Here is a 71,584-nt window from a genome sequence, read left to right on the forward strand (position 1 = left end):
CAATCAGTTGTGTCCCTCAGAGCCCTGTTTTGGGACCAGTGCTCTTCAACATCTTCATCAGTGACACAGACAGTGAGGTCAAGTGCACCTCCATCATGTTTGCAGATGACCTGAAGCTGAGCAGTGCAGATGACACAAAAGAAGGACAGGGTCACTTCCATAAGGACCTGGACAGACTCGAGAAGTGGCCCATGAGAACTTCCTGAAATTCAATGAGTCCAAGTGCAAAGTGCTGCACCTGGTTCAGAGCAATCCCAGTTATAAGCACAGATTGGAAGAAGTCATTGAGATCAGTCCTACAGCAAAGGACTTGGATATTCTCAGGGATGAAAGCGGGGCATGAGCCAAGAGTGTGTGCTCACAGCCCAGAAAGCTGACAGCATCCTGTCTACCTCAAAGGAGGCACGGCCAGCACATCAAGGGAGGGGGTTCTTCCCCTCTACCCTGCCCCACGAGGTCACCACCTGGAGTACAGCTGAGAAGAAAGATATGGACCTATTAGAGTGGGTCTAGACAAGGGCCATGAATATGGTCAGAGCAATGAAGTACCTCTACTACAAAGACAGGCTGATGTTCTTCCTCAGCAAGTTGGAGATAGTCAAAAATTGGGGAACCCAGAGAAGGCACAGTGCTTTGGGCACCTTAAATGTCCCCTACCTCCCTTGCAGCCCTGCTTGGAGTCCAAATGGCTTTTAATGCTGCTTTCTGATGAATCTGAAGGCTCGTGGAAGTAACCTTATCAAAGCCTTACCAACAGGACTCCACAGTGTATGCCCTACTTGGACTCCCTACACTTCTTCTGAGAGAGAAATGTCACTTAAAAATTGTTAGCTGTAGGTAACTGGCATGACAGGGCAATGAGATGGCTCAGGAGGGTGAATGCCAGAGTGCAGGATTCAGCCTTAACACAACATGGAGGTATGGGAGGAGGCAATTTATCCCAGAGGGTTATTCAGGGTTCTCTGAGTTGCAGTGCCTTCTGTAAGCATAGATACCCTCCTGGCCCCAAAGTAAATATGTATCTGTAAAAATACTGTGCATTTCATAGAGGACATTGCTGTAAGGAACCATGCCTGTCAGTGTTGTGCAGTGTTTGGATAGCCCAGATGCTGCACCGTCTGCTCTGTGAGGGGCTTTGTGGCAAGATCTTAAAATGTCCTGGCCTCTCCACACTGATATTTAAAGGTCAGTTGTATTCTGAAAAGTTACCTTGGTAGGCATAGTGAAAATTTGTCTTTCTAATCATCAAATTTGCCTAGCTAACAACAGAGTATGTTAATTTCCAGATGTGCCAGTTCAGGGTAAGTTCAGCAGAGAGAGCCAGAGAAGCTTTTTCTGTGTCCTCAGTAGTAAGGTCTGCGTAAAAAAGGCTTCCAATTCTGCAAATGTGACTGGAGTAGAAATGTGCTATCTTGGGTGAAGAAATTCTGCAGCCTTAGCTGGCATAAAATGTAGCAAATCCTTATTTTAGTGAGTGAATTCCCCAGATGTGCCTGGGAACAAGTCAACTGACTACAAAAGATCTATTTATCCACCATGACTATTTAGAGTAAAAAAACTGCACTTTGAAGTTTGGTAGGCACTTTTGCAATAGAGGGGTTTGCCCTGATGTCCTTGGCCAAAAATAGTGGCTTATTTTTGTCCTGCTAACACATGCCAGCTGGCTGCCACCCTCCATTCCTGACGCAGCTGCATTTCAGTTCTGCTGTTTATGTAAAGTTTGTGCAGTGTGATTTGGGGTCCTTTGGGATGAAATGTACTATGTAAATAGAAACTCTTATTTCCAATGTCTTTCTGTAGCCATTGAGGGCCTAATTCATCCCACCACGCAGGGGTTTACACCAAAACTTGGCCAAACAGACGCAGATCTCAGCATTGTCTGGCACCTAGCGGGTTCAGCCTCTGGAGAAAGCTCCCATGAACAGCTTCTGGAAACACCACAGGGCTGCTCAGTGTCCCAGCACCCGGCCCCAGCTTGGCCCAGGATTTGGAACATCCAAGTGGAAGACTCTTTTGAAGACAAGGGTTTAGTTCGGCATTTTACTACACAAGCTTGTTGTTTGCTAACAGATTGGAATCTGGATTTGGAGTTTTGCATATTCCTTCACACTAGGCTGTAGGATAGTTTGGATCCATCTGGTTAATTTACCGATACAGCTGAGCAAGTGTTAAGGAATAGGGTGTGCTACAGCCATCTAATTGCTTCTCTTGCAAGATCAGATATCCCCATAATTGGGAATAATGTGCAAATATATTGCTTTCACAAAGAAATAAGCCCTGCTGAGGAATTGGAAAAACTGTGAATCTGGTCCAGTTTGATTATATCTTGGCATCTCTTGACAAGTACGGGCCTATCCCAGACTATATGCAACACATATCCATAATTCACACTACACAATACCAAATGCAACATTTGCAACATAGCAAAGCAGATGATCTGCAAGATACAGCTGCCTATTTAAATAGTGTCCTGAATATTTATCCATAAGAATTTCCACGTCACTTCAGCTGTAACAGAGAGTGGAAAAATGTGGGGGAAAAAAAAAGAAAAGTAAAGGCAAATTTTGAAAGTCCAGGATGGAAAACTCAAGGGTCTAGGATCACATGCCTACCACAGCCTTCCAGCAGATTAGTCAGGGATGTTCAGCCTCCCCCTCCTGGAGATGGACTCATTTGTCTGAAGGCAGAGGAGAAACCTCCCATCAAACCTGGATCAACCCCATCCCCAATTCCACCTGCTGCCAGGTCCCACCAAAGCCCATGTAATCACCTTTTGCAGTTTCCTTGAGCCTGACTGGATTCCCACTGGGCTCCCACAGTATGTGCTGGAAGGTGAGATCTGCTCCCTGTGCTAGTCTCAACCAGCAGGACACACTGTCTCTTGTTTTCCCCTTGCAAATTCAGAGAAAGAAGAAAATTATTTGATTTCTTCAAAGGTGCCTAGGACTGTTTGAGGCTACCTGATCCCACGGAAGAAGATGGAAGTGTTCTGTACCCTTTCCCATTTTCCTCTGTATCTCCATGCCCATTATGGCTGCACCAATCTTAAGAGTATATTAGCTAAAAAGGAATTGCAGGGGAATTTGCAGAGGAGCTTAGGAGATTATTTTGGGTTCAAACAAGCTCAGAACAGTGAGGAGCAGAGACTGGCTTCAATGGCTGATGCTCACAGACCTCCAGGACTGGGGTGACTATGACCCCCATGCTGGTCCTTTGGCTTTAATCTGGCACTGTGAAATGTCAACCTGTCCTTCAGACAAAACAAAAAAATATTAGGCATTGCCAGAACCCTATCATATCCAGAGAGAGATGAAAGACTGTACTGCATATATTACCTGGGCCTTGCTGCTACAGAAGTTGCTGCTTCACTCACAGTGAGCACATCACCATCACTGAAATTCGGGGCTGGTGCCAACATGACACATTTTTACCAGAAGTGCTCAAAAGGGAATTATCTCTTTTAAAAAAACCCTCTTCCTCTCCCAGGATCACTCCTGGGAGCTCATTTCTTGTCTCCAGGATTCCCTCTCCTCCTTAACTCACAATGTTTTTACCTTTTTTTCCCCCTGTTTGGCAAAGAAAAGTTGTTAATCCTCATTGGAGTTACAGGGCAGCAGAAGGTGTACCAGAGGCTGCCGAAGGGGCAGTGGTGTGTAGTTTGTCTCTGGTGTCAGCTGGGTTTGGGATGAGTCAGGAAGATAAGTTAGGTAACAAACAAGTGGGAGAGCTAACAGACCAGTTGGTAGCAGCAAGGGTGCGTCCGCTGCTGACTCAGAGACCTAATCAATGTCTTATCATTTCTCACGCCTTTCAGCTCCAGCCTCAAACCTCCAAGGGTTCTCATCAGGGGATTAATTCCTCCTTCTCATCTTCATTAGGAGCATGCATTTGAGCCCTCTGCGTGGGAAATAGGCATGTCTTCTCCATGTGGCAGAAACACCCATTGATTACACCCATCAGCTAATGGATGGACAGTATCCCAGCCAGTTGTACCTAGGTACAGAATGCAGATTTATTATCCCCAGTTGCAAGCACTATCAGGAGCACAAGGAATTACTGGAGATATTTTATAATGGAATAAAGAGATTGTAAGGGAAATGGAACCCCAAAAGAAAAAGTTCAGACATCCTGAAGACAACAAGCAGAGGTACTTAGAAGGATGCATATTATGCTTAAACACAAGTCCATCAGAGGCAGCTGAGTCCCATGTCACAGAATAAGATCATGTCTTGCTGTCATTCTATGGGAGCTATGAAGATTCACCTGAAGATCCATTGTGAAGGTTGGAAGTCATGTTGTCAAAGGACTTGTCCTGAGAAGAAAGACACAGGATGAATTCTAGCCTGGTGCCATGCATGTGAACCCTGTCGTCTGGAATGGAGTCATACTGCAGGACTGCAGCACCAGGCTCAAGTAGGGCCCTCTTTGGCTCCTTGGTGGCACACATGGGCACCTCCTAAGGCTCTTATCTTGCCCTTGTCTTTTTCCTCACCTGCTCTCCATGGCCCTTCACTCTGGGCAGGGTTATGGTGGTTGCTGATTGCTGCTGGTCATTTCAGACAGACTTTTTATCTCCCTCAATGTTTCTGACCCTGCCCCATCCTGGACATGGCTATAAATTATGTTCCTTCTTCACATCTTGCCCCAGTTTTGGTTCTATTTTCTCTCCCTCTCCCTCAGTCTCCAAAGTGCTTGGCATATATCTTTCATTTACTTGGTGTGGGCTCCATGGGTATGCAATGGGCACAGGAGCTAATTAGTGACTGATGGGTTTTAAATTTAATCTCATGGTGCAGCCATACCTTGAACGTAGATAATGCATGTGCTTTTGGGTCAACATGTGGGGTCCTATTGAAATAATTCCAATATATGTCCAGATGGGGCTTGTCCGGGCCTGTCTAGCCTCTGCTGCTTGACCGAAAGGCGGCAACTGCGGTGGTTTCACCTCAGAGACACCTCTGGCTGGTGGATGCTGCAGCTGGCCTGGAGACAAGTCCAGACATGCAAAGCTCTGGTTTTACCTCTGTGCAGATGCTTTAAGGCGAGGTGAAGGAAAGGAGTGGATTCTGCCAGAGTTTTGATCCAGAGTTTATTCAGATGGCAGGCTTCTGAATCCCATAACAGCTCTAACAGAAATTCCTGAACCTGCGTAATTGCTGGGTCTTTTAAGCCCGAGGAAAGGGGGAGGGAAGGAGTAAGGACCTCACCAACCAGGTGCAGGGCAGGCAGGTCTCAGGTGCAAGGGACACCTGGGTGGGCCAATGGCCCCCAGGGATGCAGGGCATCTTTTGAACTCTGCCAATCACTCGATGCCCTTCTGGAATGCCAAAGTTGATAGACAGCACCCAGCATGCATCAGGGTGGGGGAGAGGAAAGGTGACTGACACCTGGGGAAGGACAGGGATACCTGAGACAAACTATGACATCACACTGCTACAGGGTCCTTTGAGAGCACTTCAGAGGAGACCAGCCTGCTGCTCAGGACAGGTGAGATCTCTGCAAAAAACCTCTGATATACTCAGAAGACTTAATGTGTGCTACTTACACACTGCTTTGGAAAGCTCCCTCAGTGCTCAACTACTTGCAGCAGAAGAAGTGCATGAAAATGTGAAATGTGAAAAATGCACTATGAATCTTTAGAAAGGGATCTATGGGCAAATTTGGAGGAGTTGGTCAAGCTTTTAGATAACCTCCATTTCTGACCCCCCCTCTGCCTGTATTTACTAAAATAAATTGAGTTTGAACAAAGGGAGTAAAATCAAGGAAAAGATGCTTCTAAAGTGAAACTATTAACAATAAATAAAATGAGAAAACAAATCTGAGTAAAGTAAGTGCATCAAGATGATCTCAATAATCTCAACACAAAACCAGTTAATCCTGATAAGTGTTGAGAGAGGCTCTTCAGGAAGCAGCTGTCCGTTTGGTTACAAACACACCAGAGTCAATTTAGCATGGAAACTGGAGCTGCTTAAATAGTTTACTTTTGAGACATTACTATCTAATGTTCACATCACAGAGCCCGTTATAAAGCTCCCGTCTTAGATTTCCGTTCTCACATAGAAGGTAACCCTTTCCTCCCCTCTGCCAGCAGATTCCAACAGATGACAGATTTCAACAGAACAACTCTAATAAACAGATTTTTGACAGGTCATATTAGCCAGAAACTATCTGGGGCAATGGCAAGGGCTCTTTTAGCACAAAATAATTTTTCTTTATGTGCCAACATTTAAATCTAAAATATTTTCTTCAGAGTACAGATTTTAGGAACAGACGCATGCATGCACACAGCAATGCTTTCATGGCATAGAGTGAAGTCTAAGAAAGTCCAGAAATTTCCCAGACATCAAACACAACCAGCAAACATTGATAAAGAAGCCACTTCCCATAGGATCCGGCCTGGAGCTGCAGTCGTGGACGCAGCAGATGTCCTCTTGGCTCAGTGCTTCTCCTGCACAGACCTTGTTTGGGCACTGGCTGGGAAGCAGGAGGCAGGGACAACATAATCAGCAGAGTTTTGACAATGTCTCTTTAAAATAAATGTATTTGGGGGCTGGAGGGCCAGTCATCTCTCAACAGGCTCATTGACCTTAAAGGTGAGATATCCCAGACTGGTCCTTCGTGTTTGTGAACTTTGCTTACTCGGCCTGGGGACACCTCCCTCCCCCGGCTGCAAGCAAATCTGCTGCAAGGACTGATTTGGAGCTACCCCAGATTTGAACTTAGCAAGTGGCAGGTTTGGGAAAAGTCCCATTTATGTCCACAGAATAAAAAGCATTTGGTGCCTTATAGAGCAGACACTGTACATCTGCAAACGTTTCCCTTCCCTAAGCTTTCGTTTCCCTCCCTCTGCCCTGTTTTGTAAGTAAAACAAATTAACATGCAAGATGTTTCCTGAAGATTTTGGCATAGTCTTATCTGGATAAAAGGTCTCATGATGACTCTGTTGCCAACTTATAGAAATTTCAAAACAAAACTATTCTATAAAAATAGCTGCTTGCCACGGTTTGTTTGTTTTCATCCCAACCACTGCTTGACATTCCCTCATCTGCAAAAATAAACGTGTACAATTTATTACTTCTGTCATCATTCTTCTCCTAAAGAAGGCAACTTACAGTCAGCGTTCTATTTTGGAAATGAGCTAGAAGTCAAGCAGTTTGTCTCTTGTACACTTTGAGAGTAGCAAAACTCGCTAGTTATTTCTTTGCTGACTTAGCCTCTGAGCAGTGCTGGGCATGCTGCCTGAAGCTTCCACAGCTGATTCTAAAACCTCTTGTACCCCACCAAGAACAGCACTTGCAGTAGCCCTTTGCAGAAGGAGTGGCCTTGGGGTTTCCAAGGGGCTGGAACCAGCCACCACCCCCTGAGGAGACTGGCCTGGCTGAAGGGTGAGGGACAGGGAGCAGGGGCTGAGACCTGAGAGCTTTGCCTGAGGGTGATGCTTCCTATTCCTGAGCACAACCCTGCTGATGAGCACTGTGCAGCAGAGAGGCAGTGTCACCCTGTGCCCCATTCTGAGGGAAAAGCAGAGAGAGAACAGAGCCGTCGTGTTTCCCCCTCCACAGCTGGCTGCCCTTCTTTCCCACATTTTGGAGAAGCAGTGATGATATTACCACTCTAATACAGTCATGATACTACAAAAGTAATAAAAATGTTTATTCTGTGCTCTGGAATCCTATGTTCTTGGCCTTGCCCTGCAAGATAGAATCCTTGTTTCTCATCCAGACGCTTGGAATCTGAGGGCAAACAATTCAGTGGGTGGGGGAAGACTCACTTTTCTAACCTCCATCACAGATTTGTTTTGTAACAAGATATGTCCAGAGTTACAGAGAAGTGCCCAGTTGGCTCATCCTTTGAAAACCAGACCCTAAACCATCTGGGCCCGAGCTCTCCATCTCCAGTTAGTGAAAGAAACACTCCCCTGTGTCCTGTTAAGAAATGTATTCAAGACTGAGAAGCACTTAGTGGGGGGGACAGATGCTCCCTGTGACTGGGGGCTTACTGCCTTAGAGTGTCTGAGTGCTCTTGGTGGGTCAGGACCCCCCACACCAGAGGACACTGAGCCCCTGCTGCTGCCACTCTGGCTGTGGTGGGGCACGGGGAGCTGAGTGCTTTGGTGGGTGAAGCAGGGGGCTGGAGGTGAGCTTCACCCAGGGCCCATGGCAAGAGCAGCCCCAGCAAGAGGAGGCAGGCCCATGGCTTCCTCCCACCAAAGAGGAGGGAAAGAGAAGATTCAGACCCAGTTGCCTGCTATAAACATTAAAGGGATTTTGCATGCTTATATTTTTTTCCTCAGAGAAAAATTATGCTGCTTTGGGTTGCCATGGTTTCTGGTTTCCCTGGTTACCTCTCAGTATGGAGTAGGGGATGAGAGATGAGGGGAGGGAAGGAGGAGCCAAAAAGACAGGGGCCAATTAGAAAGATCCTGAGCAAGGCAGATGATGTCAGCAGGCCTTTTTCCCCGGGAAAAAGAACAAAAAGAATGGATGTTTCTCAGCAAAGCTGGTGGCTGTGTTTTGTACCCTTTGATGTTTTATAATTCAAAAGGGGGAGAAGATTATACAACAAAATTAATCACCAGTGAAAACCTACAGCCCAGTGTTTAGTACCTCCTTAAACTTAGAAGCAAGAGGATCACTGGTGAGAGAACCATGATGGAAAATAAGAAATCACAGCAATGGGAGTACCTGGAAGGCAAGGCCAGGCTGCTGGTAATGGCTTTTGCAATGGACCATTGCAGCCAGGCCGGAGAAAAGTGTGGATGCAACTCCAGCTCCAGAGAGCTCCAGCACAGCACTCCTGGCCAGCCCCAACTGCAGAGCCTCATGCAGATCATCCCCTTCCAAAAATCAACAGGACAATGTATGCAAGAAAGGCTTCCTTACATGGCCAAGTCCCCAGTCCTTAGTGAAAGCCCCATGCTGTTTTCAAGTGGTCAAGCTTTGAGTAAGGACTAAACCAAGCCTGTGTAAACCCTCTTTATACAACCACATGTTTCAGTGGTTGGACAAGAAATCCAATCTGATCCCAGTGGCAGGGCGCCAATAATCCTCTCACCTTTCTCTTAATATCCTGTGACTCAGTGATATATGTCAGGCCATTTAAACCCCAGCAGCAGAGTTCAGGTGCTGTGCCAATTATATTGAGTGGATAGGGAGATATGCTAGTTGAACAAGAAATAGGTCAGAGGAATGATTTAGCTAATAAATTATATTAATGAAAAGTTCTTTTGGGAGCTGTTTGGTTTGTAGTTCTGTGGAGGAGAAGAGGGTCAGCAGGAACAAAGAAAAAAATGGGAGGACCTGGCAGTAGACCTCAGTAGAGCAATGAAGGGGCAACAGAGAAGATGGGAAATAGGATGAACTGAGCACCTCTGGTCCTTGCAGCACAGACCCTGCTATAATGGCACTGAGCTGTCTCCACATGGGACAGAGGTGCTTGGGCTAGCTTTTGTTGGGGATAAAGCTGCTGCCCTAACTGAGTTTCTCTGCCCAGGCCAGAACAGACAGTTCCTCATCAAGGCTACTTAGCTGGGATTCATGTCTAACCAGCACAAGCAATATGGGCCTCCAGCCCAGGCAATGGCTCACTTAGCAGTGGGCATCTTTGGACAGCACTTCATTCACCCCGCAGAAACATCTACATCTCTGTCCAAAATCTGCTCATGTCACGTCTTTACAGTGCTGGGCTTTGAATCAAATCCAAGTCTGGTATCTAGATATAGAGTTAGAAAAACTGAAGTCACTGCCAGGAGCTCATAGACTCCTTAGGTTGCCTTCATTACCAGCTCACTTTGAAATTATTGCTAAGGACTACTTTGTTGTGTTCTAATTGATGGGGTTTGGAAGTGCAGGGGAGAGCTTCTCTGCAGACTCCTGTGGCTGCTTGTGTTCTGCCTGTAGATAAATCAAGACAAAACACACCTTCCAAAGGTACTAATGGCAATCTGTTGAATGTCTTACAGGGAGAGCAGGACATTACTGCATGTTGGGCAAAAATTACAAAAATGAGTAAACAAGGTATCTTTGGAGTTTTTTTCTGTTTGTAATAACAGAGATAGCTTCAAAGTTATATTGTCATCATTGCAAATGAAGGCATAGAGATTAGTGACATCTAATTTTAGGTGTTTTGAAGTTAGGTGACTTGCCAGGCAGAGGGATTGAGAGGAGGGCAGCAGGGACTGCACACCTTCGAGCTGTCTCTCCCGGGCACCTCTTGTAGGATGGGATAAAGCCTTTCCTGGTAGTGCCTGTTTCTTTCCACCATTTTCAGACAAAGCCCAGCAAACTGATTTTAGTTATCTGACTGCTGAGTGCACCATGTCAGATGTACAAGGTCCATCTGTACGTTCTGTGATGGCTGTTGACAAAGTAGCGTCCCCCGTCCCCAGAGCTCCTGCTGATTATGCCCAGGCCTGAAACTCCTCCTGGCAGCAAGGACATAACTGATGCTGGCAGGAGATGGGCAGGGAAAGGAACACCTCTCTACAGAGATGACATTTTGGATTTCTAGTTTCTCTCTGCCATACAACATGCAGTACACAAAGTTTATAGCATATTGTTGGTGAATTTAATTTAGGGCTGATGCTGAGCAAACCACAGGAACAGAGCCTTCATCAGAGCACTTATTTTTGTAGTGAGATTTGAAGAAGTAGTTTGAAAAATAATCTCCAGCATTCATGAGCTGTTATAAATTGGTTCTTTTATGTATTAGAGACAGGGCAATAAATGCCAAAGGGGATTTACTGGTTATTGCTGCTCTGATAAAAGGGTCATTAAGAGTTGTAAAAGCCTAAACGATAATGGGGAGATGTCATAAATGCTGTAAGTGAATAGAATGAAAGAACATGATATACCCGCCAGCTGAGCTCACTTCCTAATAGTTTATAACCCTCTTCCAAACACTGAAGAGAAATCTGGGTTTGTCCAGCCAGGCAACTGAAAATTCCCATCAGTCACCCCAAGCTGAGCTCCTGGAGCTTCCTAAGCAGCAGCTGACTGACAAGCATCCTGAAAAAGCCCAAGGCTGCAGAGTAAGTCTCTATACCATGTGGGGATTGCTCTCTGAAAGGGCAAGTATGGGGCACAGGGGTGTGTCATATGTGGTACAGCACCAGGGGCTGTTCTGAGAAAGGCCCTAAAACAGTAGTGTGGATGAACAGACCTACATGCCCCAAATCTTCACCTCTGATCCAGACAAGCCTCATCCTCCTCTTAACCAGCAGGTCTGCCGGCTATTTTCTTCATCCTCCCTGCACACAGCATCTAACCAATAAGTCCCATCAAAATTTAAATGTGAAAATCCTTTTAAAATGAACACCATCAATTCCCACAGCTTGTTGTTAGCAGCACTGCTGAAAGCATCTGTTATTAAGGCCTTCAGCATGTCCCTTAGGAGCCTTGTTTTCTGTTGTTTATGATTTTGTCAAACTTGACCTGAATTTTTTCATTCTGAATCTCTGTCTCCTGCTGAATTACTGGGGAACATTTCAGACAGAACACTACAGCTGTGAGGCTAGAGGAAAAGACATCATTTTGTCTGTGTTAAAGTAAGACACTAGTGACTGTTTCTTTGAGGAAGGCTAATTTCTCTGTACGTAATAGCATGATTTATTTTCAGCGATCTGCTTTTCTGCAGTTTCACTGGTAAATCAGGGAAATCTGGCAAATTATGTTCTTCAGCAGTTAAAAAAAAATCAGCAGTTCATGACATCTGATTTCCTGGATGTGCTCCAGCCCAAGGTGGCAATGACCTTATCTGCAGTTACAGGAGAGAATGTCAGTCCAGCAAGGGCTAGATGGCAGATCTAAGGGGAGACTGCAATTTTAGGTTCCTAGGATGAGCTGTGAATGTAGCCATAAAGAAGAAGTTGCCCAGTATGAATGCAGAGCTCTAAGAGATGATTTACATCTCTCTGATTTACAGAATATAGGCGAGATGAGTTGTGGGAAGAGGGAGAGGAGGTTTACATCAGGGCAAGAAATTGTGGATGGAGATGGAGATGGAGATGGAGATGGAGATGGAGATGGAGATGGAGATGGAGATGAGATGGAGATGGAGATGGAGATGGAGATGGAGATGGAGATGGAGGAGTTTGTGCAGGAGGCTTTGAATTTGCTGGTAAGTTGGGTGGGCTTCTCTGCAGTAGCACCTGAGGGAACTGCCCCTGGTGTGCCCTCTCCACTCCCCTGTGTGGGTAAAAAACACCCTCTCCTACCCCTTGGGAGTATTATTGCAATTGTCAGGTCAAACATTTGCAGACAGGAAATGCTGAGGACTCTGCACATCTTCTATTTTGCTTAGCTACTCCAGCAATACAATAGTATGAAAAATCCTGAGTAAGAATAAATAGCTGTCTCCAAAGCAGGGTTTGAAGAGTGTGCACTAACCAAGGGCTGAGCACACTCAGCACAGAGTAAACAAACAGCTCATCCTGAGCACCAGGGCAGGAGAAAACACCAGTGGGTGATCATGTGACTACAGATAAATACATCATAAATCATTTGCTATCAGGAAACAAATGTCAGTTGAGTAAGCATCCTAATTCTGGCATTTCTTAAATTTTCAGTGTTTGCCTTTGCAACCTAATCATGCTTGGCTTCTGTGATACATTTGATATCACTGCATATTGAGACACTGCAGACTGTCTCTGATCTAGTAAGTGAGGCACGTCAGATTTATTCCCATAACAAGACTTGAGCAGGCACACTGCAGACCTGTTCTCTGCAGCAGATGAGCTAAGGAGCTTGGCATTTCACCTGGCCTTAATTCCCCCAGACCAGTCAAGGCTCCTTGTGACACCTGATGGAATGCAGAAACTCTAAGGAGCCCAGCTTGGTTAGTGACTTGTGTGCTCTGGGAGGTACTGTAAGTACCTTGAAATATCGATTTCACACACGTAAACTAATCTGAAGAGGATTAAAAGATTGGTTGGTATTTGAGCAAACAAGGGTAGTTTTTTCCTAGGGGGATCTATGAGTCATCTTTTATTTGACAAGACAGACAACTTTCAGATATTACAATACATCTTGAAAATACTTCTAAACCCTTGACTAATTTCATCCAAAGAGAACTGTTGTTGACTATACCTGGTCTTAAAATCTTTTCATGTTTTGGTCAGGAGCAAGTACAATGATGCATTTTAAGGCTTCACTATAAAATATAAGGGATAAATAATTGCTGAATGTCCCATGAAATGAGAAGTTATTCTTTGAATTATTTACAGAATATTCAAAAATAAGGAATTTGTGTGGAGAAAATAGGGACAACTATGCATACACAATAGGGTAGAAGTTTGTCAATAAAATAGTATGAACAACTATAAACTGTAAACAACTGTAAACAACATTTTAAAAACAAGTAATAGTATCAGAGGTTTCTCAGACAAATATCTTCAAGTAATTGACTAATTATGACATTAGTCAGAAAAAAATTGGACCAGTCCCAGCCCAGCAAATTATCAGCATACTCAGATAGGATAGCCTCATTTCCAGGGCACCACTGAGAACAGCCAAACAAGTTGGTTCTGTTTTACATTTAAGTTTTGTTTTCTTGTTGTTATAAATTGTATGTTGTTGTTTTGGTTTTCAGTGCTTATGGTTATGTTACTTACAAGCAGCATGACTGTAACTTCATCCAAGAAAATAATTGTGGATTTATTTACAAGACATTCATTTACACTTATGTAATTGAGTAGAGAATTCTCCTCCAACCTGTATGTTCTCACCTAGCATTCTTCCTGTTTGCTTGCTTTTAATTACTTCTAATATGCATACTAATGCTCTTAATAACTTGGCTCATGAAATCTACATCTGCAGTGGGCTTTTAATTTAAAGCTTGAGTGGTATTGTTTTAATTTTCTTCTTTCCAATAACAAGGCATCTACTGATGCTTCAGATGTGATCAGAGGATTTAAACATTCCTTGGGTGTGCAATGGGGTGCTCGTTGCTATACCAGTACCTTTCTTGGAGTGAGTCTGGAACACACACAGGACAACCCTGCACTTGTAGTGGTCAGCACTTCATCCACTGACAAGTCCTGAGCATCCTTCTGCACAAAGGAACCTTGTTCCAACCCCTGTTCTCTTTATCATGTATGCTTCTTGACTCTTGTGTACTTTTCCTTTTCCACATTTAAAACAATCTCACAAACTTCATAGAAAGCCATCTGCCACCTCCACCCCAAACCCTGCCTGTGATTGCTGTTTGTCCCTTTACTCACGTGACAGTGTGGCTTTCACAGCTCACAGCAGAGCAGGAGCCTCCCAGGCACCAGAGAACCTCTCATCCGGGCATTGGCACAGAAGGCACGAGTGTAACACAATGGGGATACATTTGCTTTCGTGGTTTCAAGTCTTTCCAAGTTTCTATCTAATCATGAAGGTTGGGAATTTGCTTGCATTTCTTTTTTTTTTAAACAAAAGGCAAATCAGAAGTACAACTGAGATTATTCACCAAGGAAGTGATTTCTGGAATGTGACTTAAAAGCAAAACATAAAATGAATATAATGCTTTAGAACTCAAGAGAAGCAGAACCACTGCAAAGAATAATTTGTGGATTACTTTTATTGTGTTACACAATAAATAATTAATAATAATAAATAAATTCTGAGGTCACATAGCAAATAATGATTGTGACAGATAATCTACACTGTAAAAAGTTTTAGGTTTGGTCCAGATTTTTAAACATAATTGTTTATGTTTATGTTTTCTGAGAAACAATGTTTTATATACATGCACTTTAAAAGCTCTTTAACTCTGCTGCACTATGTGGAGTAAATAAAAATCAAGCTCTGTATTTACATACACTGAATGTGCACAGTAATGTGTTTTGAGAGTTAATAATGCATGAAGGGTGCTCAGGGTAGAGGTGGAAGCTTGGCCTCTGGTTGCTGAAAACATCTGAGATGCAAAGGGGGTCATGCAGATTTAACTGTTACCTGAGAGCTTCTTCTGGGGTTTGCTGGTTTGTTGTTTAAAAAGAAAATTTTTTTTAAAAGTTTTATAGAATGCAAACTGAGAGAAAGGTTTCGAATGAAACAAATACCAGCTTAAAGAAAAATTATACTACAATTTAACAAATTTATATTTATTTACCTTCCATATTAAATTTATTGTAATAAAATAAAATAAATCTCTTAAAAATAAACTACTGAAAAGATGTACATAGAAGCTTTGTGAACTACTTCATCAATAACATACTAGACAATCCACGCTGTATAATCTCCTTAGTCCCCTATGTTCACTCTATGCACCCTTGCCCAGCAATCTGTGCTTCCTGGTGTTAAGTCTTTTTCTCTCTTTCCAAGCCCCGAAGTTGTGCTCCTCAGGCACAATTCACGTGGTTCCTCCCACCTTTCCCAGCCAGCTCTCTCAGAACGGGGCGAATGACCCCCAGGAGACTCCTCTCTCTCTCTCCATTTGCTCAGCTGGAGCCGGGATGATGAGCTGGAGCAGCACACAGGCTCTCATCTCAAGATAGGAGAGAGGAATCCTACCCCTCCTCCCAGTAACTCTCATTTCCTGGTTTTCCCAGGATTAAACAGTGCTGAACTGTTTGGCCCCAGAGGAAGAAGGAGGAAACAGAAAACAAAGGAGAAATTTGATTCCAGTGGGAGCTGTTGATGAAAAGCATTTAGGCAGAGCTTTAAAAGGGAGGCAGAAATACTCACTTGTGTCTCACTTCAAGTGACACACATCAATAAAGCAGTGCAAAAGCAAAGGGATCTGATAACCTTCAGAGCAGAGCTTCCATGGGAAACACATTTTGTGATTTGGCTCAGGTATGTCAGGAGTCATTAATCAGGAAATTATAAAACTGAAGGCTGGTGCTATTGGGAATCAGAAGGGACCACAAAAATGGATGAATTCTGCACTGATCAATTTAATAAAAAATAGTGGCAGTTTGAGAGCTGACAAGCAATCAAACAAGATCAAATTTCTCCCACAAGGGCTGGCATCAGATTGGGCATGGTGTTTGCTAGGTGGGAAAGGCTGCCCCGCCCTTCTCCACCAGGAACATGTTTGCGGACAAATATATTAATTCAAGGTCCCAAATGACTTCAGCATTTCAGGCCACTAGCCTGATCCTCAACTCCTATTGAAGCTTTGTTTATCAGTGCTAACAACCTGTTTCGCAAGGCCAGCCTTTATTTTGGCTGACATACTGTATTCCCAAAGGCTGATGTAACATGGGTCACAAATGCCTGGTGACAAATCTCTTCCATCCTCTCTAATTTCCATGTGAAATCAACTAGCATGTATCCCAGATTATATACAGCCAAGCAAAGAGACGGTGTCTTGGCACAAGCACGTTTAAATCCCCCAGGTGCAAGGAAGGAGAAACAAAGATTCATTACAGTAATAATGTTTCAGCCTTCTAGAGATGAGGTCAAGTGAGAGCAGGAGAGCACTGGCTAACAGGAGGGCAGATCTTATGTACACAGGAGCTGTCAATAAGCCTTCTGACATATGTCTGTTGAAGGAAAATATCTACCTTATCACTGAACATTTCACAGGGCAAGAAATGTTCATTGGACAGTGTTGCATGAGTAGGATTTTTTTTTTTTTTCCTGTCTAAATTTGCTTTCATAGCTTATTTACCTTTGAACCTGGTCAACAAGTAGTGAGTTCTGTCAATATGGGTTTACTCCAATGGAAAAACACTTGTATTATATATATAATATTATTTTGGCACTTAGCAATTTTGTATTTACTGAGAATCCTTTCTTTGTAATGATGGAAATTCAGTGTTTAGGGTAGGAACTGTTCACTGGAATCAAGCCTGGAAATTGCAAGGGTGCATGCCAGAATGCTGCCCACTTCTTTAGAGTCAATGAAAATGTGCATTCTCCTTAATACACTACCACACATTAGTATGGTTTTTGCAGACTAAAAGCTGCTGCTGAAAATGACAAAGCAAACTGAAAAGTGCCACTAATATCTAGGTTGGAACGTGTTGCCAGAACATTCCTGAGAAACTGGAGCCTCCTGGGAGCAGTGTAGGTGGCATTTACACACTTTGGAGCCCCAGTGTTTATACCAAAGTGCATTTCCTTGCCACTGCGCATGCCAGAGCCTGCCTTAATTTAGACTCTGCCCTCATAAGACCCTGAACTCCCTCCACTGCTCCCTATTGCAGGCACAAGCAGCAGCCAGAATCTCCCAGGACTGGTCTCAAAAGCCTCTTTCCCCTTCACTCAGTTCAGCAGAATTTCATGATGTATACATTAACTTGGATTTAATTTGGTACTTCTCCAAATGCCAACTGTGAAAATAGGGCTGAGGAGGAGGAGGGAAGAAAACTCCACAAGCAAGTGTGATACCTGCACAGGCCAATAGTTCCATTAACCTTCCCAGGGAAAGGCAGGCACTCTTGTTTTCTAGCAGTCTATCAGTTTTCTCCCTATTTATATATGTACTCTTTGCCTAGGTCATAAAGTGTCTAAATGAAAATTTGTTGCAGGGACTGGCTATTGATTTGCAATCCTGCACATCTGGAAGACATGACCCTAAAAGAATGTCCATTCTTTGAACTGATGAAAATTTTAAACTCTAGCATAAAAGAAATTGTTTCAGGATAAAATTACCTGACATTTTGAATGAACACCATTGATGCTTTGGTTTGTTTTATAGGTAAATCCTCTTTACAAAATACACCAGAGAAGTTTCAGTGATATTTGTGGGGCTGATTGAATTCAGTGAAGCCACACTGGAGGCTTACAGCATTTAATTATACTCTCCTGAGTATACTGCAGAGAATGGTTACATGGCAGCTGCTTCTCAGGGTCCCTGATGTCAACGGGAGTCTCTCTTAAGATCCAGAATTTTTTCTGTGAATGAAACAAGCTAGTCCATGACTGAGCAATTCAAGTAAACTCTCCCTCTGGGAGGGAATCCAGGTTTCTTCCTCTGTCACTCTGTGTTTCACTCAGTCATATCTCTGCCAAAACCACAGAGTTCAAGGACTAAGCGTAAATTTCCTGTCAATTCCTGTCCAAGTGGTTGCTGCTGACATCCTGACTCACTGAAGAGGAAGATATTATCTACCTTTGTCAACAAACATCATTCTTCTTGCAATTCCTAGGGCAGGACCAACTCTTCTCCTGTAAGGTCAGAATTATGTAAAGTTGGGAAGGATATTTAACAAATTACTCTAACATGAGGTACACAGGAAAAAAAACACTGCAGCCAGCTAAGGCCAGTTTCCTTAGATTCTCCCATCACAAGAACCATAGGAACATTTGGCACTTTCACTATCACTGTGCACCAACATGTTGACTCTTTGCTCATCTGAACTATACACAAGTTAATTTCTCCATGAGTTCCTTAATGATAGATCTTATAGAAGCTCAAGAAGAAATATGCAACTGCAAAAATGAGCCCAAGGCAAGTGGCATAAAGGGAAGGAGGGGGATACTTCACATGGAGGAGGAACAAAAGAGTCAAATCATGGTTTGTATGCTTTGATTTGTTACCCCAACTGATAAAAATGCATCTGTCAAGAAGAGGAAAAATCAGTCTGCAAACAAGGCAGTGATATTCTAGTAACACTATGAGATTTGACAAGTGGAGTAAATCATTCCACTTCTTCAGACAACCCAGTTTTATCACTGGATCTATCTCTCATCTTCATTAATTACTATTGAAATTGCAGGCAGTAATCCATTTACCATAGAAGAAACAGGAAACTGAGTACTCAAAGTATGATGAATCAGTGCTTTAACTACCCAAAACATGACGGGCAAAGCTTGCTGCCGTCACTGGTGATTCCCCAAGAAAAGCCTTTATGTAACTGTACAGTTATACATAATTACACAGTGACAGGCAGCCTGTTCACACACTAGGTCTGTTTGTTCTCTGCATTTTTCATAGTGCTCCATGTCTCATAAAAGCAGTTATACAAGCTGATACAGGTAAAATTAATAATTTCAAATAGGGCCATTCAACTCAGACAACTCCTGGCTTGGAAAGCATCAGCTCTGGAAATGAAGTCAAAGCCTGGCAATGCTGGCTGGGATTGAAGAAAAACTCAGGAAACAGAACTGCCCTTCCTAGAGGAATCACACTTCTCTTTAACAAACAGCCTGGCTTATGTTTCCTCCTTGGAAAACTACAGGAGGGATTATCAGAGCTGCTTCAGAGTCTAGAATCTGCATCCCAGATGGAAGTTGCACCCTACTGCCAAGTATAGTCCCATTCACTTCTTTTTCTGCTGTCTAGGAAATCCTAGCAGACAAGCAGTAGGTTGGTAATAGCTAATCTGCCTGATCAGAGCACATTTTGCCTGTGCTGGAGTTGTTTCTACTCACTCCAATGAAAAGCAGCACCAGCTGCAGAGGGCTGCTTCAGCTCAAGCTGTTTTAATAACACTAGATGCAGCTTTTGAGAAGGGATCTCATGTCTGCTTAGTGTTTGGGCTATGACTTGTATTACTGATTTATAATCTTCAAGTATCAGGCCAAATTGCTTCCTGCCTAAAATTGGAAACCCATCAAAAGCAGTGACATTGCCCTTTCTTCTGCCAGCTGTAACATGGTCAGACAAGAATGTGGGCCTAAGACTACTGGTTGCTATGTTGGGATAGGAGATGTGCCTGACTAGTGTATTTAGTAAGACATTAAGATATATTAAATATCATATTGCTCCACTTCTCTGAAAAATACTTATATAAAAAAGGCCAGCACAATATTCCAAGAGCAATTTCCTAGATGTAATCAGTCATTCCTGATGATGTCAGTACTAGGGATGGGGTTTCAGTGACTCCAGTCCTGCTAGGCTGGCCCTACAGGGACAACACAGTGCCTGAAAAGAGACCTGAATTCTGGTGCTTGCTTTGCACCAGCTGAAGTGTTTGCTAAGCCCTCATCATCAGCACCTGTGTGGTGACACCACCTCTGTCATGGCTCAAGGTGTGTTACCAGGCATGCCACAGGAAGCTGGGGAATGAGCTGCTCCTGGTCAAGCAGCTGATGAATGGTGAGGATGCTGCACGGGGAGGCAAGGGATGAGGCTGCCTTTCCATGCTGGCAGGGCAGGCTGTGTGGGGACCAGCACCTTCACCCTCAGAAATGCAGCTCAAACAGCTGGGCACCAGAGACAAAAGAGTCTCCAGACTCTGAAATCTGCAGGGGATGTTTAAAAACCAAACAGTATCAAACCCAGGAAGAGGGAGAAAGGGGAAATACAGCTCTGACCAATCACAGCTCTGACCCAGCAGAAATGACAGTGAAATCAAAGACGTGAGCAGCAATAGTTGGCGTCATTAGCAATAAAAGAAACCAAATTGCAGTTTAGTAAGAGCTGACCAATATACTAGGTGGCAAACTGTGAGTCAAAGCAAGTGCAGAGCTGTGAGTCATCCACCTCAAAGGGCTTTATCCTTGGATAAAAGTCAAAAAGACAGCTCAGGGAGAAAAAAGGAGTGTAGGAAAGGACAGAGACAATAGCAGAGCAGTGGGCCTCCTCAGAGAGCAGTTATGCTCCCTTACTGTTATTTCTGTATATGTTTCACAAATACAGGGGTCAGCCTCCTGCTCTGGGGAACTTCACCTGCAGCACAAACAAGAAGCAGAGCAAGAACAGAAAGAGGGAAGTGGAACAGAAAGCAAGTCACATCACTAAGTGTGTGTGTTTGTGTCTGTGTGTGTTTAAAGGAACAAACATTTATCAAGACTTTTCTCCTGCAGTCCATTTACCATGACTTTATTACTGATACAGTGCTCTGCAGGAGCAATACAGCAATTAGTCAGCTGACATGGCTTGGTCTGATAAAGTAACATGAAAAGCAAGAAACTAAATTACAGGTCAGATAAAGGCAACTGTGATAAGGATCAATGCCATTTAAGAGGGTGAAAACACAAAGAAGGAACTCTTTCAGGTGGGATGGAGAGAGGAAAAAAAAGGGATGGAGAAGATGATGCGATGGTTAGAAGGACGTAGGAGAGAAAGTGTACAGGATGAGAGTCTGTCGAGCATCACACACATCTAAACACAGAATGACATGAGTTAGTTCTAGATTACAGGGAAGCCCAAGGAGTGACAGGAAGAAGCAAAGAAAATGAATATGCAGGATCTCGTGCTGCTTCAAGGACAGTAAATACAAGAGGCAGGTAGAAAGAACAAGAAGATGGTCATGGCAATCACATCTGTACTGTCTTCCATCTGCAGAGGAATGCTGTTTAAAGAAATTCCAAAGGCCTCAGGAGAAATCAAAACACAGATTTACCACCAGAGGACTGAAGCTAAGAGAGAACTGAGCCAAAGCATGTCTCCATGTCCCCAGCTCAGTTTCAGCATGCAAATCTAAATCAGCTCCCTTGATTTAATGTGTATTTTCCATGTTTTACAATACAGCAGATGACCATAGAACCTGGCTCACTTATATCCTAGGCAAGGCAGGCATGAGCTGAAGCAATCAAAACCACTGGAAGCTGTGCTGAAATAAAACAGGAAAAAACAAAATAGGTGAGGAAAAATTCCAAAGGTTCTATATATTTTGTGTAACTTAATTGTCTTAGGACTTCTTAGGTCCAGTTGTAAGTAATGCTTCCACATTGTCATTATCCCTCAATATCCCCTCACTTATTCCCTTGCAGTCCCTGTATCAGGTGGGAGAACACACATTTCCAACTTTAAGCAAAATTTTGGTCCCACAAACACTTTTGTAGGCACTACTTTTTTACACTTTGATAGAAGATATACAGCTTTGGGGAGAGAAGAATCTGAAATAACTAAAATAAGCAAAACCTCTGGATGCTGACAATCCAGAACCGTAAGTTAGCAGCCTGAAAACTAACCCTACAAAAGGCTGAAATTAGGAGAATGGGTGAAATATCTACAGTCATTACCTGATTATTGAAACATTACAGATATTTTTAGGCATGGGATCTTTAACATACAAAAATATAACCTGGTGTGTTTACAAAATAAACAACTACATTTTAAAAAAAATCTGCGTAATGACAAACATGGCCAGTATTAATGCATTATACTAAGGTCTGTGTCTGTCTCCTGTCAACAATCTCTAAAGGAGAGAAAGAATGATTGTAAAACTGGAAAGCATCAGTACCATGAACTTGTAAATAAAAAGGAAAATTATGTCTGCAGGGCTTAGAAACAATATGTAAACAGAGAACAAATGCCACCATGCAGATAGATGATGCATGTTTGTACAGAGAAAACTCAGAAAAAGAACTCAACATTTCTGTATTTATTCATTGTAATGTATTACAGCACAATGTTTAGGCCACATAATAAGCTGTCAAACGAAATAACTTTCATATAATATTAGTTGAAGAAAGCATTTTGGAAGATTGAAGTGCTACAGTAATAACATTTTCAACATTACCTTAACAATAATTTCAGCATGTTCATTCTGGGAGAAAGAAACTTGCATGAAAAATGATTTTTGGTTCTCCCACCTTCAAATTTTTTTTCCTTAGGAAAAAAGGAAAATTGTGCGAGCAGGCTGGATTTTTCACTTTTCTGCTAACTATGCATGTAAATAACTTGATATGCATTTATAATTTTACTGAAATCAAGGTGTGGGATGATCCATATTGGAGCATCAGAAGAAATCTGAAGTTGCACAATAAATGCAACAAGGTACACTATAAAACAGCAGGTACAAAGAAGGCTTAAGAAAAAGCATCTAGAGAACAACTGAGCAATTGTTCATTTTATGTCTGTCTATGTACCAATGGTCTGAGCACAAATTTTTAAAACAATTACTGTTCTTTTCATTGCAATGACTACGGTTGCTAATTCCAGTAACTTTAAAAAACCCAACACTAACAAACAAACAAAAAACCCTAGATCAAACACAATGCATTAGAAATGCAATGGATAATTTGTGGATCATTAAGATCATAAGCAACTCCTTTCACTGTCCAATAAATCAATAACTGCAGAAGTAGTTTAGATTTTATTTAAAAATCCAGGAAACATATAAATCTCATATTGGTTTAGTTTTTCCTTGCAGCTGCCAGACAAGGAATCAGTTTTCCAGCAGCTGCTCGGCCATTGGCCTGACTGCAGGTTCAGGAGACACGCAGCCTCCAAGGGGCAATTCCCACAAACCTCTTCCATAGAAGAGCGACCAGTTCTGTAATCACAGAATCAATTAGGTTTGAAAAGGCCTCTGAGATCATCGAGACTAATCTCTGACCGAACACCACCATGTCAACTAGACCCTGGCACCAAGTGCCACGTCCAGTCTTTCCTGACATACCTCCAGGGACAGTGACTCCATCACTTCCTGGGCAGCCCGTTCTAATGTCTAATCAGCCTTTCTGCGAAAAACTTCCTCCAGATGTCCAACCTAAACCTTCTCTGGCACAGCCTGAGGCCATGTCCTCTTGTCCTATCTCTGGCTGCCCGGGAAAAGACGCTCCCCTGGCTACAACCTCCTTTCAGGTACCCGTAGAGAGCCATAAGGTCACCCCGAGCCTCCTCTTGCCCAAGCTCTCTGAAGAGGCCCGGTCGGTGCCTCTGGAGCGGCGCTGGCAGGCGGGAGCGGCACCAACCGCGGCCGCGCTGCCCGGGAGGTGCCGCCCTGGGGGCTGCGCGGCGGGGCGGGCGACGGGGCCGCGCAGCTGCCGCACGGGAGCCCTGAGGCCGCCCGGCAGCGCCCCGGCGCGCCCCTGCGCGTACGCTGTGCCCGCTGTGCCCCGGTACGTTCTCTGTGCCCCGTACATTCGCTGTGCGCCGGTACGCCCGGCGCGGCCGCTGTGCCCCGGTACGTTCGCTGTGTCCCGGTGCGCCGCCGCTCGGCTCCGGCCGCCCCCCGCGCTCCGCAGCCGCAGTTCCGGCCGTGGGAGGAAGCGCGGGGCCGCTCCGCTCCGCTCGCCGGGGGATGCGGGAGCGCTCCCGCCCCCGCGGCCGGCGGGAGGCGGGCGGCGGCGCGGGCGGGGCGGACGCGTCGCCCCGCAGAGAGCGGCGGGGGGAGCCAGCGGCGGGCTGCGGGCTCGGGCCGGCCATGGAGGAAGGTGAGGGGCGGCTCCTCAGGGCGCGGAGCCGGAGTCGGGCCGAGGCGGTCGGGGTCAGGCCGCGGGCTCAGGCCGGCGGTGTGGCCGCCCCTCGCGGTTTGTGCCCGGGCACGGACGGAGGTGAAATACCGGGCTGCAGGACACAGGCGGCCTCCCGGGCCCAGCCCGCCCCGGCGGCCCCTCGGGCCCCAGCCCAGCCCAAGGCAGCCCGTCCTTTGCAGCCCCAAGAGGGAGGCCGGGCCGGTCCCTAGGGGAGTGGGGTCTTTTTCTTTTCTCTCGCCTGGCATTGCCTCTGGGCAGAGCGCCCCGGGCAGCATCTGTGGGCTCCGTAGATGCTTCCGTGAGTGTACTTTCTCTTTGGGCATCCTTCGGTATGTTTTAGTCAGTGTTCTTTCTCGTTTCGTTAAGAACTAGAGAGCATCCAAAAGAGGGCTGCGAAGGAGATGAAGGGCCTAGAGGGGAAGCTGTATGAGGAGCAGCTGAAGTCACTTGGTTTGTTCAGCCTGGAGAAGACTGACGAGGACCTCCAGGTTGCTCAGGAGGGGAAGAGGAGGGGCAGATACTGATCTCTTCCCTGTGGTGACGAGTGACAGGACCCGAGGGAATGGCCTAAAGCTGCTGATGGAGGGGTTTAGGTTGGTAATTAGGGAGAGGTTCTTTACCCCGACGGTGGCTGGGCACTGGAACAGGCTCCCAAGGGAAGTGGACGCGGCGCTGAGCCGACAGAGTTCAAGAAGCGCTTTGACAGTGCTCTCGGGCACATGGTGTGATTATTGAGGCGTCCCGCGCAGGGTTAAGACCTGGGCTTGGATCATCTTTGCAGGTACCTTCAAACTGAGTGTATTCTGCGATTCTGCTTCATTTTTAGCCCCTACACAAGCATTTTTCTCCATGTCTTTTCAGTGCAAACCCCCTTTGTAGGAGTTATGAGATGGCATTTAGTTTTCTTGGAGAAATCAGCAGAAACAAAACTGTTAATAGGTACTCCAAAAAATGCAGGAGCAAAACAAGCATATGCAAATCTGTCCCATGGTATATTCCAACCTCCCAGCTGTTCTCAGCAGGAGTACTTTCTGAGTTGCACATGGTTTCTGTATGTTTAGGAGTCTCCAGCTGCTTGTCCTCCACAACTGTGTCCGTATTCTTATGAATCTGTGCAAACTCTTGGTTTACAGAACATTCTTTGGGTAGGAGTGTTCTGCGTGAAGGTGATGTGCAATGAGCTGGTTCTTTTTAGCATGACTCATTGGATTTGTTTGAGAACTTTTTGTATTAGAAAAGGTGAATCACTGCTCTCTATTCAGTGTGTGCACTTCACTAACTAGTAGATGTCTGGCATGTTTCTGTTGGTCATCCTCTTTTCTAGACTGAGGCATCTTCAATTTGCTTCCTTGTTCCTTGTATGGAAGCCGTTGCACAACTTAAATCACCTTCATGGCCCTTCTATGAATGTTTCCCAGCTCTATCTTCCCCTTCTCTAGATGAAAAGACAAAAATTACAGACAGTGCTCAATTAGTAGGTGAAAAGTAGATGAGTATAGTGGCACAAAGTAGGAATGAGTTATGTTGTTCTGCAGAAGAAATACAAAAATAAGCAGAATGCATGTTTTCTGAACAAGAACTTGTTTGAACTGGGGACTTACAGGGAGCTGAAAAGCAGATGAAAAATTACGTGCTGGATAGAGAGTTACTAGGGGCTGTGTCATCATTTCAAAAATCTAGGTAATTCTTAGTTGTTGCCTTGTTTGACTTTCATATCACTCTGTTTGAAGGATTCATTGAAGTGAAAACAGCATTTTTCTTGTTTGCGGCAGCAGCAAGAAACAGAAGTAACACACATCTTTTTGTGTTACTGCTTTGGGGCGGAATAGGTTGAGCAGTCTTCAAAACCGAGGTGAAGATCTTTTGCAGATTGAGATGTTGTTTCAGAAGTAGAATTTTAAACTGTTACTTCTTTGGGAGCTTTCTCTTAGGGCTTGAAATGCTGTACTTTATAAGTTTGTTACACTTCTGCTATGGTTCACTTCCCTGCCAGAGAAGTAAAGGCCTTTTCCTCCAGTGTTCTCAGTGCTGTTACTTTGGTCATAACTAGAGTGACAGGGGCACTCAGTTGTTCTTCCAGGCATGTATCTGCCCACTTTTGTGATCTTGGATTTTCTTCCAGTCTGCTTTATTTTGCATGGTACAAATATTTTTAACTGCAGTGCACTTGGTGTTAGCATTGCTGATAAACTTCTCATATACATATACAGTTGGGCATATGATAAACTTCTCATATACATGAAGAGATGCTGGTATACATTTCATTTTGGATTGACATGAAGATAAATGTGATACTGAACACTCTAAACCTTGGGTTGTTTAGACTCTTTCCAGTTCTTGTCTTGTTTAAGAAAGTAGACATTTTCTGTTCATTCCATGGAAAATGTTGCCATTAAGATCTTGGTTTGCTCAGAATAGTTTATAATTTGCTCTATTAACACACTGGTGTCCTGATACAGGCAGACATAGCTTTAACCATTTATATTTCTATCTCTAATTTCTAACTTTTAGATGTAATAGCTGGGAATTAAAAGTAGACTGAATTAGAATTGAAGTAATTAATCGACCAGCGTACTTAAAAGCTTTGTTGTGGTATGTGAAGAATGACACTTCAAGTTTGAAGTTGGATGGGTTTATGAAGGAGGGGGTTTAAGTCCAGGGGAAAATTGGTGGCTGCAAAATTTCAAGCAATGTTGGGCAGTAGGTCAAACAGGAGAGCTAAAAATTCTGGAGCCTGAATTACACTTAAACCTGTTCATTACTTCCAGAATAACGTAAATGTTGTGGAGTATCTTTAATGTAGGAATTATAAAATACTTTTTGCAATGAGTCTTTTATATTCACAGACCTGCAGTCTGTGAATTTGCCTCATTGCCTTTCAGACTGTAAAATAAATGGACCAGGACTTCAAACTGCTGCTGCTCACAAAAAAGTGAACAGAAGCCCTTGGTCTTATGATGTGATCTATGTGGCTGAGCAAACTGGGCTTTTAAATTATGTGTTAGACTAAATATTCATAAATCTGCTTACTTCCAGTAGATCCAAAAGCAGGAAAAAAGTGATATTACATTTACTTTATAAGAGCCTTTGCCATATAAATAATAGGCATCTCAATTTAAAAATAATGGACTAGCCCAATTTTTGTATTACACTGCTGTAGCAGCATAAAACCAGGATGAGGAATTGCCACCAGTTTCTCCCAATGTCTGCATCAACTTATCTAGACTACTGATTTCCTTCATTTGTGTTCACCAAATGGAATAAACCAGTTAGTTTCCAGTTTGGGTTCTGGGTAATCCCAGAGTATGGCCTCAAGAGAATTCTGTTGTTTTTCTAAGGAATAACATAAGAATTGATTTCTGTAGTGTTATATTGTTATTTTAGTTGGACATATGACATACTTTAAGTGAGTCTTTGTCAAATATATCTTCCATGGGATTGAATCAGTAGCAGCAACTGGTGCTACCTGCTGCTGTGTGAATTTCTCAGTGTGAATTTATTATTGTGTTGCAATAACTTGAAAAAAATGTCTTCAGGGGCAGCAGACCTGCGACAGAGAAAGAAACAAAACTGCTCAGAATCTGACAAAATGGCTCCAGAGGAGAGAAACAAAGAAAATTCAAAGCTGGGAAGGTCGCCAAAATGTAAGCTACAGAATTTTTAGCTAACTTTTGATTGTTTTTTTCATTATTCTCTTACATTTTATGGGAAGATATTTGTAACACGGTAATTTATAACAGACTTACTTTGAATTAGGTTTTTGAATATTTCAAGGGAAAATAGGCATGCACACTACAGTTCTTTAATAATGACATTTTATGCATTGGAGAGTGAAATGGTAGTCTTGGACTGTTTCAGGCTTGGGGAGGTAGATGCAGGGGAGTTAAGAAATTTACTATTACTATTTGCATACAAATAAATATTTTTATTGCTCCTGGAATGATCTTCTGGTTGGAAACTGATACACATGAAGTAATGGTTCTGAAACAAGAACAGACAAAAAGTCCTTACAGCTTTTCAAGAAACAGAACTAAAACTATGTATAATTTTAAGCAGGCGCTCAGCAAGCTGCCAAAAGCTTTTATGTAAAAAGTACAAACTAACTCAAGGGAGATACAGGTGTAGTAGACACCCTTTGAATGAGTTTGGTAAAATTCAGATTTGTTCATTCTTATGTTCAAAACCAGAATGGAAAATAGAATGTCTCAGAAATTATGTTAGATGCAGTATGCCTCTTCTGTCTGTTAATGTCTTTAAGAAGTTTGTGGTGTTTTGGGTAGAATCTAGAGTTTGCTTTTTTTATCTGCAAGAGGCTTTTCCTTCTTGGAATTCGTTTGCCAATAAAGCTTGCTGGAGAAAATTTGCAGTGTAGTGTGTTGAATATTTTGTCTGAAGGTCCTGTGAAGCAATGATAACAACTGGGAAAGAAAACTACAGGACAGAGTAACAGACCAGTTTTCGATGTATCTGTGCTACTGATGGTAGGATAATTCTCATGCTAGTAAGTTTGCTTGTTGTTCAGAAATTAGAGTCGTGTGTAGGATGTGCTGTTTGTTTCTCAGTCCTCTGGACTATTGCAGCTTTTCCACTGCTCGTTTTCAGATATGTTAATCCAGCGTTTTGCAAAGCTTTTCTTTGGCTGTCTCGCGGCAGTCACCAGTGGAATGATGTATGCTGTGTACCTCTCTACATATCATGAGCGGAAATTCTGGTTTTCCAGCAGGCAGGTAAGTTAAACTACTGAAACAAAAGCCAAATTGTGTCCTTGAAATTAAATCTGATCCATGTCATGTTGAAACTACTTGCAGTCCTGTGTCCTGCTACTGAGGCCTCTGTCTTTGAAACAGCTTCTTTTTTTTTTTGTCTTCTCTATTTTCTTTTTTTTTTCCCTCCTGCTAACAGTTGTCGTGGCTTGTCATGCTTTTGTATGTTCTTCCATGTCACCCTTTATCCTTAAAATACCTTTCTAAAATATGAAAAAATAACTGAGGCATACTGGGATTGCAGAAGCTACTTGACAGGAATAGGTGTTGGGCTTTTTGGGGTGGGTTTTTTTTGTGTTTGTTTTTGGATTCTGGGGGTGGGGGGGCAGTTTGTGGTTTTTGGTTGGTTGGTTTGGCTTTGTTTTCTTAAGAACTCCATTATTAAGTGAAGTACAGAAAGTTGAATGAAATTCTGGTTTGTGAATGTGAAAAGATCCTGTGGATTTTGTGCTGACTTACAGTGTGGATTTGAGTTGCTCTGATTCCAAGCATATTTGCTAAGTTATAGAGAGCATTATGTACCTGATAGAAATGCTGTGAAAATTAATGGTTTGTAGAATATTTTGAAGATGTGCAGTGAAGTCATAACCATGTACAGTGTTACAAAAACGGTCTATCTGAAAATATATTGTCTTTGCAAGAGATTTAATTTTTTTTTTTTTTCTAGGAACTTGAACGAGAAATTACATTTCAGGGTGACAGTGCCATTTATTACTCATTCTATAAAGAACTGCTAAAGGCTCCTTCCTTTGAAAGAGGTACAAAATTCATTTGATTTATTAGCTTTGAAAAGTCCTGTTCACTTTGAAAACAGTAAAAAACTCCTGCAGACTGGGGAGACTAATTTTATTCTCTTATGTAGGTATATTGGTCAGATTAATTAAAAACCACACACTGTCCTAATTTTTCAGTGCCTTTTCAAAGGCAGTATTTAGCTATCCTGTGTTCCAGCAGATTGCCTTTAATCAGTATTCTAGGATCAAAGTTATCGTTGGGTTTGCCTGTGTCACAATAGTGGATTTTTCTGCCATGTAAATATAATTTATGTTGAATTTGGGAATGAGGGATGAAAATTACTGTTTTCCATCCTCTGTCAGAAGACAGAACAGTTTCTGTCACAAGCTGATCTGCTCCATCCTGTCCCTGCCAGAAGTTTTAAATCTTGTCAGCTGTGATGAATAGATGCTGATGAGCACTGAGGGGTGGGGACAGAAAGGAACAGGAAGGAGAACAGACTGGGTGACAATGATCTCTCCTTTCTTTGTGCTCCTGCTCTTTACCCTGCACTCTCTGACCCTAAACCAAAGGAAACTAAAGCAGTGAAAAGAAGGAGCACTTCCATGCTTGCTCAGGGAGTTCAGAATGCACTGCACTAGCATGGGGCTGGAACTCAGGAGAGAAGAGGATGAAGTGCCTTATCTTGCAGTGGTCAGCCACTGGATTAGTTCAGTCCCTTTGTGAAACTTCACTGAAGCCAGTAAAACTAAATTTTGTGGTTACTGTTTTATTGGTTGAACAGTTTCCCAGCTGAAATGTAGCACATGAGCAATATCTGAGGTCTTTGGTACACTCAGTGCCTCCTGTCCTCTGGGGATATTGCCCATGCTGTGAGTGGATGGACTGCAGGCCTCATTCAGGGATGCTGTCTCTGCAAACAGGTAGACTCGTGTCTACAAGGTATTACAAGGCATCCAGTCTTCAAGAGGGTATTACAGTGTGGTGAACCCAGTTGTAAGTCCTGAAAGACCTGGTTTGGCCTACAGAGAACCAACTGAAGACCATACACCAAGATATGCTCAGAGCTTGTCTGGTTTGACTGTTGCATTGTTTTTGAGGCTTTTGTTCTCTCCCGTATCTTGATTTGGGTTGTTTTTGCTCTTCCCTCTATTATTTTCAGAATTGACAAGTCTTTTCTTTATTTGTAATATTTTGGAATGATCTTGGAATGATCCTTCAAGTATGGCAGCTTCAATTCCATCTTAACCCCACAGAAAGGCACATAGTGTTTGGCAAAGGATTCTTAGAAATCTCAGAAACGCAGAGCTGGAAGGGGTGATGAGGCCATCATACCTGACATCCTTCTGGAGCCAGGTTTAATACATCCTTTTCATCTCGGTTAGATCTGTCTTACTCCTTAAGATCTTCCTGTGGAGGTGGAGGTGATCTAAAGGCATGTAGTTCCAGGACTGCATCAGTCTGTTACTGAAGAGGCTGTGCTTCAGATTATAAGTTTTGGGCCTTCTATTTAAAGACTACATGAAAAAAGGGTAATAACTTTCTAGCTAGATCAGTAAGGGGAATGACATCTAACACAGAAGTTTCTCCTTCCTTTTAAACTAGGTGTGGTGAATCAGTCAGTAGCTTTAATGATCAAATGTTATTCTTCCTGCCTTTGAATACACTTTACCCTCTTTTAGGAACAGGAGTACTAAGTGATTCCAGGAATAATTTTTTTTTTGTCTGTAGGTGTTTATGAATTGACACACAACAATAAGACAGTATCACTGAAGACCATAAATGCTGTCCAGCAAATGACTTTGTACCCAGAGTTGATTGCCAGTGTTTTATATCAAGCATCTGGTAGCGAAGTATGTGCTTTTCTCCTACTTTCTGTACTTTCATTATGGTTGTGTGTGTGTGTGTGTGTGTGTGTGTGTGTGTGTATATGAGACTTTTTGTGCTGTATCCAACTAATACATACATTTTTTGTTGAATGAGTTGAGCTGAGGTTCTCACCAGGTCCAGATTCTCCTCAATTTCAATTCTGATCAGTCTCTGGCATAGGATTTTGGGGTTTTAACACTAAGTAGTAACTTTTTCTGTTATTATTTACTTCTACAGACTGCTTAGAAATGTCAGGAGTATCTGTGCTATCCACTAAAAACAGGAAAGTTAGTTAACTCCTTTGGAGTACAGAATTCTGTTATTGTGGTACCTGTCTGCCCATTCTCATAGGGAAAAACACTTCTGTAGATTAACCTTTTGTCAGTTTCCACTCTACTCAGGCTTTGTTCTGCTTGCTGCATACTTTTGTCTTCTCTCATTATCTTTCCTTTTTTATTATTTACTTATTTTGGAACCACTTTTGCCACATCTTTACTTCTTCAAGTTCTTCCCTTTTATAACTTCTTCTAGTAGTCCTCTGAACTTCATGTCCTACTGTAGAATAGATTTATTAAATCTGACACAGGGAGTGTTCAAGCTAAAGCAAATTCAAAAATCATGGCACTGGCAAGCTGAGTCCTGGAGTGTGCTCTTAATTCACACTACTTTGTTCTTCCCCATGTTTTATTTGAGCCCCAAATAAAAGCATACCCAGTCCTTTTCTAAAATAGGAGGCATCTCTTACCTGTTTGTAAAGCACCTAGCACATTGTTAGCAGTAACAAATTGTAAATAGTAATAATTTCCAGCTTCAGCTCAGTTGCCACTATGTCTCTTCGTTTTTATTTGTAATTTCAGGAAGTTATTGAACCAGTGTATTTCTACATTGGTATAGTTTTTGGACTGCAGGGAATTTATGTGACTGCATTGTTTGTAACCAGTTGGGTTATGAGTGGGACTTGGCTGGCAGGAATGCTGACTGTAGCATGGTTCATTATTAACAGGTAAGAAAAACATCTTTATACAATCTAGTTTGTCAATAAGTAATTTTAAAATATTAGTGGATTGAAGTGATTTTAATTAGTGGATTGAAATGCTTTTATTAAGCTTTGTGTTCTCACTGTGAGAGCAAAATCTTATGGTGAATAGAAAACATTTTCAAGAGATTATTGATTCTCATGATGATTTTTTTAATGGAAAGGCCTCCTGTTGTCCAAACCATCCACATTACCAGTTGAACTGACTTTACATATGTGTGTGAATACAGGAGTATTCACACACAATTTCATTTTTCAAAAATAGTCCTCAGAAAGTTTGGGTTTGTGCTGATGAAGAATGAAGACAAATATCCAAAACAGCTGTAAAACAGAGCTGCACTCTCTGGCCAGCTCTAAATGTTGTGACAGTTGTCCAGTAGCATAGAAAGAAATTTTTTTTTTGGTGAAGAATATTAGATTTTTTTTTTCTAATCTTCTTTTTGTAGTGGGTTTTTCTGCAAAATGGAATTTTCTTAGATGATCTTAATGTCAAGACCTTTTTATTTTAAATCAATTCACTTGGAATTCCCCTTCCCCTTATGAAGCACCACAATAGGAGGGAGCTTCATTTGGGCAATGAAAACCTATGTTCATGCTCTTGGTTTGCCACCGTGGAGCTCTGGGGCTTTCTGGGAACTTGAGAGCACTTGAAACAAAAGACCTATGGAGCAAAATGTTAGAGATATACCTTTAAAGTAGAACTGTTGGGAAGCACCTTCTAGGAGTGCGAAGTCATCATGACAGAATCTGTGATTAATAGCTGTAAATACTGTTCATCAAGCTGATGTGAACAGTGGAAAGTAGGGGAAATGGTGAATAAATCTGTAATTTTTTTCAACAGTGAATAAGATTAAACAGTGTCAACAAAATGAAGGGTTTAGTAGTTAAAAAAGCTCTGGATATGCCTCTGTAAGAGGCTTCAGAGGAAAAAATGAAAGGTAATGCTTTTAAATATCTAAATGATAAAGGAGCTTGTGGCTCCTTTTTAAAGGCATAGTAGACACAAAGCAGACCATGTGCCTCTGAGACTGATGCCTTTGATTACATTTGAAAGTGTGGCTTGTGCTTCTGGGTCACTTCAGCACTTTTAAAAACTTTCACCTACACCTCTAATTGTGTGGATACTGTCAAGTCATTCCATGAGAAAACCCTGCATGCTCCCCATCCATCTATCTCTTGTTTTGCTGGGCAGAATTTTTCCCTGTAGACAAAATATTTGCTGCTGCTGCTGTGAGGGAGCAGCAGTTTATATCCTATGTTATGCTCAACTACCTAAATCACTTGTTTAAAACATATTGTATGAGAAATGAAAGGAAACTTTTCTCTCAGCTATGAGCTGATTTTCATTACAGGTCAGAAAAGGCTTGAGGCAGATGCTTTTTGGCTTCAGTCCTATAAATGCCAGCTAACATGGAAACCTGCTAAATGAATGAGTAAAGATTGGGCCTTTCATGCTGTTAATAAATTGGTGAACTATATCAGCAGCAAAATTGTGTCAGTGTTACTTTGCACCAAAATCAGGAAAGGATTGCTTGTAAGGCCACATTTACACCTAGTAGTGGCATTTAGGCTTTCCTTGATATTCTTGTACAACAAATATTTTAATATTTTTGTTTCTTTGTACTTTATTCTAGGACAGACACAACAAGAATTGATTATTCCATACCATCAAGAGAAAATTGGGCTTTGCCATATTTTGCGTGTCAAGTAGCAGCTCTCACAGGCTATTTAAAAAAGAACCTAAACTGTTCTGCTGAGGTAAAGCAAAATTCGTTTCTTAATAAAGAGCTGTGGGTAAAGCTGCACTCTAGGTTAGTTACTTCTGCTATTGTTGCCCTTCTGGGCAGAAAACAGTAGAAGTTTTGTTTCTTCTTTTCAAAAGAGCCAGTTGGATTTCACCTAGGCATGTGCAGTTTTTGCTAAACAACTTGTGCCCTACCTTGTTGTGCCCCCAGGAGGGTTCAGAGAGAACAGTGTGGTAATGGGCCATGTGCTGCTTGTTTTTGAATAAACAGAGGCAGAATTTTTCTCATGTAAACCGTTTTTCTTGAAGAAGATGGTTGTTACTTTCTTACCGTGACTCTTTCTTAAAAATATTTCTTCTGATTGGCTTGAAATGTTTTTGAATATTTCAGTAGTTAATTTCTTCCATCTGAAAGCTAAGCACATCTGAAGTCAGTATTTTAATTACTTCCCAAAACAATAATTAATTTCCGTAGTTTATGTTTTAATGACCTTTCAGTTTCTTGGTGACAGACATGCACGAGTACAAAATTAATGCTTTTTCTTTTCTTTTTTTCCTTCTAGAAGTTTTGTTATCTTTTGGTGAATGCCTCAACATATACCTTCATGATGATGTGGGAATACAGTCATTATCTCCTGTTTGTCCAGGCTGTTTCTCTTTTCCTGCTAGACAGCTTTGCCCTAGCACAGACAGAGAAGGTATTGGAACTTTTCAGCCTACTGACAGCTGGGGACTTACAGACAGCCTCTGAGCTGCCTGCCATTCGTACTGCTCAGGAGCTCGAGAGGGCACAAGGCTGAGTGCTGAGTGTCTTGCAGCCTGGGCCCAGCTGAAGTGCATGTAATATCCATCGGAAGAATAAAATAACTTTAACTGAGTCTCTTTTGGACTGCTGGGTTTGGGATAGAAGCTAAACAAAGCTTCTGAGACGTGAAACATCTTTGGAGAGCTAAAAGAGTGATGATGAATGATATTCCTCCGTTTTGGGCTAGCTGCCTCTTTCTCCTATTCACAGCAGGGTGGGCAGACCAAAGAAGTGCTTTGTTGGCTCTGTGCAGTTAAAGGGCTCATTTTCGTCCTCAGTGGCCTGTCCTGCACTGTTTTGCCAATAAATAGACTAGACAGATGTTGAGGGCAAATTGATTTTTGAATACAAGAAGGTATTTAAATTTATTCTGCAAAATGCCTCTTAGAAATGTTGCAACAATAAGATGTTCTTATGCTGCCTGTTGCAGTTGTAAGTATGCTTTTTTGTACATGCATGCCTTTTGGTTTTGTTAGACATCAAACTGCATGCAATTCTAATTCTTCACCTCTTTTTTCAGTTCCTTTTTATTCTGTTCCTCAGCAGTGGGAAATGTTTGATCTATTGTTGTTCAAAGCAGAGTGTATGTATAAGGGAGAAAATGGGTATTTTGGTGAAAGTTTGAAGAATCAAGCATCAAGGTTTATAACATCTGCTTTTCAAATAGTAAATAACAGCAAGTATAGATAACAGTCTGAGTATTCATTCCTGAGACGGGTTAATGACCAAATTATTTTCAGGGCAAGGAAACCACCTGTTTACAGGTGAGCTCTGTCACAAACTGTATGTTCTTACTGGTGCCTTGTAGTTACTGCTTTGTGCGCGTCTTCACAGGAGAGTGTTACTGGGTGGGGAGACCTGGTAAAATACTCCTGCTTATGGCATTTTTACAGAATTATTGTCAAGTAATTGTCCTTTAGTTACTGAGGCTGATCAGGATCATTTTCATGTGCAGTGCTTTCCACAGCCAAATGGTACCCTGCTAGGTTCATGAGTTGAAGGATTGAGATCCATTAATCCCCTGATTAACAACGGAAGTGAGCTATCTACTGGTCTAAAAAACAGGATTTATATCCACTGTAGTTTTATTTTATTGTTAATTCTTTTTCTTCAACAGGTGCACGAGGTATACAGAATCTACCTGTTTTCTGTCATTGTGGGGTACCTTCTGCAGTTTGAAAATTCAGCCTTACTAGTGTCACCATTACTGAGTCTTGTGGTAGCTTTAATGCTCTCCAAATCCCTTCAGGTAAGTAGACTTTCTTCTAACCCTGAGTGTAGTTTTAAAATTTAAACTGAACTTCAAAATTATACAGCATTCTTTAAATATTTTTGCAGATGAATATGAAAAAAAGCACATTTGTGTCAAGATTGCTGAAAATAATGTATATTTATTTGGTACTTACAGTAGCAGTGACACTAAACTTCTTATTAAAGGTAAGATTCCTCTAAAAAAGTGCTTTTAATTTCAGAATCTAAATTAAAAGTTGCAGATACATTTTTGGAACAATCTTTTGAAATGTTGCTTATCTTATTGATATGATAGTTCATAGCTTAATTCACAGTTAGTATGAGTACTAAAAAATTAGTCATTTTGTAGCATCTCAAACAGCTTCGACTTGTTGACGTTTTGGTCTTTTGGGTTGAAACAGTATAGAAATACTCTTTAAAAGACATTTTATCTGTTTCATAAATACAGAGTTTGTTTTAACTTGAATGGCCTCTACAGACTAGTGTGAATATTAAAACAATATTCTTGTGCATGGTGACACAATAGCCAAGTATGAGTGGTCTTAGGGTAGATATTAATTTTCAGTTACATTTCAAGTAGAACATGGGAACAGAGGCTTTCACTCTGTGTAGGGGTCAGTTAGGAGTTGAGATTACACAGTGGGATTTTAGCCTGGTTTTTTATTTTGATTAGCACTTCCCTCTTGCTGGCCTCTTACACATATTGTTGTGTTTTTCTTCTATGCCTCAAACTCACCATGGTTGTGTGAATTAACAGTATTAACTTAAAAGTAAATAAACTACTGAACCCTAGAAGGCTAGAAAGAATGCTCACATGTAGTTATTTTCCTCTGCCATTCAGAATGACTAGCCTTGCTGTATCTCCAGGAAAATAAATTCCAACCTTGAAAAATGTGAGTTAAATTATAGTTATGAGTAAGTTACAGAACTTTGGGCAGCTCAGACAGTCTGTGTGAAGATTACAAATGCTCATTACTTCTGCTCAGATGCAGTCCTATTTACTATGGAGCCAAGCACAGCACTCTTAGGCTTGCTTGGGAGTAAGTCTGGGTCTGTTTTTCATGGTCCTTTTTACACTGCTCAGTAGTCTTTTGACGACTTATTGGCAGCCTCTCACTTGCCTTCCTGGTGTGGTATGGGAGTGAAATGAAGGGAATAATATTCTCAAGGAAACCCTAAATGTAGACTTATGGAAGATTTACAATGCTATACCAGTACCTTAATTAGCACACTTAATCCGTTTTGTTATTTTTAACTAAATCTTGAATAGTTGATTGTTACCTGATGTTTTGTAATCTGAATGACTATGTGAAAACTGCTTCCAGCATTTTGTGTGATTTTTCTCTGCTAAATTAATTTTCAGATGTTCATTCCTCATAAAGAAAATGGGCATCTGCTGAAGTTCATTGAAGTAAAACTTGGCTTAAACACAACTAAGTAAGTTTATTTAAGCTCTTACACCTCCTAAGATGTCCAAACTTTTGAAACTGCTCTGAGAAGTGTAGCATTTCAGTGGCTCTTGAGAGTTTTATAGAGGAGCTTGGGAAATAGTTTAGTTATTTGTTGTCTGGTTTTAAGATTGAAGTGAAAAAAAAAATGCACATACAGAATTTACTAAGGGTGTTGAGGTTTCTGAGGCACTTCAGTATTTTTCATGCCTTAGGGTGAAAGCATTTCATGGATTTTTGTTCTCTTGTGATGTTGAAGAGTGAAAACTTTCTGTATCCTGTCTAGTGTTTTTAATAAGACTTGAAAGCAAAGATAATAGGGTAAAGGTGGCAGTGTGAGCTTTTTATAGCCTGGAAAAAAGGCTCTGGAAAGAGTCATGAACTATTGATACTATCTCAAAAGAGGCTTAGGTTGTGGGTACCCCTAATATTCCCTGTATGTTTTGGAAGAAATTAGGGCAAGTGACATCTTAAAAGTCAGAGGTAACTGTGATTCTAAGAAAAAACATTAGTATCTGTAAACGACTTGGATGTCGGACTGCAAGAAGATGACATGGCAACAGATTTTCTGGAAAATTTCCAATGGAGTGTTAGTAAGGACTGACACACTCCTGGACCCAAGCCAAGACTTGCAATTCTGTGCAGGAATTGGAACTCTCTGAAGAGCTGCATCTTTCTTACAAAAAACTACTTCACAGCCTTTCAGGGGAACGAGTGGAAAATGACATCACACCCAACTGAAACTGTTGGAGAACTTTTGGAAGACAAGATATAGTGAATCTGACTACGATGCATTGTTTATCACACACACATACTCATTCTTAAATGTTTTGCAAGAAAGGAAAGGACTCCTGGTCAGGATTTCAGTTTATTCAGCTCCCAGGTATTAATGGATTTCCCCCTTTTTCTCCCTGGGGCCTTGCTAAATATCACTTTTCAGACTGTCAGACTCTGCAATGAAGCCAGAGATTGAGACAAACTGGGTGCCTTTACACCTGGAACACTGTGTAACTATGTATTGGAGTTATGATTTGCAGCACAAGAGCTTCAAGATCTGTCTTTTAAGGCCAGCTGGGACATGTCCTGCTGTTAATCTTTAAACTGATTCTGTCTAATTGAAAGTGGTTCTGTCCTCTAGTCTTCCCTTGGGAAAAAATGAAAGAGGAAGGGAAGCAAAACAAAGGAAGACAAGAATGCATTCACAGCACCACATGCTGCACCAGTTCCAGTTGAGAATACACACTGACAGTGCTTCTGAGCAGAGTGTATTATCTTCCTGCTTGCTAACTGAGAAAGAAGAAGATGAAGTGGCTTCGGCTACAGAACTAGAATTTCAACATTAAGGATTTTATTCCTGCCAGTTTCTCAGGCTTCTTTGTCATCTCAGATGCCCACTTTCCTTTCTTCGTCTCCTTGTTTGGAATGAGGACAAGCATACCTTCTTGCATCAATATCTCTAAAATCTTAATCCACTGTGACAACAAGGTTCTTTTGGTCCCCATAATGGAGTTATGTGGGAGGTTTGGCTTTTGTGATGTAAAGGATTTGTAGTCTGGTCTCTTCAGATCACAGATACTTTTTAGGAAGATGGACTTTTGACAGTTACTTTGAAGAGTATTTGCAAAGCAGTTTCAAATGATAAAAAGATAACGTCAAAGATGAATTTCAAGTAGTTTCCTATGACATGAATGGGTTAAACTGCAATTGTTTTGTGCTGGGTTGTTGGGTTTTTTCCTAATCTATGGGATATTATTATTGTTTTTAATGGAATGTTTTTGCCTTACTAGGAATTTTACAATGAATTGGCTCCTTTGTCAAGAATCTCTTCAGGCACCCTCCCAAGACTTTTTTTTGCGACTAACACAGTCATCACTGTTGCCTTTTTATATTTTAGTATTAATTATCTGCCTTTTTTCTGTAACTCAGGTCATTTTTAGGAGAATTTGGTAAGTAACTTGTTTATGTGAAAAATAAATTTAAAAATAAGAGGCTCCTGGATGCGTCAGGGAATGGTCATCATGTTTGTTGCTCCAAAGTTTATTTTACCATTAAGCTTGTCAGGGTGTGAGCACTAGTGGGAAGGCTCACAAGAGCCTCCTAAAGAAAAGTCCTTTAGTGAGGAAGTTCTTGAGCATCCCTCCTGTCAGGACAGGGAGTTGTCATTGGTTTGTTTCCCTGCAGGTATAATTCCTGCTGAGCTCTGGTTAATGTTTGCTGATGTGTTTGTCTCTTCCCACTGATGAAGAAAGATGTTATATCTGTAATTCTCCTTCCAACAGCAAAGTTATCTAATTGCTGCTAGAATTTGTTTTTCTGTTTTGGATTTGGGGTTTTTGGGTTTTTTTAAAGTTTATATGTTGAGAAGGATGAGATGGGTGGAGCTGAGAGAGCTTTGGATTTATAATGCTTCACTGTTGGTTTTTAAAAACACTTGTTTACTGTGATAAAGTCCACTAGCCTTTGCTGCTTGGAACAGAACTGAAGTAAAACTGACTCAATTAGTTTTAGTTTCACAGTGATTCACAGTTCCCTTGAGAGAAGGGGTAGTGGAACTGTCTTTGTAAAAAGACTAAGAATACCAAAACTGTAGATCCTAGCATAACTTGTCTTAGAAAATCAGTGGTTAGGAAATTATCTCTTCCTGGTAGAGGATGAATGGTGTTAACTTCTCAGACACTGGAACGAATTTCTCACTTGTCTGCAGCAAAAATCAATAGGTTTATTTCAAGGATGAGGACTTCTAACAGATAAAGATTATGCTGCTGTAAATGAAAATGTTTGTCAGGTTGGATGTGTGATAGGATATTCAGAATAATGGAGCAAACTTATTGTTTGCTGGTGGTTGAAATAACTATTACTTTGTAATGAGCAGTGACTACATTATGTCCAACATCTTTTTAAAGAAAAACTTAAAATAAACCTTTTCCTCTCTTTTTTTTTAAATTTTTGAATCAGTTAATAATCTTAAAATATTTTTTCTAATTTTCATAAGGAAGCTTATTATAAAAATGTAAACATAAATCACATCATGGTAGAAGGAAGTGTTATTTATTCTGTGCCTTGCTATCTTGTTACTAGAAAACCTTTCACTGCAAGATTTTGGCTATGATTTTTATTTATTATGTATAATTAGAATTTATAATAATGTGACTAAGAGCTACTTTTGTTATCTTTGTTGTACACATATTCCATACACAATTACCATCCTACAGATTCCATACTTCTTTACCATGCTAATGGTACGAAGGAACTTAAAATGCATGTTCAGCATGATTTGTCTAAATGTTTGTATAGTGTACATGCTATTAAATTAGACTGTCTCTTGGTGCTGGATTAGGTGGTGGTCATAGATTTGTGGTCATAGGCAGTGATCCCATTGTATTAATTGACAGCCATTGCTCCAGAGAGGTTGCAATCTAAATCAAGAGACAGTGGGTACTGATAGGTCATTGATCAAGTACAAAAAGCAAGTAAACAGTGCAACAGTATGATATGCTATGATATGGAATAATCTCTGTGCACTGCTGACTTAAAAGTATTTTTATTAGCACCTTTTCCTGGGATAATATCTGAATTAAGTGATGTCTCATTTTCTCCAACTGCAGTGGTGAGCCACTGAAAGAGACAGTTAAACTTGAGGATGGTCGAATTGGAGAGAGGCCAGAAATAGTTTATCATGTAATTCACACAATTTTGCTTGGTTGTCTAGCGATGTGTTTGGAAGGGTAAGTCTGATTTTGATGTATCTCTTTTGAAATCAACAGAGTTCCATACTGGACATGAAGCACTGTTTACCCCTTTGAAATCACCCTTTGTCAGAAATAATTTTGGCATATAGTGATACTACTTCGGAGTAGTCAAAGATAATTTTGATTATAAATTTGATATGGCTATATGAACACTTGTGCTTGGTCTCTAGAACGTGTTTTCCAAGCTTTAATGCAGCCAAGAATTGAATCACATTTTAATCACTTTCTTTATGGTATATAAGTGTAGAACTGTGCTGTAATTATTTTTAGCAAGAACTTGTGTAGTGTTTTGATGAACAGAATAGTGCTGGAATATTAGGAAATGGAAGATTTCTTAACCATCTTCTTGTGTGTAGGCTATCATGAAGTGTACCTCTGCTTGACACATTAAAGCAATAGCAGAACTAATTTCAAAAGTATTATGTTAGTCCTTAAAGCTAGAGAAGCTGATGCTTGGAAGATGTTATTGTTCTAATCTTGTTTCTCAGCTTAATCAGCTTGAAGATGTCAGACTTGTGTTTTTATTAGGCTCCTCATCTTAAAATCTAAATATTCACAAATGTTGCCTTAAGTGAGCAGACTGTTGTGTTATCCTGTAGTTTTTCTAAGTTGACTAGTCTATGCTTAAGAGTTAATTAAATATTTTCCTTTCCTTTCTTCAGGAAGTTCCTTATAGTACATTGTCTGTACAGCTTAGCCGATTAGCTGCTTTTTATCCCTTCTTGGCTTTAAAACCAGCCAAATGACTCTATTATTCTCTTTGTTTTTCTTTCATCCTCCCCTGAACTCTGTGAAGGATTTTGTCATCTTTTACCTTGGATCGTGCTCCTCTGTCTCACAGCAGATAATCAGGTGCCAGCTCTTCTGCTAGAGATTTCCTTGGTTTACCCTCCAGTACCATCAAAATTGACCTCAGATTGTTTGAACATCGAGACTGTGTCTGACATAAGAAAAAAATCTGAATGTTTTTATAATAGTTTGAGTACAGAGGCATACACAGGGTCCCAACTAAGTTATTGCAGTGTTTTTCAGAATGAAATATCTATGGACACCTTATGTTTGTATGCTTGCTGCATTTGGTGTGTGTTCTCCTGAACTTTGGATGACGCTTTTCAAGTGGCTTCGACTGAAAGCTGTGCACCCAATACTGCTGGTGAGTTGCTGATGCCAAAGTCTTGGAAAATACAGCTAGCAAGTATATAGCTTTGCAAACAAGAAGTACCTAAGACCCATGAAAGAACCCATGGAAACAACAGTTTGTTCTGTGAGCAATGGATTGCGTATGATCTGCTTTTTCTGTCTTTTCTTCTTAGTGTCACTTGTTCTCTGGTACGTGGTGATAAAGTTGCATTCACACTGCAGTCTTTTCTCCTAAAAAGCAGAGCTGTCTTCGTCTCCTTTTCACTCTTCTCAATTTCTTTTAGCAAATATTTGAGACCTCAATCTCTCTTTCATATCTAGTTGGTATTGGTCAAGAAGGTCATGCACTTTTTAGGAGGAATGCAGGAGAAAAAGTATTGGTGCACAGGGAAGGCGTAAGCTTTGTTTGACTGAGAAATGGGTCTTAAAATGGTGTAGTAAGGTGAATATAACTGCTGAGAGTAAAACTGCTCCATAAGAAATGGTAAGTTGAATTACTTTGTATAAGATTTGTTGATGAATGGCCATTATAGCGAAGTATTGTGACTGAAGATAAGCTTGTGTCACAGAGCAAACAACTCCCCTGCTTCCAACCCTAACTTTATTCTCAATATGACAAAAGTTGCTTTGTGTGACTTTTAGTACCTTTGTGCATTGGTTTTATTAATAAAATAGGGATAGGATATTGCTTACCCTAAATTCAAGAGGCTTATAGAAATAAATATATTACACTTAGATGTTCACTATGTCACCTGTGAAAATACCATACACTGCTATATCAGAAACACTGACTGTGTTCTTTCAGTCAAGGATTAACAACATGTTCAGCTACATGATGAGCACATTCTTTTATATACTCCATGTTTCCTGTGATACATACCTGCTTTTTTACTATTAACACAGTAGACATGTTAGTAGCTTAATATCAAAGGAATGCCTAGTGTGCATTCCTTACCAAATGTTTTCTGTACTCTAGAAGCTATTTTCTCCTTCTTGCAAAGCAAAAATTGTATCAGCTAGAGTGATGGTATGCTGAGAGATGGGTTTCTGGGTCTTGCATATCAATAATGCTAATCTGAACAACATCAGAGGTTTGAAATGCTTGGGTTTTTTCCTTTCTCATAGCGTTTGAATGTGAGGTATTTACCTTCTTCTGTTCCCTATATCATGTGCACATGGAATCATTGTTACTTTAGTAGTAATTAACTGTGCCTAAAATTGATGGTAAAGTTTTTGTGAGTCAAATGAAGCTTTCCATGCTAAATTAGGCAAATTCTTGTTTGAGGAAAGTTTTTTGCCTGGTAGAAAACCACAAAGATTCACCTACTGTCACTAAGGTTTCAGGCATAAATATTGCTCACTGTATGAGCAGAATCAATGGACACCTCAGAGATGGAGAATGGTGCATAATCCATTTTCTCTAACATGTACTTTCTAGGCTCTTATTCTGAGTATGGCAGTTCCCACTATAATTGGATTCAGCTTGTGGAAAGAGGTAAGAAAAGTACCTTTGTGGAGTTTTCTTTTTATGCAGGCACAATATGAGTCAAAATGATGAGCAAATGTAATGAAATGTACTCAGTGAAATTAAATATAACTGATGAAATTGAAGCTGTCATTCATTGAAAATATGTTTTGTTTAAAAAAAAACTTTACTTTTTTCAGTATAAGGTATTTGACAATTTAATTTTTTGATGGTCGCTTATTGTAATTAAATTTAAATGAAGACTATTATATTCCATTGTTTAGATGTATAAACAGACTGAACAAAGAAAATGCTGCCAAATGAAAACTCAGGATATTGAAAACTATGTTGCCCCAATCTTAGTTTTAGTGAAAAGGAGTAAAGTTAGATGAAGTAAAATTACAGGAGGCCATATGCAAACAAACTGCTTGAAAAGCTCCCATCAAATTATAATGGAGTTAAATTCTTTGTGCAGACCATTGTGTCGAGGAGTGTACCTACTACAGTACAGGGAAGAAAAGACAGAGCTGTTTCCATATTTAAAATGAATACTTAGTTCTTTATTGCAAGTCACAGACAGACTTGGGGTAGAGTATTTAGAAATTATTTTTCTAAGCTCCTGTGTGTGTGCAAAAAATATGTGAAATGTCCCATGAAGTGTAATCCTCTGCTATAGTGGCACAGCTTTAAAATAGTTTGGCTAGTCTGAGAATTCATGTCTAGAAGCCAGTCTTGCCCAACAGTATTATAACAGATTTTGTAACATCTATCTTATATTGCAACTAAATTTTCTATTGTAGCCTGACTTTTTACATGTTTTTGATGGAGCAATAGATACTGAATGTAAAAAATGCTAGAGTTGCTCAAAAGAGTTACGAAATCTGTTACAATAGAGGAAACGAGCGTAGTTACCCAAGTAATTCCTTTCCAGATTGTTTTAATGAAGGCAGTGTGGGATTTGGACTCTAGAGGGCTTCATCCATCCATTGCTTCTCCACCTTCTGCTTTTAAGCAGTGGTGAACACTTTGCTCTCCAGGTTCATAACTCATCCCTGAGTTTGGGAATGTTGATTAAGAAGCAACAGAGCAGCAAAAATGCCTTGAGACTCCTAATCTGTTACTGAAGCTATAAAAGGCTGACTGTATAGCTCAGCATCTTTTTGCTTGGCTGCCTTCTGACTGTCTGGCATAGTCCCTCCTCTAACTCAGTTTTTTCAGGTGCTGTGATTGATGAGTGAAGCAGGGTCTCCTTGGGGTGGCAGTAGCAGTTCCTCTTTCCATTCCTCTGTTCTGGGAGTAGTTTCAGTGCATGTGTAACAGCAGTGCTGTTTGTCCCTGACACAAATCTATGGCAGCTCTTCGTGTGCTGCTTGTAGACTGCTGTCACTTGACAGCTGAGTTGTCCAGGTAATGGGGGTGGAAAGTCCTCAGTTAAAAGCAGGCTCCCACTTACAACTGTCTGTCCACTGTGGCTGTCCCAGTGTAAGTTGTCTCTTTAATCTGGCAGAACCTGTAAATTTCATTCTTTTCCAGAAGAGCTGACATCCAATAACTTAGCATTTACAACACCATGTACATGTACCTCTTCTAGCCCCTCAAGGCTGGCCAGTTTCCAGCCATGGCTTTTTCAGATAAATGCACCAAATGGCTCAAGGACTTATAAAATTTCCCATCTTAGTAAAGAAGGATCTCAGACCTGACAGGGTAGGGAAGTCATGATGCAGGGTTGCAAGCTGGCCTGGTTTGAAAGAGGTGGCATTCTATCTCACAGAATCCCTCCTTTTCCCAAAATGTTTTTCAAGAGCATAAATTGAGATACCCCACTTCACACAACGTAATGTGCTCTTCTTCACTGCAGTGATTGAAGTCAGAAGCAAGTCTGGGCACATTACCAGGGCTCTTCTAGGAAATTTCTTCTCTCCTGTCTTGCTTGCACAACACCTTTTCATCAAGTCACAATAGAACAATCCTTCCTGCTCAAACAGGTTTACCATGAGAGATTTATCATCTTCTTGGTTCAGTGCCCTTATTTGTAGGCATTTGCATATGACCACCTGAACTATGGTTTTGATGCATTTAAGGCCACTTGATGTTGATGGATGTTGTTGCTGCTACTTATTTATTCATTTTTAAATGTAAGTATTATAATGAAATAGGGAGAGATGAGAACTTCTGTTTAACATACTTATTTTGGAGAGGGTCTCCTGTAAGCTGAGTTTTGCAAAATATTCAAGCAGTCAGGAGTCAGGGGGGAAAACTGTTGAAACCCATTTCTGTTGTGTCACTTAAGGCTTTAATGTAATGAGATGCTCTATAGATAATTTTTAAACTGTAAGTGACCAAAAACATTTCCATCAGTTTTTCCCTAGAATAATGACAGAGCTTACGGAACTGCAAGAATTCTATGATCCTGATACAGTAGAACTTATGACATGGATAAAGTAAGCATGAAGTCCAACATTTCTATTTTACTGCTTTTTATAAGGGCATTTTTATCTCTGCAGTTTGTGGAGCTACCTCTGTCAAGCTGGGTTTTCCCTTGGTATTCAATGATGCATGGGGGAAGAAGTTTTATATTTTAAGCTTGGTATTGTTCCCATAAAAGAAACAGGAGTCTATAATGGATTACAAGAGAAGGTCCTGGAACACACAAACAAGTAGTGTTTAATGTCATTGCAGACCTAGTTTCCAAAGAGGTTGAGATCTTAGCAGGATCTTAGATCTTGCTAACATTTCATTAGATTACAGGATTCATGTTGATTGTAATGCCAAAACCCCTGAAGTGTTATGTATCTGAGCCAATAAAATGAAATGGCTGAATGTGAGGATTTAGAGACTTCTGTCAGGATATGTGTGTTATTCAGACTTCCCCTTTGACCACAGCAAGTATGGAGCTATGTTGTACTGAGCATATACACAGTTAATATCAAGTCAGGTAATTTTCACAGATTTATTTTTCTTACCACCAAAGGTTTCAGAATTGCATTCTGCCTCATTCAGTTTAACTTCAAACTATGTCATTAGGAAGTGTGCTTTTCTGAAAATTAGATCCCTTGTGTTCGGATAACTTAGCTTTAACTGTATTTTTTTAGAATATTGCTTTCTGTATTTATGTAGTCTTTAATGTCAACCTGTTCGTCTTCACAAAAGGCAAGGCTGGTAGTTAGTGTTCCAGCCAATTTCTTCTTCTTGTTGTAGTAGTGTATGTTGTTTGTCACTGCTGTAGCTCTTCAAGGCAGCAAGTGGAATAATGCCAAGTACCTAATGGCTTTTATGTTAGTCTGCATATACTTCAAGTACGTAATTAATCATGGTGAATTTCATTGAGATTCACTCAGCTACGAGCAATTTGACTGCCCTTATCTGTAGCAGCTGTTCTTATTTTTAAAGAAAATAAAGATTTTTTTTTTCTTATGGATATACTTAGCTATCCACATTGAAATTTTAATTCAATGCTATTATTACAGTATAGTTTCTCAAAGTTTTCTCTCTGGTAATACGAATTTAATTTGAATTTTCTTTACAGAAGTTGCCAAAGTCTATAATAAAGTGTGACAATGACTGTTTTCTTTCATTAATACAGAAATACAAATAGTCAAAAAGTTATACCAAGCCCAGAAACATGATTACTTGTAGACATTATTCTTTATGCTGACATTATTTTCTAATAGATGATGAAATACATGATCAGAGCTTACATATGAAATACATAATAGAGATCAAGTTACAACAATCACAAATCATTCCCTTACAAGAGAACATCATGTTGTTTCTCCTTCTACCTACCCTCTCTCCCATGCTTGTTTTATCACGAGTTGGCAGCCATTCAGAAAAGCAGAACTTGGATCCATTCCAGGACCGCTCTGAATGGTGCTCGGTGGATTGCAAGGAGGGGAGAACAACCATCAGCCCTTGCCCCAGCAGAAAATCCCTCCTTTCAAACTCATATTGCTGCAGGTCTGTGCTATCCCTGGCAGGGAAAGTACTGCCCCAGCAACACCATCACCAATTGTAATGAGAGCCCCAGTGATACCTTCACCTACTCCAGTTCATTCTGCAGCACCCTAGCAGATCCCACACACAGTTTATAAAGTTGTTTTGGTGAGTGCATCCAGTACTCAGGGTGTGTGTTGGTGTTGCATTTGCAGACGCCAGGCTCCTGTGGCTGCAGTGTTTGCAGGCAGCCCACAGCTCATGGGTGTGATTAAGCTCTGTACGGGATGGATGGTGTCGAGCCTGCCTTTGTATAATGATGATGATCTTCTGAAAAGAAATGAGAATGTGAGTATCCTATTCCAGAAATGTCTTCTTCTTCACCCAAATATAATGCTAAAAAATAGAATGCATTAGCAGGGAGGAGGACACAATGGTCCAGTGGACATGGAAGGGATTATCAAGTATATTATCAGTGCTTCACTCTGCACAGAAAAAAATATCAAAATATTATTTCTGAAGACTTTTCAGGCCGCTTGAAGTATGTAAGATGAAAACTTGCCATCTTCAAAGACAAATACTTCCCATTCAGCTGGCCGTTGCCTCACTGTTTTGGAGATTTCAAACCCAAACTTTTTATAGCTTGATGTGTACATATAGTTTGTCATTGCAGATAGGTCATTGCTGGGGGGTGTGTGTGTCCCAGTGTTTAAGGTATCACTGATTTTTGCATTGCATGAACATGTTTTCTTATTTTATAGATTTATCAGATCTATTCAAAGAGGTCAGCAGAGGATATTTATAAGATACTCACATCTTACAAAGCCAACTTTCTGGTTATCGAAGATTCAATTTGCAATGAAGTGGGACCTGTAAGAGGATGTAGAGTTAAAGATCTGTTGGATATTGCTAATGGTCATGTAAGTATTGGTGAGAAGAAATGAATGTTTGAATGTATAAATAATTAAATTGAAAATAAATCTTATAATGCTGGTCTTATTTTTCTTATTGTAATTGACATGTAGACAAAACTCAAGTTTTAAAGGTGATCAGTTAAGTTTTGGATTGTCTGTAACTTGAAATGTTGCCTGATACTATTAACTGCCCTAACCCCTCCTAACACATGAGTATCTAGCTCTGCTGCTTTTCTGACAATCATTAAATACCATTTAACTATATATAAATGTTCAAACTGACACCTGAATAGGTTGTTACAAAAGCAGTGAAGTCCTGCCACAAGAAGGCATTCTTTAGTAGTTTTGAAGGTGAAATTCTAAAATGGATAAACTCAGTTCTTCCAAAACTCTGGCTGGGATGAGTTTAGTGCCATTTAGTTGAATACAGACTGGTTCTGATGAGGGTGCAAGTCTATTCAGTTCAGCCTTGCAGATTGATTAGCACACCAACAGGTAGTTTAAACCACATCTGGTAGAAAGATTGGCTGAATAAACTGCACCATGAATGCTGCTTCAGTCATTGACGTGTTCTGTCTCTTTGGATGTTGGTAGTGCTGCTTTTGCTGCTTAAATAGGGAGTAAGATGGGGTTTATAAGGTGATCTCACTGCCACTTGTTCATTGGCTTCCTGGAAATCCAGCAAAAGTTTTGGTTTTATAAAGGCAGGGGGTGACCTTAAACTCACTTAGATTTTCATTGCTTAGTCTCAGATCAACAAGAAAGAGGGAGTTGTCAGTTACCTCTAAGCAATATAGGAGTGGTGTGTTATTAGGGGATTACTCTATATTTCCCCAGGAATCTACAGCTGGTGTCAATTTCACTTCTGGGTTTCCTACCTTATCCATGAAGGATATTGTCCCCATTTTTTCTATTAACTTCCTTACCATTGCCGAAATCTATTATTTCTTTCCTAGTCTTGCTGCTAAAATCATCTATGCTGTGATTATTCCAGGATATATCCAATATACTGTACCATAACTAAGTGTGTGTGTGTCTGAATAACCTCCATGATTGTTAATCTGCACATTACCTCTCAGTATCTCCTCAGATCTGTGTTTGCATGAGTAAGTTTCTGTTTCCTCTTCACACTTAGTATCTCCACTGGAGCAATTAACCACAATTTCAGGATTTCATGCCCTCATACCCCTGCATCTTCATCTCCACGCTTCCTGAATGCTTCTCTCTCACACATAAGCTTGATAATCCTTCTTGTGTTTTTTGTCATGGTTTTTGTTATTGTTGTTTTGGGGGAAGTGGTTGGTTTGTGTATGTTTGGGTATTTTTCAGAAAACTGACATCATTTGTTCTGTAAAGTTAATAAAGTGTATTGTCTCAGGAAGCTTTAAACAAGTCTCTCAGTTTGCTTGCTAACAAAATTTGTTTAAGTCATATTGGAAGGTTATCAAGATACTCCAAAGTAGTGGAAGCTAGTGAATACATATTTGGAGACTGCAGTGCAGCATTTACTTACTCCCAAAGTAGGCGAGACAGTGGGCAGACAATGTGTTGACTGGTCTGTGGATGTGTTTTGAATTGCTGTGTTTAAGACAATAAGTACTGCTTTATAGCTTGTGATACATGCTGTAGTCCTAGTCCAATATCTTGTTTCTGACACTGGCTGAGAGCATAGGTTTACTGATAGGGAAAGGCAAATGTTTTCCAGCAGTCTGTTGCTGAAGGACTGTAGCTCAGGGCAATTTTCTTTGTGTTTGGAAGCCGCTGGTCGATTTTTCTTCATGAGTTTGTCCTACCACCTTTTTTTTTAAATTGTGTAAATTTGTGGCATCAGAAGGAATAATGAAGGGGTTTCTTCAGGAATATCAGACAGCAGATGCTAGAATGCAGTTTGCTTCCAAGTCACTTGGTTGGAATTTGTAGGGAGATGTGTGTGTGTGTCTTTGGTCTTTATTAGGTACATCAAACTGACTTGGCCTGGGAAAGGTAATGGAGATTTTAGTTTCCTTCATACTGGTATGTCCTGTGCAGGTCAGGTTTGAACTACTGGGAACATGGGGCATGTGCATGATTTTGACTGCTGTTGTTCTTTATAATATGAATGAAGTACACTGGTTTTAATGTATGCTACCTTGACAAAGGAATTAATTCACAAAGGCTTTTTTAGGTGGTTAAACAAATTACTGGGGAATATGTTTTCAGTTTATTGGAACTGTACAATGTGGAAATTAATTGTCTATCATAAATGAAATTTACAGAATACAAAAGTTAATTAAATGTACAGAATTACATTCTGTAACCACTTATCTTCAGTACTGTAATTAGGTCTTTTTCTTTCTGACAGGTGGTTTGTGAGGAAGGTGACAACTATGCCTACTCAAAATATGGACGATTTTGTCATGAAATCAAAATGAACTATTCTCCATATGTGAATTATTTCACTCGAGTATACTGGAATAGATCCTACTTTGTATATAGAATCAACACTGTGATATCCTTCCAGTCCTGAAAAAGCATGCAAGCTTCTTTCTGAGGATTGATTGTGAATGAATTTCAGTTGGAAAAGTTCCTTTTGGACAAGGAGGTCTATTTTTGCAGATAGATGTGCACACATGCAGTGTACTGACAACTTTACCACACTGAAATTCTTTGATCTACAGATCAGCTGACACATATACCATCCTTGAAGGAAACGGGAACATTCATCAGTTTTACAGTCTCTACAATGTGCTACAGTCTTCCATGTTTTTACATTTTTCTTCCCATTAGAAATCATCTTAATCTTCATGTAAATGAGATTTCTAACTTTAGTGTTAGAGAGTTGATATGCGTAGACTTCAGTAAATACAGAAAAATTATTTAAAGAGCTTGTTTAAGTCATATAGCTTTTAATTTTTAGCAAGAAAGCAATCACTATCCCAAGTCTTTTCAAGTAAGTGTTTGGATTTTTAGTTTGGGGGTTCTTTTTGCTTTGTTTTAGTTCTTCCTGTCTTCCATGGTAAACATTTCTGTGTTTCTCAAACACACATTTATACATCTTATGTGTAGCTATATAGTTTTTATAAATCATATAAGAAAGATTTTACTGAAACAACACTTTCATAGATTAAGGCACTGATCTCTACATTGTTGTCTCTGTTGTCTACAGAGACATGTTGGTGGAAATGCTAGGAATTAGACCTAGCAATAGGAGCTGACAAGCTCAGACCTTCAGTTTGGAAAGAACTTGTCTTCAGCATTTCTCCATTTAAGTGTTTATGTGTGTATGCATATGTGTGTCTTTCCTAGCAGCCACCAGAACGGGCCAGTATACCACAGTATGCCACACTTGTTTTCAGGCAAGTGTAGCAGGACAACCAGGTTTGCTTCTGAGACTTCTGCACTTCAGTTTCACCCCCTGTGTGTGTGCTGGTACGTGTGTGTGTGTGTGTGTGTGTGTGTGTGTGTGTGTGTGGACAGATGGGTGATACTCATTTCATTCAACTTATTATGCAATAGCTATATTAAGATAGTGCCATAACTGTCATCTAAAACACTATAATCGCCACCATTAATAAATAATGGTACAGGTGTTCATAGCTATTTTTATATCAATTATGCAAATACACAGATCTTTGAAAATTTGGCAAAGTACTCTGCAGTTTTGCTTCCCTCTAAAATTTGCCCCTCTTTGCCTCTACAACTCCTTTTCTTAACAAATGATCTGTTCATCCTGTTTGTTGCTGGCTGATAGACTTTCAAGAAAATGAATGATGTTTTAATTACAACTCTGGGCCTAAAACTAGTGTTGAGAATAGAAACTCCAATAAAAGGTAACCGTAGCTTTGCTTAATGTAGGTGTAACTGGACAAAAAGCCAGGACTAAGTTTTGGAAGAGGTTGCTCACCTCTTGGGAGTTACCTGCAGTTACAAATTAATGTAACACCTGGCCCAGAGACCAGTCTGTCAGGCATGTGGGAATGATTCTTTGGAGCCCAGATGTCTTTAATGAAGGAGCTGGCAAAATAGGATGAAACCTCAGCTGAAAAATCTGCAAACCATTCTGCAAGTAGAAGCTGCAAAACAATCCTTACTGCAAATCGGAGATTTTAACTCTGAAATTATTAGGAACTGCAGCATGTTGTTGTATGTGCATGATTCTTCTCTGCTCTATGCAGATACACTTGCTTATTTTACACTGACACGTAGTGCTGAGATTTTTTAAAACTTGTTATCACTTTTGGAGTGATTTAAAAGAAAAAAGCTTTATTGTTGTAAAAGCCAACATGTCTGTAATCTGTTTTTTACTTTCAGTTATATTTTTAGGCCTATGAGTCTTGACAAAATGTTAAATTGTGCATTTTATTTGAAACCAACATTCAGATAAATCTATCAAATATATGGGATGTTGTCACTGAGAGAAACACTTATCCATATACCTGAGTTACAAGTTATAAGTAAATATCCTTTCTGGGCATACAGGCATCATGTTGGGGATAGTGTGTACCTGTGTGTCTGCTGGAGTGCAGGCTGCGTGTATTTGCTTGTGCACAAGTGCATGTTTTACTGCACTGGGCTGTTTCAGACTGCTCAATTACCTTATACCAACAGCAGCTTGTGTATTAACTTGAGCTATGGCAGGCCTGCAGGAACCCCCTCTGTATGTGTGGATATAGATGTAATATCTGGAAGTAAGTTTACAGTTCCTTTTCCAGTTTAGGTTTGTTTGAATCATTGTCAAGGAATTACATGTCTGTGTGTTGGTCATTTAATCTCTTGAAGTTAGTAATTCATGAATATCACTTCATATCAGCAATAAGGCATTCCAGGTGCAAACTTCAGGGTTACAACTGTACTTGGGTAGATGAAGTTGCAGAACTTCTGGCTTCATGCCTTAGACTGCCATGCTGAGATGTAACATTCAACTGTCCTTGGCTGCCTGTTGTGTTTCACTGCAATGTTGTCTGTGTTGCCATCTAGAACATAGCTTGAACACATACATGTAGAGCTCACATATTAAAAAAGCCACAAATGAGGCCACCCACACATCTAAACAAAACTGTCTTGTAGCATGTTGGCCTTTATACATGTTTAAATGAACAAGTTGAACTTTATTTGAACTGTGACATAGTTACTGTTATTAATTTTGTCATAGTTTTTAAGATGTATTCTTGATACTTCAATTGATTCTGCTTTAGGAGAATCATTTAAGATTTTTACCTTGCTTTTTATATTAGAGAAAATTATATTGCAGCACCATTGGCACAGCAGCCTTAAGTAACAGAAGGAGCCTTTTATTTGGGCGAACATTGTAGATGTTCCTGTAAAAAGGCTTAATTAAAACTAGTGACTGAAAGAATCATATCTTACAAAGAAAGTGAATTAATTTCTTATCCAGCCATGGACTAGCAAAAATATGTCTAATCTCCAGCTTCTGTGAAAAATAATAAGTTCCATTGATATCCCTCAGTGGGACAACAAAGGGCATAATTACACCAGACTTGTGCAGACAACCCTGGCTTGGTTTTCAACCAGATCACAGGTTTAACTCCCTGAAAGCGTTGTGGGAAAGTTTTACAAATTTTGATCTGCTTTGCTGTAGATGTTGCAATTCAGTTGAAACATGTGCCTTGCAAGCTTTTATTAAACAAACAAAAACCTCAATTCATGTTTCTTTTTGTGAAGATTTTTTTTTAAATTCCTGTCCCTCTGATTTCTAGAGTTTCTGTTGTGTCTTAATATGCCAGCCTCCGAGGATGCCCAAGTGGTGCAGCTGGGATGTGTTCCAGCCATCTAAGAGCTGTTCACTGGGAAGAATGAGAATTTGAATTGCAATCTGTGTGACTATTCTGCTGGCTTATTTCCTCCTTCACATTTCCACTTTCTGATATACTTGATCTTAGTAAATGCAAAAAAATTGCCTTGAAAAAATGAATTAGTATCGTATTTTCAGGTACCCACCTGTTATCTTTAGACTTTTGAATCATAGTTTGACCAACCCACAGCTAAACTAACATACACAGTTTTGTCTTAATCTTAAAAAAATGCTCTTTCACTTCCTGAATTACCACATACTTGAACTCAGATTTGACAGGAGATGCTTGAGACTAAGGAAAGGTATTTCTAAACATAAACTTCTGTTCATATTATTTAAAAAAGCATTGATTTAATTTCTTCCAAAGTAAATGGAAATACAATTTAATACAACACAATCTTAAATACATTTTCCATGGGGGTGGGGAATAAGGAGAAGATGCACAAAATGTGGAAGAAAGAGGGCCAAAAGATTTCACAGGCATTGAAAATTCTTCCAACTGTTTGCTCTGATGGCATTACCATATACTGAAAGGTAGAGGCTAGGGACCAAATCTTGTTCTTACGACCCTATTTTCACTAAGTCATCTTCAAGTGTCCAGACCTTGTGACGTTCCATCAGCTTTTCCATGCAATTCACATGAAAAGGAGCTGCAAGATGAGGTTGAAGGGAATGTAAGGTATCCTTGAAATACTTTTTAAAACTTCATATAACCTGTCCTTTAACCAAAACTCCAACAGGAGAAGGTGTAGGCTGTGCTTGTGAATGCCTGGGCATGTGCTCACATGATGTGTTTGCATTTATAGGTGTCTGTTTTACTATTGTGTTTTGGAGATGGAATGAGGAACTTCTCTTATCCCTAATGGGGATTAATCTGTAAGTCTGGTAAATATTGATGGGCAGGTGGACTCTGGAGTACTGTATTGGAGATGAAAGAGAAGCAGAACTTTATTCCAACACAAGCAATATTTATGTGAAGTAATACCTCAGCATAAATCTGCAGAATCATGCTTTAATACTCTTTTTAAAACCTAACTTTAGAGGGGAAAGAAGTGAGAATTCTAAGACATGCCTCGTGTGTTATCTTAATCTTTTGTACTTCATCAGTACAGCTAATAAACAAACACCATTATGTTGCTGCACTCTATGCCAAATGCAGAGCTAATGATGCCTAGAGGTCTTCTGAATTGTTTTGTACCTCAACAATGTGTTTAAATGTAATTAATCTGGCAATGGTTTTCAGCACAGTTAAATGTATGTATTTCTGCCTTTCAAGTGATGTTTAAAGTTACCTATTTATTTGATGAGACAGAAGGTTTAATGCCTTTCAAAGATTCAAACTTGTTTACTTCGGTAATGCAGAGGGATTATTGGTGGTGCTTTACTTGTTAACAGTGATGTTCAGCAGTAACATATGTGGCATATGGACTTATCTATGTGCAGCTATTTAATAACAAGTGTAAGGAATACAATTCCTTTTATCCTGTTTGTTGTCTTGGACAGTTTTTTTATCAAAATAATGTATACATAGTAAATATTTTTCTCTTGTAACAATTTTTTTTTCTGTAGAGAAAAAAATTAATAAAAGCCAAGTCCAGAAAGTATGGATTGTTTGGGACACAAACCATTTTATCCTTTGAGAAGTCAAGGGAAGGCTGTGCAGCTTGGCTCAAAAGTCTGTCTTGACAGGCAGCATAAACAGTCTTGCAGCTCTTGAGGACAAGCAGCCTGCTCGGACTGGATCCATATGTCGTGCTGACTGTGGCTGCCTGTTGAGACATACTTGTGTGAGGATGAACAGCAAAATGTGAGCTGCTTCATATGGAATTATTGAACTCTGTGACTTTCTCCCCAAAGTTCTTCCTACAGCAAGCACGTCACCTGGAAATAAAATGCTATGCAATGTCACATGCTTACTGATTTAATTTTTTTAATCTACTAATGTATTATCTGCCTTGAATTTTTACAGATCATGATTACATATTTTGGAGCCCTCTATTGTTTTATGCAATATTATTAGTAGGAATCTTTGAATGAAGATTAGTTTGTAATAATTTAGCATGTAATGATACAAAATCTTGATTTTTTTTTTTTTTTTTAGTTAAATCTAAAGACAGTACAAATACCCTACAGAGCACTTCTCCAAAACCAGATCATTTAACACCTGAAAAAAATTATGTATTTACATCTTTAATTTATAATGATTCTGAGTTTGAGCATTTATCAGCCTGCTTTTTTTTTAGGCTAGTCAGGAAATGAGCTGATGCTGAAGTATCCAAGTTTAACCATTCCAACAACCAGGCTTTGTGGTTGCTTAGCTCAAAGGGGAATGGAGCCTCCTGGCAGCAGGAAATTCATATTGGTGTCTGTGTACTCTTCTGTGCCTTTATGCAACACTGAGACCGTGGTTACTAGCTGTGAAACAGAACATTCTGTTACATTTAATACAATTTGTATTGGTATATGTCTATAAATAGGTGTTTTATGTGAGTCTGTATCTCTGTACAAAATACATATTCTGTTTATAATCAATGATTCAGAGATGTTAGGAGAAGAACCTTAATAGTGGTTCTGGAATCTGTTGGACCTAGTTTCCCAGGTTTTCCCATTTTTGCAGTGACCCAGCCTATCATACTTCAACCCCTCTATGCTTTCAGGTTGCTTAGGTAATAAATATCATGGACGTTTTTAAATGGTGATGAGATGCATCTTGTTATGGATTAAACTGCATATATAGAATATACCAGCATTAAGCAATCCTGAGTATTACAGAACTATTCAGTAGGTTGTAACACACCATCAGTACATTTACTTTCAGAACCTTAACAGCTTTACAATGCCTTGGAATTTCTTCTGTTTCAGTTACACTGTACTGCCTGCTGACAAGCAGTGACTCCTGCTGGTGCTGCACTGACTGGTAATGGAAAGACCCAAAACATGTGAAGACCGACTTTATTTTTAAACTGCAATAAATACCAGAGTATTCTGTAAGGTGAGGGTGAATGTAAAGTGATGCCTAAAGCTATCCTCCCCTCTGAAGCAAGTTGAAAAAGGACGGGTAAGAATGCAGCTCCATTCTTCACTGCCTCATGTTACACTCTCCATGAGACTGAGCACAGAGCTGTGGTCTCCCTGGAGTAACTGCTGGGTGCACCTCTGGTTTCCGTGGCTGATCTGACTTCAGTTCTGGGCAGTAAGACAAAATCACTGCAGCAGAAGTGACTAAAACATTTATGCAATTTTAAGCCTGTTTTTAATTTCATCATGAAAACCTCTTTCTGAAACACATACAGTTCTGAAACACAGTAATTTTCATCTATTTCAGCATTGCTAACACATGGATAAATGCTGCTCCTTTCTTTTTTCCTTTCCTTTTTTTTCCTTTTTCTCTCCTCCCAAGTTGGCCCATTTTATGACAATCTGAGCTGTAGTCCGAACTGCTGGCTATATTCCAGGGGCTTGTCCCAGCTGTGAGGGAGGCACAGAGAAAGGCTGTTGGGCTTGCTGATGTTTTGGCCTCAGAATGGCAGTACTTAGATTTAGTGATTGCAGTTCACTAGATCATCTTTGCTTTAGAAGTACCCTAAAACTAAATTTCACTATGATTGTTTGGCAATACAAGCTGACGTTGTCCTGAAGATATCTGTGTTGTTTTAGACAATATCTAAGGAGCTTATTTATTTGTATTTATTTCTTGTCTATGTTGTTTCCTATTGAAACCAAGAGCCATCTCCACTATCTCTATTGAGAAGTCCTCTTGGATTAACACTGGATCAGTCTCTGTGGGTTCTGCTTCAGTTTTGCAGAAAGAGACAAGTTTCTTTAGAAAAGATGGTACTTTGCATCTCTTTAAGTGGTAGAGTAGGATCTGTGGTCACAAATATCTGTACATTTGTTTTGTTGTCACACGGGTTTTGTGTAATTGGGTGTCAAAAATAACACAGTTGTGCTAGTGAGTATCCACAAGGTGAGTTTGGCTCTGGTTCTGCTCTGTGTGGTGTGCCCTGAATTCTGGCAATGAGAGTGACATACAGGAAAAGCCTGAATTTCTATCATCAAAATGTGTGTTAATGTATTAGAAATACATTAAGTTCATAGGTGTTCACAGGGTGGGAGGGAATACTGTGAATAAAATGTAGTTTATACCTTCACAGGCTGTAGGGGAAACTGCATGTTTCTAAGTGCTTGAATAGAAGAGAATAGAAAAAGTAGTGTGTCCTGTAATGTAGGCTAAAAATGGGAACTTGATTTTGAGAGGATTTAATTTGCTTGTTGAAAGTTGTGTAAAGATGAAATACACTTCAGAAGAGGGAATGCTGTGCTGTGTCTCCATACAGAGCTAAGCTTGTCCTAAACTGATGCTAAGCTTGTCCCAAACCATGCACTTGTTTGAATGGTCTGGCTAGCTCACTAAGTGTTTGAAATTAATGAGCCTTCTAGTGCCTTTGTGAAAGAAGGAATTAGGGCACAAAGAGCAATGATAGCATACTCAAGGCTTGCTACAGCACATTAACCAGGTATGGATCTCTGCATGGTTACTTTCATGTTGTTACTGGTAAACCATTCTGTAAAACTGTTTGGTTTTACTTTTTGCCTTCCCAGTTTGAAATCTTGCATTGTGCCACATTTTAGAAGCTATCATCCCTTCACCTTCAGGGGGTAAAAAATAAAGGTTGACAGCTTGTAATAATGGGATGTGATCTCCCGACGATTACCTCTCCTCAAGGCTGGTAATTCCCCGGGTGGCACAGGTGCAGGTTTAGCAGTTGGTTGTCACCTTTGACTGTTGCCCGTAATATTTGACTAAAGACGAGTGAAATGGATTCTGGCTTTCCTGAGCAGAGCTTTACTTCCAGCCTAGATGTGTCACCTCTGAAGTTATAACACAGCTGGCAACAAACACCCCTGCCTTCCTGACAACCTTCTGGTAAAACTAGCAAGGCTGTTTGAAGCAGGAAGAGGGAGCATTTCTGATGGAACAACACTAACACAGTTTGAGCAGCTGGATGTGGAGACTCCACAAAAGGCTGTTCCTGAGTTGTTACCATCGCTATGTGAAGGGAGATACTCTTGTTCTTGTTTATTAACAGGAAGATGCTGCTGGGAACTCGTGCTTGGAGTGATGAGAAAATGATTACTGTTTGGTTTGATGAGCAGTGGTTGACACTGGAGTGGTCTGGCCTGTATTCACACTTCCGTTGATCACAGACTAACCAGAGCAATGAGTTCCATGCCCAGACTGTTTTCTGCATATTTAGTGGGACTGATGTCTTTGCTCAGTACATTCAGAAGGACCATTTCGGTCTTGCTCTCAACAATAGCACACACTGTTCTTGTCCCAAAAATATTGCGTTTTTCCTGAAGGAGCAGCAGTTTTTCCTGAAGGACCTGAATGTGCACTCCTGAGAGGCTGTGCTTCCAAGACAAACCCAGCTTGTCTACTGGGTGACAACTACTCTTATGGTTCAAGGGTCCCAAGGTCCTCTCTCCTTTATGCAATAGTGGCCTTTTCCTCTTTCTTTTATGGTGGTTCTTGTAGCTCAGCTGAGTGGATTTTTTCATATAGGTTCAGGAGATGGGGGGGAGATTGCCCATTTTCCCCCAAGCCACCACCCCAGGAAGTGTAGTTCATCCTATGTCCGGTCAGCTTGCAGAAGACCTGGAGGGAGCAGCTGTATGCCTGTGGTGGTTTGACCCCCGTTGAATGACAGGCACCCACCAAAGCTGCTCTGTCACTCCCCTCTGCAACTGGACAGAGGAGAGAAAATACAACAAAAAGTTCACGAGTCGAAACAGGGACAGGGAGAGATCATTCAGAGATGACCCTCACGGGCAATGTGAAATAGGTGAAGATGAGGCATTTGCCAAGCAACATTGTGCGCTTTGCCACGGAATAGGGGAAGGTGAGGAATTTGCACCTCAGTGTTGCGCGCTTTGCCACGGGCGGGCTCCGCACTCGACCACGCGGGGCGGGCTCGGTCCGTCCCCGCCCATGGCCGTGAGTGGCCGCGGGACGGGCCAGGTCTGCCCGTGCCGTGTGTGCCCGCGGCGGGAGCGGTGCAGAGCCGGGCTGCGCTCCGCTCCGCTCGGCGGGATGAGCAGGGCGCGGCGGAGCGGCTGCGGGCTGCTCCCGGTCCTGCTGCTGCTGCCGCTGCTCGGCGGGGCGGCGGGGCCGGGGTGCGGTGGCTCCCACCGCCTGCTGCGCTTCTCCGGGCAGGTGCCCGAGAACAGCCCGGCGGGGACGCGGGTGCGGGGTTTGCGGGTGCCGCTGCGGAGGCTGCTGGGCCCCGGGGAGCCGGCCGGGGAGTGGGTGCTGGAAGGCGACGGCGCCTCCCGCTTCTCCCTGCAGCGGCGGCCGGGCGGCGGCGGGGGACTGCTGCTTCTCCGCACCGCCGAGCGCCTGGACCGGGAGGCGCAGCCCGAGTACGGACTCCGGCTGCGGCGGCGGGCGGGACGGTCCGGCCGGGAGGCGCTGCTGCGAGTCCGGGTCCTGGACCGCAACGACCACCGGCCGCGGCTGCCGCCGGCGCGGCCGCTGGAGGTGGACGAGCTGGTCCCGCTGGGCACGGAGGTGGCCCGGCTCCGCGCCTCGGACAGCGACGAGGGCGCTAACGCGCGCCTCACCTACCGTCCCTGGCCGCCGGGCGCCGGCAGCCGCCTGCTCTTCGTGGTGCCCCGCAGCGGGCAGGTGCTGACCGTGGGCTCGCTGCTGGGGCTGCGCCGGCTCCGCCTCTGCGTGGCGGCTCTCGACCACGGGCGGCCGCGGCCGCTGCGCAGCCCCGCGCGGTGCCTGCGCCTGGCCGTGCGCGGGCGGGGGGCGGCGGGCGGCGCGGGGCGGCGGCGGGAGCCGCGCTCGCTGCAGCCGCCGGGGCCCGGGGCCCGGCGCTACACGGCCCGCCTGCCCCCCGGGGCGCGGGTGGGCGACACCGTCTTCACCGTCCCGAGGAGCCGAGACCGGTCGGCGGGCGGCTGGTTCGAGCTGGCCTCTCCCGGTGCCACCCCCGTGGGGGTCGACAGGACGTCGGGGCGGCTCTACCTGAGGAGGGAGCTGCGAGCGGGCGGCCGGGCGGAGGTGCTGGTCAAGGTGCACCGCGGCGGCGGAGGAGGTAGCGGTCCGGGAGGGGACGGGGAGGGTGGCCGGGACGGGGTCGGTTCTCCCCACGGCGCTGCCGAGAGTGGGTCGAGATGGCCGCAGAAGGAACGGATGGGCATGAAGGGCTGCCCCGAAGGAGGGGGATGCTGTCCAGGCACAGCCGTGCCGGGCATTTGCCATTCGAGGAGATGAAGCCGCGGTGATGCTGCCCTCCGTGGGGCTCGCAGAGCCTCAGGCGGCTGCGGGAGCTGCCCCCCGGCTGTGGGAGCTCGGTGGGTGGCGTGGGAATTTGCCGGCTCTTCCCCGGTACTGCCCTCAGAGCTTCTGCCTCTTGCCTTTGAAGGAGCAGCTGGACATGTAGGGAATGGTGTTTTGCTTATGTTATTTTGTAAGGAATTGTTGTCACAATAGGTTCATTTTTGTGGGACCAGAGCCGTCTGCTCAGGGGTTAACAAGCAATTAGGGCCCGGCCACAACAGACAGCTGGATTCATAGCAGGGGCAGCTAGCAGGGAGCGTCTCCTGCCGCTCTGGTTCTGCTGGAAGGAGCTGGGAAGGAAGAGGTGATGCTGTCCTGGGTGTGGGCACTTAAAGACATGCAGCTGCAGCCCACCCTGAACCGCACGGAATGATGCTGGGAGTCAGACACAGCGCTGGCAGAGCAGCGCATGGGAAGGGAAAGGACTCGTTACAAAAGAGATGTCAACGAGCCTAGGACAAGAAAAAGGAAAAAAGAGTCTGAATCAGGAATCCTAGGAGTTGGTGTAGAGAACTAAATGTAGATACTGTGGTTATACCTATATGTCAAGGGTTCATATACTGTTGTTCATATACAGTTTTCCTAATAGGACAGCAAGGAGAATTGCTAGACTTGATAAACTTCTTAAACCACATGAAGCTTGAGGTGTGTTATGGTTGCAAGAGCCATCCTTTCCATGTGGTTCTTTCATCTTAGAGTAAGATTTAGAGTGCATTTGTAAGTGCTGCTAGGGTCGCTAATAATGTAACTGGTTATCATTTGCTTGGGTTTGTTTTGTATTGTTTGCTTGTCTTTTTACTTTGATGCTTGCAACTAAAAGAGGGAATATTTACCAATTTACATCGATGAATTTTACAGTCTAGTGCTCAGGAAATGTGAAACATGGAGATGGGAGGAAAACAAATGTCTTGAAACATGCTGGGGACTGTGATCTTCACCAGACTGCTGTGTGCAATCTGCGAGTCCAGAGCTGCCTGGCTGAGAAACTTACTCTTGCAGGAATGGGATGTGTTGTGCAAGTGACAAACATTTAACATTAGAAAAGCTCTGCACAGTATTTTCAGCTACTAATTTTAAACAATTCACCTGATGCTTAAAGTGGAACTTCTCATTCAAGCTAAAGATGGAGCTGGAAAGGGGACACATAGCTTGACTGTTTTGCTAATTTATAATGAAAGCAAATAACCTTGTGAACAGTGTTCAACATATGATTGTGTTGTCCTCTCCAATCTGGTAGTGCACATCATGTTTTTACCACTGTCTGTGTGCTAATAATGTATTGACAACAGTTGAGCCTGAGGGAGAAAGGAATTCAATGATCAAGTGGGACAAGGTCATTTAGGCACTCCTTTAAGCTACTTTGAAAATCAAAACTCTCTCATAACTTTGTACAGCAACAAACTTGGGATGTTTTTCTGTCTGCTTATTTTACACAAGTATGGTGAAATGGTGAAAGGACTTGAGCATCCATTTTTTTAATCTGAAGAGACCTGGTGAGCTGTCAAAAGTCAAACAGAATTGACTTTGGTCTGCTCCTCATTTCTCCTCAGGTCTCTTACTAAATGTAATTAAAAATCACTCACAAAGCAATCAATATTATGGAACATGTGCCAAACTTTTAATAACCTCTTTAATTGAAAAACAAAGCTATCAGACCTTTATTAATTGCCATCTCTTATATAAAAAAATGTGAATGGACTTGGGCATTTCACAGATGCTGCTTCTCCAGGGAAGCGTATGTCTTGGGGTTCTGGAAGCATTTGCCTTTTTTTTGTTTGTTTTTCAAGAAAAGAACAGCTTTTTAAAAAAAAATCTTTAAAAAAATTAAACAGTAGGTCAGATAGTAACAGAGCACAGTTTCCTGCAACAGCAGTCCTAGGAAGACAAGGTATTTCTGTGTGCAGTTGAAATACTGCAATAAACTGAGTGCAGAGTACAAAAACCTTCTGAATCTTCCCAGTTGCTCAGTAGCACACACAGCAGTGATAGGGAGGGGGCTGCCATCTGTTTGTGGGGATCCTGTAGCAGGCACTGTGAAAACACAGCTGTTCTCCCACGTGGTATGTGGACTGTGCATCGTAAAGGTGTTGGCACAACTTCTGTGGCTTGTCTTATTTACCTACACAGAGCAGTTTGCATCTTCTTTAGGAATCTGGCAGCCTCCATCTGCCTGTCAAAGTCTTGCTGTTCTGGGCTCTGTGCATGGATAGTTATGGATTGGACCTGGAGTTTGAACAAGAAGTCCCATCCTCCTCCATGGCTTTCTTCAATTCACCATTGTTTATACTTTTTGGTAAACAATGGTGAATTGTTTACCAAAGCTGCAATGGTGTCCTTGGTTCTCAAGCTGGAAAAGGATTGTTTTGTCTAACTAAACTGTGAGGAGGACTTGCTAACACCTTATATGAAGTTCACAGTTACACACTAAAGCAGTACAGAACCTGAAAAATATGAAAGCTAAATCTTAAGGCATCCATACAAAGGTATGAGTTGCAGACCCAACATTTCTCACTCAGATTTTCTTTTGGGACATTTCACGTCCTGGAAACACTGACTCACCATTAGAACAGTGTGTGGCCAGAGCATGGAAAGGCTGGGGTGGTGAGGAGGAGTTGAAGCTCCCTTTCTCTGCCATGTCTGCTTCTGTTCATGCACACCTACAAGTACCTACACAGGTTTTCATCCTTATCATGCCAGCTTACACAGGGTGGGATGTGCAGATGCTGTTTCCTCTTCTGCCCCCTCTGCTGCCCTCTCTGATGCTGGCAATAGGTACTGGTGCACACTGTGTAGAAGTTTGAGCTCTAGGACTTTGTCCATCATGCGTCAAAAAGCAGTTTCTTACCCCTGTTCTCCCTGTTCTAGAAGACTTTTAGCTCTCTCTTTGGTTTGGTTTTGGGGCTTTTCTGGTGTTTTGCTTTTTTTTTTTTTTTTTTTTTTTGGCTTTGGGTTTTGGTTCGGTTGGGGTTTTTTGTTTGTTTGTTTTGGGTTTTGTTTGCTTAGTTTGGTTTTTTGTTTCTTTAAACTTAAGAGCCTGTCACAAAGGACTTACAGAGTGCACATTGCCTTGGAATAGTGAGACCCAGTGGGAGATGTCCATGTTCCTGCACACACTCACCCTGCAGATACACTCCACATGCTATCTAACTGAAAACAACTGTGTAAGAAGTCACTCTGTTCATTATCTACAAAGGGTAATTTTGTTTGGCAACAGTAGGAACTCAAAAAAAGCATGGCAAGACAAATCTCTTCCCCTCCCATGTGTCTGCAGTGCACTGAAAGGTTAAAGGGTCGGTGTTAGCAGCCCTTCAACTCTGGGATGCCTCAAGACATCAGACAGGGGTGAACACCAGCAGGTAGTTTTAGACTGAAGTGACTAAAACAGTTGCAAGGCTGCTCAGTATTTTCCTGGTTTTGGAGGTGAGATGGATACCTCATTCCCTGCCCTCTTTCAGGTGGGATAACAACTGTTTACTACTGTAAGTGAATTCCAAGGAGAGAGATCTTAAATCTGACTGAGGAGGCTGTAGCATAGTGCAGTTCCTTCAGTGCAGTGTCCTCTGGTAGAATATGAGCAGTGTTGAACTCTTCTGACTCACTGGAAGCAAACTGCATTTAAAAAAGATGTCTGTCAGATCTTGACATTCCTGTAAATACTGCACAGGGAGAATATGTGGTTTGAGTCCCTTCTACTTTCCTAAGAAACTTCCACCAGGATGCCTACTGGGGAGGGAAACTTTTCAATCCATATAATATGGCTTTTGTAAAAGCTGACAAGTAATTAATATGTGTTGCTGGCTGTGATTTCAAAACAAGACATAGCTTAGGTTTGGAGGTTTGGGGGTATTTTTTCTTTTTTTCTTTTTTCTTTTTTTTTTTAACCGAACCAGAAATGTCCCACTGCTTCCTGGCACCTCCTGACATTTTTAGAAAATAAGTCTCACTCCAGAAACAGAAACTTGACTTGATCAGCTATTGAGGTCACATTATATGCTGCCTTTTTTTTTCCTTTTTTTTCCCTCTGGGGGTCAAGGGGGTGTTTACTTCTGGTATCAGACTGATTAAAACCATCTGTAGATGCCATTAGTGTGCTTCCAAATTCAGGTACCAGCAGAAAAAGCTTGCTTCACTTAACCCATGAGGCCATGTTAATGGCCAGGGCTCACTGGATGAAAGAGCAAGCTCTGGGATGAAGGTTATTACTTTACCACATCTGCAAATATATTTGGAAAAACCTTGCTGTGAAAAAAAAAAGTAAACATACATAATGATCCAAAGGCTATAAATTAGTCTTGAGAATGTCTGACAAAGTCATTTTGAGAAGCTACAAAAAGCTTAAAACTGGAGAGGTAAATGTAAAGCTTCTGTTACAAGTATTCTTGTAAGTTACACAAACTATTTAAACAATGGGAAAACCTCTATCATAACAAATTTGAGAGAAAAGCAGTGGGAGACCTTAAAAATAGAACATTCAGCCCTCTATTCTTAAGATTAGCATCTTGAATCCTTTTATACAGGCTATGATTTAGTATTTCTGAGTTTTCATTACATTTCAACAGCAGGAAGGCATTTTAAAAACTGGTTTTAGACCTGGATCAAAGCTGCACCATGCCAGAAACAGCCCTGCATGTTGTCTCACACTCCAGAAGCACTGGGCAGTGCCCAGCAGTGTTTGATTTTTGGTTGCTGGCAGGAGCCAGCTGACCTGGGGATGCCTTTACACACCTGCCTTACACATGGGAGGCCCAAAATTCACACACACCACATGTGCACAGCAGTGTATTCACATGAGCACCCCACGGCAGATGTGCTCAAAGCTTCTCTTTTGGGACTATGACTGGAGTGGAATGGGGCTTGCTCCTGCTCGTGTGTCCCAGGGGGCTTGGGAAGCTCTGTCCTCCCCAGAGAGCAGTGCCTTCACAGATGCTGCTTTGGGGCAGGAGGGGCTCCTTGCCACAGCAGTCAGACCTTGGCTGGTGCAGTGCTGCAGGCTGAGCACTGAGGTTTGCTGGCTGGTGGAAACTGCCCAAAAGTTAATAAAGTGTTAAAGCAGAAAGTTTAAGAAGAGCCTTTAAAAACCTGCCCTGATGAAATAGGCTGATGGAAATGACTTGGAATTCTGCTTCTGCCATGAATGTTGCTGATGGAATGCCCTAAAAGCAGTGCTTGATGACAGCAAAGTCAGGAGCCATTGGTTCCTATGGGTGGCTGAGTTTTGTCTGAGTGAGCAAACCCTCTGTGTGGCAGAGACACTGATCTGGGAGAAGGAGCAGCAAAGTGTCAAGGGCTGTGCCTGTGGAAGAGGATCTGTTTAGAAATCTAGTATATAAGGAGAACTGGAAGGTAATCTAGCAACTTTACCTTCTCATTTCTTAGGGCACAGCAGAGTAGCCAGCAGACAGCTCCTTTGGAGGCTGCTGCTGCAAACTGCCCTCTCAGGGCTGCTGCCCAGCCTCACCAAAGGGGCCCGTGCTGCTGGGGCTGAGCTGCCCCTCACAACTGCACCCAGGGGGGTTAAAGTGGTAAAGCTATGCTGCAATGCTTTTTGGCATCTTTTTGTACATATCAAACACATTTGCTGTCCTAAAATGATTGTATTTTGCTGGTGACATTAACTTTCTCTGTGTTTGGAAACAAGCTAATAGACTCTAAGTATGGTCATAGGAACAGCTCTTACTGCATGAAGGTGCTCAGCAAGCACCTTTTTATTTTAAAAATGTTTTAAAAACCTTTAGGGAGAAGAGACTTAACTATGTTAAACATGACAACTGACAAATGCCTGTAATTTTTCCATAGGAAAACTGAACATCAAAGCAAAGTGACTTCCTACCACAGAAGCAATCAGACTCTGCTACAGCCTCTCAGGAACAAATTTTTTTTTTATGTCCCACACAAACTACTTAAAACTTAATAAGTGCCACTTCAGTGAGGAAGAGCAAGTGCTGTGCTGGGTAGGATGACAAGAAGATATGATTGTAGCTGTGTCTTACTGCACTTTCCTTCTTTAAAAGCCATAAAAATTCCCCAAATGTCCTCTGTGCTGTTGATTCCTCAGCTTCTCTTACTACTTTGGTGTGATTTGTCTTCCTCATCAACTGATGTGCCTGCAAATAGTTATTTTTTGTATAGCATTTAATAACATTTTAACTGAGGATTAGTCAGCTGTTAACATGGCAAACTGCAATAAAAACTTGTTTTATGTGGAATTCTGCTATATGGAAGCTTTTGAGATCCTGTAAATTGTTGTACCTCCTACCTTCTCTGTGGTGCTGTGTTTCTAATTCTCCTGATTGTGTGGTAAGGAACAGCTGTTGGCAGACACAGTGGATTTAAGGGTTGAGGCAGTAATGCTACTTCTATAATTGCAGGTCTGAGAGTGCTTCAGAGCTTTCCTCTGGAAACAGACCACAAAAATAAAACAGATTTGAAAAACCAGAGGAGGACACCACAGGCAAGATGATGTGATAGCAGTAAAAATACAATGGGTGTGGAAACTGCCTGTAGCTTTTCCTGGGTGTACAGTCATCTGCCTGAGGAAATTATCTTTGCTGCCTAACAAGTGCTGTGGTTCTCAGACACCCCATGTGATGGAGGTACCCACTGTAGCTGTGCATTCACACAGAAAGGGAAAAATTGGCTGAAGATTTTTCTGTGCTGTCCGTGTGTGCAGTGGCACCTGCAGCTGCCTTTCAGCTTGATGGTCCCACTGGGGGAGTCCAGAGGTGGTACTGAGGAAAGCAAGACCTCGCCTCCTAAACTGGGTGAGGATGTGTGTACATAGAAAATGTGTCCCAGTGCTGCTGTCTATTAAGAAATATGTAATAGATATAATGCAAAATGATCTCTGCAGGCTGCTTTCTCAAGCTTGCTGGTTGTGGTTAACTGAGGAGAGAAAATGCAAAGCTTTAGCTGAGGCAGTTGGTGCAGTCCCATTGCCCAGGTGTACTGTGGCTGTGGGCTCTTTATCCCAAGCTGCTGCAGTGGTTTGTGGACTTCCAAGGGAATAAAGAGTCCTATTTCCATAACTGATGGTGAGGGTATTCCCTTGCCTTCAGGACACAGTACTCACTGCTTGGTCCAACATGAGTCCAGCCAGTGCCCTAGTATGTTGCAAAGGAATATGTTACTCCTGGGCATTGTGCCCAAACCTTAGGAGTACTTGTGAGACACCAAATCTGTTAATTAAAGAAAGCATCACAGCCAGGAATCTCTCATCAATGTTTGAGGTGGAGCTGACCCATCGTGTTCATGACAGCAGACTAGCTGGACTAAAGGTCTCCCATACAACTTTTCTTAAGGGAGCTGGGGAAAAGAAATTCATAAAAGTAAGCCTTCATTTTTGAAGGGGAGATCTGTGTTGTGAAGGCTGTCCCCACTGTAAGATCTCCTTGATGCTCCTGCACTTCTCCCAGTGGGGATGACAGCACATGCTGTCGCTTGGGGCAAGGCATGAGCATCATAGGTGCTGCTGACTGGATTAGTCCTCAAGACCAAGTTAAAGCTGCTTTCTCTTCTCCTTTACCTCATACCTTTATTGGGGGTGCTCATCTGCTGGCCAGCTGCTGATGCTCAAGCTTGTAGGAATAATTTACCACCAGATTTAAAAGCCCCTCGGGCAGGAAAGAGTGGCACAGTGGACAGCATGACTGTGTAAATATCACTAATGATATCATTAAAATGCAGGGGAAAAAAAAGCATTTCTGAAAGTGATTATGAACTCTGGTTAAAGATCAAGCACTGCCACAAGAAATTTTGGTTTAAGTTTAAATATGCCCAAGTAGTTTATGCCTATGGTCCTGAAGATGACAAGGGGGTTTTAGCATTTAACCATTTCTCAGGTGCAGATTTCCTGGCCATGGTTCAATAGTGAGCCAAAGCTCCTGATGTCCTGCCCTGCACTGAGGACTAGTGGTGTGAACTGACAGCACAGTGAGGGGCTTTCTAGGCATCCCACCTTGGAGTTCTATTTCAAGCTGGGCACTGCAGACACTTCTTCACATACCACACTCTCTCTTTTCAATTCAAATGATTCTTTTTTACCTGAGGGGATAGAAACAAAACATAAACTACAATTTTTAATGCACTTTTTTTAGTTTTTAATTTTCCAGCATAAGTTCCCTCAAACCTATATTAGCCAGTGCAACTCTGATTCTAATCTTAAGAAAAGAGATTTCTTCTCTTATGTTTCTTCTTCTGGTGAGGGAGGAAGCTAAATGATCAAAGGAGTGAAATTGATACAGGCTTGCAAGAATAACCACTTGCAGTGGGATAGAAACAAAACATAAACTACAATTTTTAATGCACTTTTTTTAGTTTTTCATTTTCCAGCATAAGTCCCCTCAAACCTACATTAGCCAGTGCAGCTCTGATTCTAATCTTAAGAAAAGAGATTTCTTCTCTTATGTTTCTTCTTCTGGTGAGGGAGGAAACTAAACGATCAAAGGAGTGAAATTGATACAGGCTTGCAAGAATAACCACTTGCAGTTTCAAACCCCTTTCCAGTTCTTTCTTTGCTCTCTTATTGTCCAAGGAAGGTGTGGGTGTATGGGCTCTGGTCTGCTGAAGAGTGTTTAGCCCTCCAAGACACAAACTTAGCATCTCTTCATTCCCCCTAGTCTTGCACTTGCTACATCCTAACATTTTTACTTAGGGTGCTCTTAACTGGTGATTGATTGACATCCCTTTTGTTTGCATGTCTTTTTTAGATGTAAGCAGGAGGTAAAGCTGAAGCCTTGGGGATACACCAGTATCAGCACTCCTTAATATTCTCCTCCAGACTGATCTTACCAAGACTCTTTCCAATGTGTGGTGCAGAGGCCAGACTATCCTGTTGATAGTCTGGTTTCCTGATTATTTCCTTCCTTGCAGCGGATAATTCATATTGACAAAATTGGGTGAACTGCAACATCACTGGGTGATGTTGCATTCTGATTTAATAGGATGCTGTGGTTGTGTCAGGAACAAAATAAACCACTATTGATTTCAGAGGCTTGATCTGTTAATGCCTTTGCAGCTATGACAGTTGAAAACCCAATGCATTCCTGGGGAAAAACTCGACTTTGTCAAGGCTGCTTTTGTTTCACTGACTTGTTTCAGATACACAGTACCTGATTGCCATGCGTCTGTATCACCTTAAAATCCTTGTGTTTCTCACACCTGGTGCGTGTGCAAAGGGGAATGACCTGAACAGAAATGTCCCTACTCATAGTGCTGCTTCTGAGCAGCTCTTTCTGGATGATAGGGGGAATTAGTGCTGTTTGACTGACCTCCTGTTAGTCTCCAGACCATGTTCAACGCTGCTTTTTTAGGGTTTTGGACTTGAATGGTAAAATCTGCTCTTTGTAACTATCTTTTCTTCCATTTATGCCTTGCTAGAATTGGAGCTCTGATCTTTGTAGATATAACCTGGATTGTTTTGTCAGCATACTTGCAGGTTGCTTCAATTTAAATTTTGTTTACTTGCATGAAGAAAACAGCTTCAAGTCTGAAAATCTGAAATAAATGCTGAGGGCCTGAAGGAGTGAGCCAGGTCTCAGCTGCAGAAAGATATTCCACCCTGTAGCT

General features: G+C 41.6%; 2 protein-coding genes across 4 annotated transcripts; both read left to right on the forward strand.

The window, feature by feature from the left end:
* Positions 1 to 23,275: 23,275 nt before the first annotated feature.
* Positions 23,276 to 54,518, forward strand: DPY19L4 (dpy-19 like 4). 3 transcript variants are annotated; one of them, XM_059863896.1, is made up of 19 exons: positions 23,276 to 23,412; positions 27,563 to 27,670; positions 28,629 to 28,753; positions 29,457 to 29,547; positions 31,256 to 31,377; positions 32,251 to 32,396; positions 34,064 to 34,187; positions 34,737 to 34,871; positions 36,096 to 36,227; positions 36,317 to 36,415; positions 37,593 to 37,666; positions 39,465 to 39,623; positions 41,283 to 41,402; positions 42,459 to 42,579; positions 44,005 to 44,061; positions 46,390 to 46,472; positions 48,180 to 48,312; positions 48,726 to 48,884; positions 51,220 to 54,518. In XM_059863896.1, exons 2-19 carry the CDS (start codon positions 27,616 to 27,618, stop codon positions 51,382 to 51,384), a joined length of 2,100 nt encoding a protein of 699 aa, XP_059719879.1. In that variant the 5' UTR covers positions 23,276 to 23,412; positions 27,563 to 27,615; the 3' UTR covers positions 51,385 to 54,518. The 3 variants fall into 3 exon arrangements, with proteins under 3 accessions (XP_059719879.1, XP_059719869.1, XP_059719886.1); XM_059863886.1 differs by lacking the exon at positions 23,276 to 23,412 and adding an exon at positions 23,837 to 23,984; XM_059863903.1 differs by lacking the exon at positions 23,276 to 23,412 and adding an exon at positions 24,439 to 24,619.
* A 5,855-nt stretch (positions 54,519 to 60,373) lies between these two features.
* Positions 60,374 to 61,954, forward strand: LOC132327146 (protocadherin-16-like). Its single transcript, XM_059846030.1, has one exon. It carries the CDS (start codon positions 60,374 to 60,376, stop codon positions 61,952 to 61,954), a length of 1,581 nt encoding a protein of 526 aa, XP_059702013.1.
* The last annotated feature ends 9,630 nt before the right edge of the window (positions 61,955 to 71,584 follow it).

This window comes from Haemorhous mexicanus, chromosome 1 (genome assembly GCF_027477595.1).
Source record: "Haemorhous mexicanus isolate bHaeMex1 chromosome 1, bHaeMex1.pri, whole genome shotgun sequence".
In the NCBI taxonomy this organism is placed as follows: Eukaryota; Metazoa; Chordata; class Aves; order Passeriformes; family Fringillidae; genus Haemorhous; species Haemorhous mexicanus.

Bases quoted from the DNA above. Each gene is read 5' to 3' on its own strand.
- LOC132327146 (XM_059846030.1), top strand. From the start codon at position 60,374: ATGACAGGCACCCACCAAAGCTGCTCTGTCACTCCCCTCTGCAACTGG.
- DPY19L4 (XM_059863886.1), top strand. From the start codon at position 23,852: ATGCGGGAGCGCTCCCGCCCCCGCGGCCGGCGGGAGGCGGGCGGCGGC. The intron at 29,548-31,255 runs GTACAAAATTCA...TTTTGTCTGTAG, and splicing joins GGCTCCTTCCTTTGAAAGAG to GTGTTTATGAATTGACACAC. The intron at 36,228-36,316 runs GTAAGTAGACTT...ATATTTTTGCAG, and splicing joins TGCTCTCCAAATCCCTTCAG to ATGAATATGAAAAAAAGCAC.